Raw genomic sequence first — 72,089 nt, 5'->3', positions numbered from 1 at the left:
CTCTTACCTATCTATCTCATCTTATCTCTCTTTCTCTATTCCTCTCTCTATCATCTCCCTATCTCTATCTCTTCTATGCCTATTTATTCGTTTTTATCTCTTTATATATTTACCTCTCTCTACATGTATTTGTATCCCTCTCCCTCCCCATATCTCTTTCTTTGCCTCTCTACTTCTCTCTTTCTTTCTCTGTCCCCCCTCTCTCTTTGTATATATAAAATATTTTTCTCCCCCCTTTCCCTCTCTATCATCTTCATTTTTTCTTTCTCTCTCCATCCTTATCCTTCTCTCCCTCTCTACCCCTTTCTATTTTTCTCTCTTTATCTTTTCCATTATCTATATCTCTTTTATTTATCTATTTTTTCCTCCATATCTCTTAAATATCTATCTCTTAGAGTTAGTATAAATGGTATTATATATATCATATTCAATTATATTGTTTTCTTTATTTTTGATAGGCAAGTGTTGGTAAGAGGACATCTACCATACATTAAAATTTTAAAAAATCCCTTGGAGAATGCCTTATATTGTTGTTTGTTTGGTGAGATAACATGTGGGATAGTCCCTTATTTGATTTCCCCAAGAACTCTATTTGTTAAGGGTTGATTGGACCTATATTATCCAACAACAACATCTAAAATTTATCAAACTTTCTAAAGATTAGTCCCATGGAGAACATGTGAAGACACCTCCTTAGGTTTTCATTATTTTATAGATCATTTTGATAGCAGATATAGGAGTTGAGAAAATACAACACCACAGGAGCCTGACGATCTTCTGCAAGCCGAATAACCTCTTACAAGGAGAAGCAATGAAGCAAAATCTGAAGAACATACAAAACATAGAGAATATGCTCAAAAAGAGAGAGCTCAATATTCACAAAAATATGTAATGTGATTCTTACAATGAAAAGAAAGAACTCAACCTTTAATAGGTCAAGAAACCCTAAAAAGGGAAAACCTAGGTTTGCACATAATAATTAATTAAAATAATTAATTATATGCACCTAAAGTTAGCTTAAGTGTAAAAGAGATAAAGGGAACTTAAATAATTAAACAAAGAATGTTTAATTAATCAAGTAAATACCCGAATACTCTAACACCCCCCCTTAAGCTAGACTTAGGGAGAAGCTAAAACCTAGAACAGCTACTGAAAGCAATAAAGATGGGTCCCGACAACAAGGCCTGATCAGGTACCCAAATACAATGAAATCTCTATGAAACAGAGACAAAGGAGAAAACCCAGTGGGAAAAAACTCCTCTCCAAAAAGAGATAAAAGAACACCACTGAAGCATGAAGAACATGGAAACTCTGTCAAAGAATAACTGCTGATCTGAAGAACATCCACTGAACTAGAACATGACCAGGTAGAGAAGACTGTAATCGGCATGAGTGCCCTCAAATGACACTACTCGAATCAGGAGGCAAACAAGGCAAAACAACTAAAATCGAAGATACAGATGGCATGAGAAACCAAAGCCTGAAGAGCTGATCAATCGAACCACGGAAGCATTAGAACCAACAGGATAAACCTCCCCATAATGCGGAAGTGGGAGAGGGATAGGAACACTGAAAAGGACAGCCAAAAACAACTGCATGACGAAGAACCAAGAACATCAAAGGTGCTAAGACACATCATCATGAGGCGAATGTCGTGGAAGGAACAATCACTTGACAAAGGAAGATGGCAAACAAAGGCAAACATCAACCCCCTCATGGCACTTGATCAACAGTGCATGTACAATGAGACACAAGATATGCAAGATTCCAAGTAAACAATGCATGATGGCACTTTATCTCAGTGCGTTTGCATTATTACAAGCTACAATGATAAGTAGACTGGAAATAGAAACGAGAATCAAAATAGAGACACCCTACTCAGAAAAGAGATCCCAGGACCTGAAACAACCACGATATCCACCAGAGTGCTGAAAAGCAAAAAACTGAATAAAATATGCATGGAGTAGAATCTGGAAAAAAAACTCATATTTCTGGAAAGTACATAGAACACGCTTTCCGAAAATATAAAGTTTTCAAAAAACGGAGGTCGGATGCTCATTCTACGTCTCTCGGAGTGCAAAAAAGAGACCTCACTTTGACTGTAAAAAAACATAGTCAAATAGAAAAATTGGAAAAAATTACCAACACCATGAGGTCATCCTCGGAACCAGCTTTCTGACACCTATTCGTTCTAAAAAAAATGACTCCGTATGCCCAAGATAGGGCCAAAAAACCAAACCCCCCCTTGAAAAAGCCAAAAAAGGGGGTCTGGTTGCTTGTTGGTGGTCCGGTGGCCAGTGGGCGGAGCTCCGGTGGCGCATCAGTGGCGGCCGGCCGGAAAAAAGGGTTGGGGACTGAGCGGTGCCGGAGGCGCTGCATGGAGGCCTGCAGCGGTGCGCTGCATGGAGGTCGACGGCGGCGGTAGGTAGGGCGGCCGGGAGGATTCCGGTGGCGGGGAGACCAGCGGCGGCGGGAGGATTCTGGCAGCGGGGAGACCAGAGGCGGTGGTAGGCAGGGCGGCCGGGAGGATTCCGACAGCAAGGAGACCAACGGCCGGCGGGAGCAGGCAGCGGGGACCGGAAAAGAATGCTGGAAAGGGCCGCTGGCGGGGGCCGCAGAGGCCGGACTGACAGGTCTGACAGGCCTGTCAATCCAGTACCCTGCGGTACCCCCAAACCCCCAAAAAAATCTTTTCCAAATTTTTTTTTTTTTTAAAAGAAACAAACACCTCTTTTTTTTTTTCAAAATTTTTTTGTTAAATGCAAATTTCGGCCTGCATGCCGTAAAAAGGCAAATTTTTTATTTTTTTGAAATTTTTTTCTCGATCTGCGTGCCAAGGCCGTACGACCTGGATTTGAGAAAAAAAATGCTCCCAGAGGCTCAAGAACCAAAATAGGTCAAATTTTATATGACCATAGGGGTTTTCGGGCCTTCTAAGCAGGATGGTGAGGTCCGTTTAGGCCCAAAGTGCTCAGAAAAAAAGCTCAAACCCTAGGTACACAAAAAAATTCCTGAAACCCCAGATCTGCTTCCAAAGCAAAAATTCTCAAAACAAGAATAGGCAGCTGCAGATCCGGAGCTCTGATACCATATAGGAGTTGAGAAAATACAACACCACAGGATCCTGAAGATCTTCTGCAAGCCGAATAACCTATTACAAGGAGAAGCAATGAAGCAAAATCTGAAGAACATACAAAACATAGAGAATATGCTCAAAAAGAGAGAGCTCAATATTCACAAAAATATGTAATGTGATTCTTACAATGAAAAGAAAGAACTCAACCTTTAATAGGTCAAGAAACCCTAAAAAGGGAAAACCTAGGTTTGCACATAATAATTAATTAAAATAATTAATTATATGCACCTAAAGTTAGCTTAAGTGTAAAAGAGATAAAGGGAACTTAAATAATTAAACAAAGAATGTTTAATTAATCAAGTAAATACCCGAATACTCTAACAACAGACACTCTTCATGTCTCTTATCAAATGCTTGTGGTCATAGTTTGAGATAGCTTCGTAGCCAACTTGACTGGATCATCCCTTAGTTGAGCCTAAGCCGCTACTTTTACATATATCTTATGACCCATGAAATCTAAACATTGAAAATTTTACCAACAATGTTGAAGTCATAGATTTTTTCCCTTGAGAGAAATCACATCCTAATATAGTGATCTTGAACAATCATTTTATTTCGAAAGATATATCTTCCTAGGAGTATTTATATTTCATACCTTGGTGATCACATTGACAACCATAAGTGAGTGTCAAATCCATCCTTCCATCCAAATATAGGAACATAATAGTGGGGCACCCGAGTAGTTCTCTGACGAGATCATTTTAGGGATTTCCAAAAAACTTGAGGTTCGCTATAACATCACTAAAGAATGATCAACATTGATGATCTTGTCCAATCTATCCCAATCACTAGGTCAATTTGATATTTTAATAAGTGAATTTTGGTAACATTCTTGATTAGCTAGAAATTTTTCTGCCAAGTTGGATCCCTAATACACATGCATAACTATAGGTCCACAAGAAATCCAAGAAGGGTACAAATCTTCTTTAGCATTTTCTACGCTTTCTAGTTTGGCACCTTTTTTTAATTTGATGTCATTGATACATGCCATGGAGTTTCCTGTGATATAAAATAAGTATATTTATTTGAGATGCATAGCTTTAAGCTTTCATGTAATGCTTTGGACTTCATTTAATTATTAGAGCTTTGGGAGAGCCATTTCAAAGACACCTAAATAAGGATTCCCATTTCATTTTTTATGATACATCCAATTCTCGAGATTTCAAGATTTCTTTATGAGGCCCTATCAAAATTCAATTTCATTCTTCCTCTTGGGGGGCTATCCATTTTTATTTCTTATGTACATTGCATGTTACTACTCATTCTTGTGAAGTAGAGAAGCCATGGGAAATCTTCAACAAGATCTAAATTTTTAACATCTTGTCATCCCACATTGTGAAGTCCTTGAGTTTCAAGGTTAGGAATCAAATACTGAGGAATTCACATAGGCCTACTTCAATATTGGTGATTTCTTCTACAAAGAGTGTTTTCATTAAATATCCATTGGTTTTATTTCCTCTTAGAGTTGCAAAATAACCATGGATTGATAGTTCTGATACTTAATGTAAGTACAGATGCCAAGCTAACAAGATGAGAGGGGGGGGGTGAATCATACAAACTTAATCTTCCATAAAAACAACAGATTCAACCTCGGTAACATATACTTCAGCAATATAACCAAAACTGCTAAACATGCAAACTCATAAGCATATAAACATCATAACACTCATAACACCAGATTTAACGTGGAAACCCAAATAGGGAAAAACCACTATGGGATTTCGGACCCACTAAGAAATATACTCTTCTAGAGTATGCTCAGTTAAAAGCAAATCCTGTTAAAGATTACAAACACATTGCTAGATGTGACCCGGTTAAGGGATTTCCCTTAGATCTGTTAGGATCTTCACCTTGTTAGAAGTGACCTTGTTAAAGGATTTCAAACACTCAATCAGAATGTCACCTTGCTAGAGGGTTTTACAAATAAGACTGTTAAGTCCACACGGTTAAGAGATTTTCTGTCACTTTACAAAATAACAGTAATAAAAATCTATCTGCAACTTCACATCTAAAATGCTAAAGCAGATTCTTATTTGCTCAATACAATCTCGTCATAGGACTTATCTTGTCCCTTTGCTGGGCTCTATACTCTGTTATTCAAATAGGTCTTCAAGCTTTTGTGCTCGGTAATCACTATGTAGCATCCTTGTGCTTACACTTGCCTGCATGCATTGTTTATCAACAGTTCCTTATTTATAAACAATTTGCTAACTGCTTAATCTCTTTGATCACATTTCCCATGATCAATCATAGCCATCAGATCTTTAAACTTGATTAGGTTCAATGTATCCTTCGATCTGAAAATGTTTTACCTCACCTTACATTTCTTGGAACTTGTGCTAAGGTATTGCAGTTCAATCTGAGCTGTAGATCTTTCTGCCGATTTTCCTTTGCCATAGATTCTTTAACAAACTTCATGCACGACATACCAATCATTTAATCAGTTCCAGCTCATCAGCTTCCTTCATTAAATAACGCTTTTAATCATTTAATGTATTCTGTTATAGCTCGGTTGCAACTCGGTAAATACTAAACTTCACTCGGTAGACATTTCGTCTTCATTAACCGATAGCGATAACCTTAGGGTTTACCGACTAGGTTCTTTGCTCGGTAACATAGTATAGTATTAACCTTACAATCAACAACATATGTAGGATATCAAAACACTCTAAACATCATGATCTCATCATTGTCTAACTCGGTAATAGTTGCCCATTGAATAACTTATTCCTCCCCTTATTCATCACATTCTTTCTGTGTCTTTTACCGACATCTTTATACTCATCAAATCATACTTCTTAAGATATGGCAACATCATACTGAATTAGAAAATCAATTTCTTGATATCAATGACAAAATAATAATATTAAGACAGTAAACATCCTTAATCAGTTATATCCATAATCATCAACAACCTTCTCAATATCCTAATTGAAATGCCAACAATCTCTTATTGTCTGTTATAATGCCAACATGGATATGATAACAACTTGAATACTAACCCAAGTCAAGTTTTTGTATAGATGTGGCCAATTCTAGAAAAGTGCATCATATCATTATGCAATGGAATATGCCACCATAACTTCCCATAAACTACAACTGGCAAATATTGATGAAGAGATAGTTGAGAAAAAGACGATAAGAAGTTTCTTCATGTTATTGTGGCGAGTTGACTAGGTGAAAGTGCCAACTATGGGAAGCACTCTTTAATATTTACTATAAATATTATATAAAATAAATTATATAAGAATTAATATAACAATGATTAATTTTAAATATATACTCTCTTTATTCCTATTTGTGTACCTTTGTCCTCACTCTTCTTGTTTATCCCTCTCTCCCACTCTATATCTCTTTTTCAATTTATCTTTCTCTATATATTCCCCCCTTATCTCTTCCTCTCTCTCTTTATAACTCTTTCCCTTTCTTTGCCTCCCTTTGAACCATTGAAGGTCAATTAAACTAAACCATTACATTTCTTATAACTTAATTTGAATAATAAAATATTAAAAATTATTTATTAATTTAAATTGTAGAAAATATAGAATATTAAATATAATTATATTATATTTGATACAAAGTAAATATGAATGTTATCTAATTAAATAAGTCAAATAGAAAAATGGACAGCTTGCATAATCAACATCAAACACACAAAAGAGAAGATTACAAAAAATGAAGAAAAAATTGTAAATAAAGAATGTCTAGCTGAAAGTCACCTTTTGCTACAAACCATTAATGTTTATGTTGAAATTGAGGAGGATGTTGGAATGCTACGTGATTTGGTCATCATTTGTTGATTCATTGGACCTAGGGTTGAGAGGAAGTCTATAAGGGACTGGATTAAGGAAAATTGGAAGATGAAGGAAAGTATCAAGTTCCTTCCAAATGGATTTTTATTGTTGTATTTATTTCTATAGAGAACAAAGACCAAATTTTACATGGAGTATCATGGAAGATGGGTAATCATTTTTTTTTATATGCACGGGTGGTTTCCCAATTTCAACCCAATCAAATAATGTCCCTATAATCACATTGGTTGGATTCATCTTTGCAATCTAGCATTCGAGTATTGGTCAGAACAATGTATTGAGAAAATTAGTAGATCACTAGGCACTCTAATGGATATAGATGCAAAAATCATAGAAGGAGATTCATATTTATATTCTAAGTTGCATATTGTCGTTGTAAGTCAAATTATGAAAGAAATTAGATTATGCTCCCAAAAGGGTTTTACTAGATTCAATCAATTGAAATAGAAGAAGAAAAATGATTTTGCTAAAAATTTAGGGGTAGAAATCATAGGGAATATAATCGTAAAAGTAAATCAAAGTTAAAAATAATAGGAAAACCTGATGCAGCCATGACCTGGAGGATCCTCAAAGAGAACAATCTGGATCATGCAACAAGAGTAACACAACAGACGAAACTACAAATCATAGATAAAATTTTGTTTCAAACATTCACATCATAAATTCGTCACAAAACCATCTGACATCATCTAGTACATATGCAGGCTTATAGCCCTAGAATAGCTTACATTCCAGATTTCAATCTATTTGGACCCCCAAGAGGTATCCAAAGGACATAATATGAAATAATTCTCCTACAATATTTCACTACTCTCTAAGGATCAATTACAACAATATAAATAGCATCTGGAACACATCCGGGTCAGCCACAAAAGATTGCATTCTCCAAAGACAGGAAAATGAAACGTGTAAAATAGGTAGGACCCAAAACCTGAAGATCTACTCCGCCAAAGACAACAATGAAGTGTAGACCACCAAGGAAGGTTGGCCAAGGGATTAGGAACATCTTGCATGGTGCCAATTATATCCACAAGTCAAGAAATCGCTTCACAAGAGGAGAAATCTCCAACTAGCCGTTAAGCTCAAAAACTACTCTGGAACCAAGAAACAACCAATTCGGAAGCAATAACTTGCCGAAACAAAGTTCGAATGAACTGGAAATATAGAAAAAGGAATAAGAACACATCTAGAAGCCAAGAATCTAATCTGCAACAAAAAATGAACAACTACTAGATAATTGCCAGGAGAAACACAGAAGTTGCAACATAGAATTGAACATAAACAAAAACTAAAACAAATATTTTTTGGTTGATGCAAGATTGCTCATCGACTGGGGATGCTCCTGCATCAAAACCTAAAACACAAACTATAAATAATTTAGTAACTGATAATATTGCAAAGGTTGTGAGATCCAAAGAAGGTAAGAAGAATTTTGGTGCCCTAAGACAGGAGGTGGATGTTGTAAAATCAAACTATCGTGTCATTGAGGTAACAATAAACCAGATTTAGTAAACTCGCTCTCGGTTTAGGAAAATAATAATATATAGGAGTTGGATGCTAATACGAAGGTGAGTGAAACTATTTCAAAAGCTTTGATTAAAAACAAGAAAGCTAATCTAGAAAATAATATTAAGCCAAACAATTCATGCTACAGAGTGAATGACCAAAGGGTCATGGGCATTGCTAGGATTGGGTAGAGCTTGAAACCTTCTTTGGACGAATCCAATTTAGTGATCAAGGGGAACCATAATGGGGAAGGTGATGAAGGGTATCATCAAAAGAAGACAACAATTTAGAGGACTAAGAATAGGATGATGAATCTAAGGCTAATGTGCTTGGAATTATTGAACAAAGGTGTATAAGGCATTTTGTTTCTAATATGCATAGAACAACAAAGAAAAAATAAAAATAAAGGGAGGAAGTCAAGGAAGAAAAAATGGAAAGAAATAGTGGAGAAGGGTCTTATTAACATAAAGGAATTCATGACTAAATCCAAGGGAGGAATCCCCTCCCTTGGAGGGCAATGAAGATCATCTCTTGGAATGTTAGGGGCTTAAACACCCTTAAAAAAAGACACTTGATAAAGTGTCATATAGAAAATTTATATGTACATATTATTTTTCTTTAGGAATCAAAATTAGATCCTGGAGAGATGAAGAAATTCATAAAGTATTGTAGGCTATCATTGGGAGCATTTCATGATTCTTCTGGTATTGTTGGTGGTATTGGACTACTATCAAAATCGAGCTATTTCATAGTCATGTTGGTGGAATCCAATCCTAATTGGTTGGAGTTTTAGGGAAGGAACATCAATTCTAATTGTAAATTTGCTATATTTGATATTTATGGCCCAAACAAGACAAATGAAAGAAGGCAATTCGAGCCATAATCAACAACAAAATAAAAGATTTAGGAAGAAACCATTTTATTTTAGGGGGGAATTTCAATAAAATAATGGATTTGGGAGCTTTTGTCTAACATAGGTGATTATACCATCTCACATGTTTGCCATGAGGCAAATGGCACAACAAACTTACTTGCTAATTGTGGAGTTTTACAAGAAAAGGATATTGTTTTTGGAAAAGATCTTGTACAATGAAACAAGCTTAACAAAATGATAAAAAATATAGTTCTTAAAGCAAATAGGATAGTGAGACAATTATGAGTGAGGTGAAAGGTCTAAAAAATCAAGCTTATCAAGTAAGACTAAAATATTTACATCATCCTTTGTATCGGGGCATTGTGGCGATTAAGTGAAAATATTGATGTGATCAATATGTGGGCAAAATGTTGTATTGTTTTTAATCCTTAATGGGTAGATGATGACCAAGTAGAGGCAATATACCTCGTATTTTTCTTGGTGCATTTTTAGAGTAGGTAGACAAGAAAAGAGGAGAGATGACATGTTGGACATCTCAATAATGATGACTAGCTTTAGATTAATTGAAATGGTATGAAAATATATTTGACATCTCAATGAATCTACTTTTTGACAAATTTAGAACTGGCTTTGGCTTTTCTTTCAGCTTCTACTAATAAATTTGCACTAGATGGTGCACAACCTCACATGGATTGGATGTTTCAAATTGCCAAATGGAAACTTTCTTCTCTAAATGTCTACTTATTAGTTTCAAATAGCTGAGATATTTGGGTCACTTGTGTGTTTGCTAGTCTCATCACTATATGATCTTTGATGTTGTTGCAACTTAGAGAAATTCAAATTTTGTGCAAGCCTTGATTTTGTGTAGGGAAAGATTGAAGAGAAAATATTTGGGGACTTTTGGATTCTTTATTAGTTAGAATGGAGATCTACTATCTCTAGTACAAATAGATAGAGTTTATGAATTTTCCTTCGACATCATGTATTTGATGCAACTTAGATGCCTCTAGATCAACGCTCAATTGATGCTATGTAATTTTCTTTTGATCAATGAAAGGGAGTTTTCCTCTTGAAAACACTTACCTTAAAAAATAAAATAATAAAGTATATATGATTGAATAATAATTAAAAAAATTAATAAAAACAAATTTTCTCATACTAAACTAAAATAAATCAAGGAATGATTGTTTAAAAGAAGACTTGTTTCTTATTAACTAAAAATCAAATAAGGAATGTTTTTCTTTAGAGTTTTTATGTTTATATTGTACAAAATTAAGCTTCTTATTGTACAATCTACAATTGGTGTCAAGATAATATCTTCTAAAAAAGATGATTTCAAATTTAAAAAGCATGATTTCTTCTTTGTTCACTTTCCTCTACTTAACCAATGAAATTGTAGTACATTCTCCAAACATTTTTCCATTGTTTACACAATAATTGACAAAGGGACCAATGAGAATGCAAACACGCAAACAATTAGAATGTTGATTCTTAAGTAGAATAAAATAAAATATTTCTTTAGATATATGTATTTACATTGAGGAATTTAATTGCAGTTTTAATCATCAACAAAAGGTCTATTTAGATGATAGCGGACAACCTGCACAAGAGATCCAGGATTTCAAGAAAATTGCTATGAATATGACCCAACTGGAAGTTGAGGCTATTGAGGCCTTAACAAATCTTAACTAGGTCTCTTTTATTAGCTTTTCGTTTTTGTGTTTTTTGTGGTTGGTTGGTTGCCTTTTTTAATATTGTTATGCTAATGGAAACATTTTGTAAATAGGGTTTCAGGTCCCTTCAAAACTTGTTTGATCTTTAATAAAAAACAAAAGGTCTATTTAGAGGCCAATATCTTTTGGAAGACAAATATTCTCACATCATCTTTCATGTGAAATGGGGAAATGAAAAAAGACAAAAGAAATAGGGAGAGTTTGTATATTTTGCACAATCCCTTGGAAAAAGAAAAATACTTTAATTTGGAAAGTAAAACTTGTCGTGCCTGTGAAGTGTACCTGTTATACCTGCAGTTGCAACACAAAACACTCAATAAATCATTACAAGCAATGGTTAGAAAATTAATCAATGAAAGATAAAACCATAGCTAATCGATCTATTGCCTCCTAGTAAATGCGAGTATGAATTTTGCTCTCAGATCGGGTTATGCAAATTCCAGTGACTTGACTACACTTAAATGGAGGATTTAAATGATGAAGATGCATGATCTAGCAAAGATAGCATGATTAAGCTACATGATTTCATGATTATTCTATAAAATAAGCTAGAATGAAGATGCAATTAAGCTAGAAATTGAACATGATAACAATGCTTGAAATGATTTGCTAAGAGCTATATGCCTATAGTAACAATGCTTGAATGCAAATGATATGCAAAAATGATATGAAATTGGGACCCTTTGTGCTCCAAAATGAGGTCTATTTATAGGATTTCCCAAGGCTACGGGTGAGGTGGCAAGAATCAACGATCAAGATTGATTTGAAGACATCAATGGTTAAATTGGAGGTGGGTTGAGAAGAGGTTGGATGAAAGGGGACAATTGGTGGTAGGTAGGAGAAGAGGTTGGATGAAAGGGAACATTGTCATCTCCATGGTGACAAGTGTCAAGAAGCTTCTAGAAGAGGTTAGATGAAAGAGAACACTTAGTGACAAGTGTCACAAGGTTTTTCTCATGAGAGGGCAAAGTGTTCAAGGAAAGGGGACATGGGTAAATGGAATGGATTAGGTTTAGAGGAGGTTAGGTTAGGTGGTTAGAAGTTAGGAGAATTTGAATTTTAAAAATTCAAATAATAGGAAAAGGCTAAATAATCTCAACAACTCATGAATTGATTTGTTTTAATTAATTAGGGGATTTAGAAGAAATGAATTTGATGGGGGGAATTAATTAATTTGAATTAATTAAAGGAGATTATGAAATGAACCTATTAAATAAATCCTTAGATTTATTAATAAGTAGATGAAAAGGGGAATTTAATCAAATTGTTTAGTGAATTCAATTAAATTGGGAAGGGGGATTAATTAAATAATTGCTTATTTAATTAATTATCTTCAGACCATTTTTAGGTGTATACAAAACTTACAGTGACATATAAGTTAAGTGCACAAACAATTTACCAACAATTTAATTTCAAGATCTATTAAAACAAATAATGATCAAATGAAAAATAAAAAATAACACTTAAAATATTTTTAATTAAAAAATGTTACATCTGTCAATAAAAAACTAGAAGCATTTAATTTAACATACTTAATGCATGGAAAATAAAAAAATCATTTTGTTTTTTTCATTTTATATTATTTTTATTACAAGATTAGTACATTGATATTCTAAATAAATATATATAAAAACAAAACAAAAATCGATATATTGTTTTACATATATAATACAATAAAATAGTAGTGTAATAATATATTAGAAACAATATTATTAATTATGCAGGATTAATGTGTCCCTAGATAAAATCCACATTTTTTTTCTGAAGGATAAGGATTAGAATGAATGAATACACAAAAATGAGTGTAAAGTGGGTTAATTGGGCTACTTAGTGGTTCCAACGGACATAAACTTGATCACATAAAAAGAGCAAGAGCATGCATCAACCCATGAATCACAAGTTGCAAAGCTATGAGCTCATGGGTATAAGAAACGGGAAACATGGATGTCACGAGCTAGCTGTGTTTTTCTAGGTGATCCATGAAAGGAAGAGAAAGAGAGGACATGGATACTATAGGCTATCTATGTTTTTCTAGGTGATCCATGTTGGGGATGAGAGTCAAAATAGTCTAGTTGTGTTTTACTTCTTCCACTCATCCTGCAAATGCAACTGTATGGTTTCCGAAATTAAGTATCTTGTATAAGACTTTGTTTTGTCTAGTTTCAAGCATGTGACAACCTATATAAGACATGAAATGAAAATGCAAATGTGTGTCTGGTTTTGGGTGTGAAGAATCTCAGACTTTTTTTATGCAGTTTTGAGAATGAACACCTTGTGTAAGACAAATATATGCCTAGTTCCAAGAACATCTTGTGTAAGACTTTGTTTTATCTAGTTTCAAGAATGTGTAACCCCGTATAAGACATATATAAATGTTGTGTTTGTTTTTGGGCATGAAGCATCCCATGTAAGACTTTGTTTTGTTTGACTTTGAGAATAAACACCCCATGTAAGACATGCAAAAATATAGTACAATATAGTACAAAGAGGGCAATATGTGATGCCCCCCTTAAGATATCAACATATCAAGTTATGTTGATGTCTTAAGGAAGATAGAAACAAGGATACACACCTTCAACATCGAGGAGATATCCTTTTAGGCAATAATGTTCATAAATACAAGCTAAAGAGGCAATACTCTTACAAGAAAGGACAAGATAGTTGAAAAAGAGATATCTTGTAACAAGTTTAAAGGGAATCCTTGGAGGAGGAGAGATATTTTCTCAAAGGACATCTACCTCTAAGAGGAGTTTTTTCAACAAAAATATCATCATCAGCCAAGAGAGAGGAAGGAGAACAAGAATGCATACCTTCCCCCTATTGCTAAGTGAAATGGATTCTTGATAAAGGATGGCACACTTTTGACCCAAAGTGAAGGGTTTGTTTATAATAGATATATATTTCCAAGTGAAGAAGATGTTATAGTCAAGGATACACACCTCTTGCATAAGAGAGAATCCTTGAGCAATCAAACTACTTCGCACAAGGAATGACATCATATCGTAAGCAAACACCACTCAACAGAGGAAAAGTGGATCTTTAGAAATGATAGCAGAGATCAATGCCCCCAAAGCATAGGGACAATAAGAATAATTACACAACCTTTAAGGAGAGATTTATCCATAGGAAAAAACACTTCTTCAAGCAAAAAAAGGTTCTAAACAAGGAACACACATCTACTCGCATGAAGAAATATTCAATGCAAGAAAAGACATCATGATATGCAAAACGAAACTATAAAGAAGAGATAATCTTCAAAGAGAAAGAGAGAATTGATTATTGTAATGGTGAAAATATTAGGGTTTCCACCACAAGAAGGATGAAAACCGCTATTTTTTTCTTGGGGATCATTACATTAGGGAAAGATAGGAATTAGATAAATCTAAATCCAAGAGGTCTAGATGCTGATCAGATTTTAGGGATCTTGGATGAGCCTCTTCTTTCCCTTGAGTTGAATTGATTTGTTGAAGATGCTAGAATTAGGGTAAATGTGTTGAAATTGATGTAAAAATGTGTAAATAGTGAGCTATAGTCGTCGTATTGAGCCACAAACCTAGATCTGAGGATTGTAAGAGGATTTGAACCTGTTCCCAGAAGGAGCTCCTGATTTGTCAGGATAGGTGTGACGATCGCTCTGGTCCTCCGATTTTTCACACTCCAATGGGAGATTGATTCATCTTTGTAAATAAAGATTATTATAAAGATCACAACTCCATACCCGCTTTCTATACACAAAAAGGGGGGAAATAGGTTGGGAATAGGGGTTTGCCTAAGTCAAACCCTAGTTTAGGAATTAACCTTGAATAAAATATTAAAAATACTGGAACAAATTATTGAAATATATACCTCAGATCTGCAATGATTGATAATGGCACTTTTCTTCTTGAATGTAATCACATATGTTGTATAAAATGACAAAACCCTAATCAAACACACATGGTTGCATATGAATATTGTAACTTGATCCACAATGATTGAATAAAGAATATGCAACTTTGAAGATCTCTGGTAATGCTTGATGATGAACACTTCAATTCACTTGAATGCTTGATTGCTTGACAATGCTTGTTAGGATTGAAATGGATTGATTAATGCCTTTATATATGAGGATCTAGGTTAATTTACCGATTAGGCTGACCTCCAACGATCATATTGAGCCACCAAATTCATTTCTCGTCGGAGAGATAGGTCACACCTCTCCCTTGAAAAATGGGCCCCATTGAGGGGAACCAGGGCGCTGGGCACTCTGGTCCTCCTCAACCAAGGGTCAAAATTAGGGTCTAGAGAGGAGGACATAGCCCCAAGGGATCATTTGGTAGGTGTATGAGGCATAAAAGTTGGAATTAAGGCACTGAACAAACCTGGATAGGAGATGAGGGGTTACACGGTAAAGTAGGGTCACAAACATGAGGTGTAAATTGGCTTCCAAGTGATATTTATGACACTACAATTATATACATTATCCTTTCCCCCCAAGCAAGGAAACAAGGAAGAAATATGTTGTTGCCCCAAGATGTTTGTTATTGAAAAAGCATCACCACTCATGATGAAAATCCCTTAATGAAGTTAACTCCTAGTTTCAAAGGGTGAGGAGCAACATGAAGGGTGAATGGAGTGCTATGGAACTACCTCTTCACCAAGAAAAAGTGCAAGATCGGTTGTAAGAGCTATGCAAGATCGATCATATTGGTCTTGAACAAGTGTTTTATATGATTTGCAATTTACAAGAGAATGATAATAACCATGATAAAAAAGACAATGTTCATCACCTTCCTTATGTTTATAATTGTAATTAAGTCTAATGAAAGGAAAGATAACATTCTTATCATACTTCAATATCCAAAAGATTCTAGTAGCTAGTTTCTCTTGGTCATCAATAGGAGTAGGTCTTGTCTCTTGAGATGTAGGACAAGTGTGTTACAAGTGCGGTTGTCGTTGCACCAAAATATCTACCCGTTAATTCCCGATACAACCACTAGACTTATAGAATCCATAAGAGGCGGTTAAACTATAACTAGAACCATATTTGAACCCTAACCCTAACCAAAAAAAATTATCCTACAATAGTTACATTAATTATAACACAAGGTTAACTCTGACCCTAATTTAACCCCAACTCTTATCCTAAACATTATTCTAGAATAGTAACCCTAATTGTAGCTCAACCTTAACCCTAAACCTAATCTTACCCTAACTAAAACCTAACCATTATAACCTAACTCTAAATTAAACTCTGGCCCTGAAATTAAACCCTAACTACAACTTGAACCCTAATCTAACCACAATTGAACTCCAGCTCTAGACTTAACCCTAACCCTACTTGAAACCTAATCCTAATTGAATTCTAGCCCAAACCCTAATCCTACTTGAACTCTAATATAAATTTAACCCCAACCCTAATTTAATTGAATCATAGCCTTAATTATAATCCTAATTGAACTCTAGCCCATACTATAATTATACCCTACTCATAATCAAACCCTGACTATAATTAAACCCTTACCATAATCAAACTCTAACGGTAATTGAACCCTAGCTATAATTAACTATAACCTTTATCCTAACTCAAATATTTCATTCTAATTGAGCCCTAACCTTAATTGTACTTGAGCCATAATGCTAATATAACTATAACTGAAATCTTGTTTGAACCCTAACCATCATCCCAAGATTGTTACTACAATAGTAAACTTAGTCGTAACCTAACATTAACCCTAACCCCAATTTAAGATAACCTTAACTCTAACCCTGTAATCTAAATATGATCCAATTCAAGCATTATCTTACAATTGTAATCCTAAGTGTAGCATAACCCTAATTTAACTATAACCCTAATTGTGCTTGAACCATAACGCTAATTAAACTATAACTGAAACCATATTTGAACCCTATAACTAGAACCATATTTGATCTAACCATAATTGAACCCTATCCCTAAACTTAATGCTAATCTTACTTTAAACCCAATCATAATTAAATTATAATCCAAACCCTAATCTTAATTGAACTCTAATCGTAATGTAACCCTTACCCTAATATAATTTAATCATAGTCCTAATCGTGCTTGAACCATAATTCTAATTAAATTATAACTAGAACCATATTTGAACCCTAATCATAACCACAAAATTTATCCTACAATAGTTACGTTAATCATAACATAAGATTAACCCTAACTCGAATTTAACCCCAACTCTTATCGCAAGCATTATCCTAGAATAGTAACCCTAATTGTACCACAACCTTAACCCTAAACCTAATCTTACCCTAATTTAAACCTAACCTTAGACTAAACTCTAACCCTCAAATTAAACCCTAACTACAACTTGAACCCTAATCTAACCACAATTGAACCCTAGCCCTAAAATTAACCCCAATCCTTATTGAATTCTAGCCCAGACCCTAATCCTAATTAAACTCTAATATGAATTTTACCCCAACTCTAATGTAATTGAATCATATTAGCCCTAATTCTAACCTTAATTGAACTCTAATCCTAATTGAATTCTAGCCCAAACCCTAATCCTAATTGAACTTTAATATAAATTTAACCCCAATTCTAATGTAATTGAATCATAACCCTAATTCTAACCCCAATTGAACTCTAATCCATACTATAATTATATCCTAACCATAATCAAACCTTGACTTTAATTAAACCCTACCCATAATCAAACCCTGATTTTAATTGAACCCTAGCTGTAATTAACTATAACCTTTATCCTAACTCAAAGATTTTCCTCTACTTGAACCCTAACCCTAATTGTACTTCAGCCATAATGCTAATTAAACTATAACTAAAACCTTGTTTGAACCCTAACCATCACCCCAAGATTGATACTACAATAGTAAACTTACTTGCAACCTAACATTAATCCTTACCCTAATTTAAGTTAACCTTAACCCTAACCTTATAATCTAAATATAATTAAACCCAGGCATTATCTTATAATTGTAATCCTAATTGTAGCATAACCCTAATTTAACGATAACCCTAATTTTGCTTGAGCCATAATGCTAATTAAACTATAACTTGAACCATATTTGAACCCTAACCATAACCCCAAGATTTATCGTACAATGGTAACCTAACATTAATCCTAATCCTAATTTATCCTAACCTTAGCCCTAAATCTAATCTTACCATAATTGAAACCTGACTATATAATTATATAATATTAACTTTTTTAATCTCATCCATGTTGCGCTGCGACTGCTACTAGCTTATATATATTAATATTTTATATATAAATACGCCAAGAGATATCCTTCCAGAGGCATTAATTTTTAATCAATTTTACACCCTAAAGTCAAATAGGTGCTTCCAGAAGGATATCTCACAAAGTATTTATATATAATTTTAATATATATATATAAGCTAGTGTGACCCCATTTGCAAATTATGAAAGTATCTATGTGGATTTGTTCTCGGCTACATAATTGGAGTGCATCAATGTATTGGTAGAATCAATACCATCTTGTACCATATAACTTTTTTTTGAATTTAATATATGATGCTAACCTCTCAGCTAACACTTATCTAAAAAAAAAAGAAGGACAATAACAAATAATATAGATTATAAAATAATAATATAATTTTAGTAAATCTTTTACTTTGCTCAAGAGTTTTATAGAAATATTATAATATAATGATAATAATTTGATATTGAATTTTTTTATTTTTATATAAAATTTAATGAAAATATAATAATATTAATTAAAATATAATTATATAATAATTTTTAAAATAAAATAATAAACAAATATGATATATTTTTGAATAATTTACATATATTCCAAAAGTTTTATATTTCGAAATAAGATGAGACTAATGAAAGATATCATAGACAGATCTAGGCATATATAAAGAATGTACTTAAACCTATTACCTAGAAAAATGATTTCTTTTTCATACCTTATAAAAGTTTAGTTATTGTCATCTTGCATGGTGGAGTCCGTAACGTGGTGGGCCGCTATTGTCGTCTTGCAAGGCTTGTGCTCCGTCACGTGGTGGTCTGCGGTCACAGTTTGGAGCATTGTTGCTTTCTATATAGTTTTCGTTGTCTATTTCCTTATAGCGGACTGATCCAGTCACTCATTTGCTATATATCGTTTGTATGCTTGAGCCCCGATTCCTTCGTTAACGCTGTTTGAAGGTCTCATATTCAACCACATTCAGGTATTCTAGTTCTTATTTCTTTGAATTTGTTTGGTGATAAGTAGTCTGATGTTGCTCGACACGATCTCACTCTGTCTCCTGAAGTTGAACTGAAAGATTTGGACAGTTTTTTTTATGTCATTTATCTGGAAGAGCCCGCCGCATTTCCGTTTTAGATTTGCTAATTACGAAGATCGGTATGAACTTTTGGTAATCTTTATACAAAAATCTCAGTAATGTCAATTTGACTTCGTCGATTGCATTTTTAGGATGGCGGAAGGTGCAGGAGCTAAAGATCTGGCATCGGGAATGGGAGGAAACATTAACAAAACAGAGATGCTTTCTGCTGTTGAACAGTAAGCTGTTCGATGCTGCATTATGCTTTTTCCTTATAAATTGTTTTTTGTTCAAGGTTTTAAGATTAGAGGTCTTTTGGAGCAAGCTCGTGTTAGTCGGAGTTTAAGAGGGACTAGGGTTTTACCAATTTTACAATGCAAGATGTTGATTTTCGTAGAAGATAGATTGTTCACATTTTTGATAATCTGAGGGAGATTGCAAATTTTCCATTAAATAAAAACTGCAAAGAATAGGAGGAAGATTCAATAAAAACAGTTTGATTTAAGGAAACTGTGAGTGAGAACAGGCTGATTTACAGGAAAGTGGGAAAAGAATATAGAAGATTAAGTGAACGCAGTTTAATAAAGAAAGAAATTTCAGGATGATAAAGAAGAATGAGTGGATGTAGTTTAAAAAAAATAAAAGATCACAAAAGCAGAAGATAGATCGTAAACGATTTTAATTAGCAAGAAATTGTAAAATATTGAAAAGGACTCAGTGAACACACTTAGATAATAACAGTAAAGAAGAGTAAAGTAAATGAAGATGAAGAAGATTGAGGAGAAACACTTTTAATAAAAAGAAATTTTCAAAATTAGAAGAAGAAGATTAAGCAGAAACACTTTAATTAAAAGGAAATTGAAAAAAAAATAAAAAAAAGGAAAGAAAAAGAAAAAGCGGCTGTATAGGTTGTATTCTGGGTGTTTATGTATTCGCAAGCTTCAGTTAACTCTTGAGATGTGTTCATAAGGTCAGGTTGAAGCATGGTGCACAATAATTGAACAACTTATGAAGTACATGGAAAGGAATCCCATCGAGGATCTCATATACTGAATTGGCATCTGGCTTGGCTGTGACCCAAAAAAAAATAACTTTAAATTATTTGCCTTTTAAACATTTATTGAACTTCATTGGGTGTGTTTTTCTTAATTCTTAAAGTTATCTTGATGTTAGAGTTGCAAATTGTGCTTTCCTTCTTAATGAGGAAATGAAGTTTTGGCAGTAGTAAGATACGACCTTACATCTTGCAGACAGAATAGCAAACTCTCCATGGGGCAGTTCAAAGCAATTGTTGAGACTTGGACTTGGCAACAGCTCAGGAAGCTGTTTTCTGACTTGAAATTAGACTCAGATACGGTGTAATTGGCAATTACAAAAAATATTATATATGAAAAAATGTTTTAAATGGTTTTATTTTGAAAATTTGTAATTTTTTTTTTCTCACACTTGGCTGAGTGACAGCAGAGATTTGTAAGTCTTGGTTGTCAGTTTTGGCCATTTTTTGTTTAGCTTAGAATCTTGGCAGGTATTATTGTTCTGTCCGTGGCATGATTTGCATGCTTCTGGATTTATGCTCAACCAGTCCAATTATATGTTCCTAAATGACTGATTATGGCTCTTGGCATGAAAGCCTCTGCAGGATTGAGAAATTTTACCTCTTTCTCCTACTCCAGATATTTATAGCAAGACATTGCCAGTGGGCTGTTTCGACTTCCTTTTGGATATAAGAATCAGGTCCCAAGTGTGAAATTTTTGCCTCTTTGAAGCCTCAATCGATAACTTTACAGTAAAAAATTGATGGGTGGTTCTTTTTCAGATGTTAAAAAAGTAGCGCTCTTCAAATTCTAAAATTAGACATATCAGTCTAAAATAGTAAATTCTATTTTCAATAGTAAATCCTAGAACAATATTCCCAAAAGTATTAGTAACACTTTCCAACCCTTTATGCTACTGGTGTTACAAAGAATACAAAAAGTTATCCTTTCCTCTATTTTACTACTTTATAATAATCATGGTTCTAGGATCAGTACAAGTCCGTCACCATTTTGTCTCTGGAGGCTTTCACTAAGCCCATGGCATGCCTTTTCCAATCAAATTTGGAACAAGTGACAAAGGTTTTTGCCACACAAACTAGAAAATTGTGTCCATTCAGTGAAGAGAAGGTCCAATGTTCAAATACCAGAGAAAATACAATGTTATGATTGTATAAATAAGTAGGAAGAATTATAAATTATCACCTACTTCAAATATGTATGGTAAGACATGGCCTATGGGCCCAAATTTTGAATGATATGAGTATTAGATCCGCCTGAATATCATAAATGATATGAGTATTAGATCCTAAGTGCTTGGCATTCTTTTGCTAAGCTTCAATCTAAAAGTTCAGAATCAAACTAATGGATGTTCTTTTCTTTTATTCCTTCCCCAAAAGTAGCATTCTTAAAATTATAGGATCAACTTAAATTCCATCTATAACATATAAGGTGTTAGAAAAATCCCCTGTACGGGTATGTTTCCGAGACTTTGGGGAAACATACCCCCACAGCACCACCATCTCTGCCACCTCCGCTGGGGATGGTACTGGATCGCTTGCTATATGGCACGTGCCATTACATATTGATTGCAACCTTTAACTTCGTGAAAACTAGTTTGCCTTTCATGGGGCACTTGCAGAGATATTATATTGCAGATTTTGCCTTGAAAATTTCAGTTCACCTCAATTTGTATATGAGCACCACCCTGCCACTGCCGCTCCACCACTAATCCCCTGCCATCCCCTTGCTGTCCCCAAATTTAGGCCCTTGGTCCACCCGTCTCCAAAACCCGTCCTCATATCCCCATGTCCCCCGTCAAGAAATTCCGTAGAACTATGGAACTTAATATGAAATGTTGTCCTTGCCTCTGTTCCATTATTACATGATAATGGGTTGTGGCTTAGTAGAAATTTGTCTGCATTCTGTGTTTGGGGTTTTTTAGTGGTCCATAGCATATTACTTTTCAATCAAACTTGAAAGATGTGACAAATATCTTTACCGCATTAGCCAAGAAGTTTGTGTTTTATCTGTCATGGCTTCATAGAAATTTGTCCACATTCCGTGTTTGAAGGATTTTAGTGGTCCATAGCATATTACTTTTCAATCAAACTTGAAAGATGTGACAAATATCTTTACTACATTAACCAAGAAGTTTGTGTTTTATCAGTCATGCAAGGCTCAAGTGTGGTCACACCAGATAAGTACAATGATATAGTTACACAAATGAATGGTGCCACATAACCCCAACTGCATTTGATATGTAAACCTGCCAACCCTGTAAGGAATTTGTTTACTATTAATGAAAGAAAGTAGGTTGACTTATTAAATGCTAGCTGGGCAAGTGTTTTAGCCATAGGTTGTAATTCTGCTATTTGCTAGTTTTGTACAACATCCTGGGGTGCTGTCAGTTTCGGATATAAAATTCAGGGACGATTTGGTGAAACTCTTTTCGTTGTACTTATAATACAAGTGACTTCAGTGAGTGGTTTTGTCTTATTCAATTTTGTTATTTTGTTTTGAACTTTAGTGCACCATGTTTTGTGAAATTTGCTGAAAACATTTTTAAACGATCTGCTACAAATTTGCAGGTATGAAAAGTATCACATGTACTATGGTGGTGATGATGAGACAAGAAAAGCTAATTACACAGACATGGTAACCTTTTATAAATTTTGATTTCCTGTGTTGTCTTTAGTTCATTTTTTAATTCAAAGTTAATTGCAGGATTAATGTTTGATGCTTATATTTAAACTTCTGATATGGATTTTGCATTCTGAACTTATCAAATATAATATGTGGAAAAAAGAAGAGTCATAGGATGTGTCCATGAAATTGGGGTAAAATAGCACGTGCAATTCCATGCCAAATCTGTATATTATAAGGGCTATGAAATCAGTAGCAGCTATAAGAAATAGGTCTTTTTAGTTTTGCTAGTGTTTGTTGACTGTTTTAACTTTTTAATCATCATTACAGTTTTCAGTGTGGGTCATATGAGATTTCAAGATCACATGGTTGTATTCTGGTTGGAAATTTTTTGGCTAGATTGTCGACTTATAGCTGGCTAGAGGAGTAACTATGTCCCAAGAGGGAATTCCCGGAGTGGATTCTGTCCCAAAAATCACTAGAGAAATGGAGAATAGATTAAAATCCACCATGTTAACAATAAAAAGTTGGAGGCATTCAATCTAGGAAAGGTGATCTATTTAGACATTAAACATTGTGAAATAATGGTTCTTCCAACTCTTCATTAGTTCAAAACAGATACTAATCTATCCCATCTTTTTGAAGGAGCCTATATTGTCCTTGGCATGGGTTTTGGCACCCAAGGCACATTTTGAATGTGGGTTTCATTTATCAAGTTTTTGGCTTGCTTTTCCATTCATTCTATCTGATCATTTTCAACAGGCGAAAGCTATTTTCCTTCAGAGGCTGGTAAACCAAAGAAGGTAAAATCTCCAAGGCTGATAAACCAGGGAGATAGAGGCTTGCAGGCAGTGTGTTTACAGATCTCCAATGGCAATCACATTCAGGGGTTGCAGTTGTACTTCAAAGAGATTTTTATGTGTGTGTTTGGCAGGGGTTGTAATCGTTGGTGTGTTGTAGTTTCTTAGTTCATTTTCAGATTTGTAATTCTAGTAATAACAACATATATTGTTGTTCTTGGCCATCGTTAGACATTTATTTCATGCATCTTGCTATTGTGGGGAGGTGTGAGGAGTTTGGAGAGTATTTTGGATTTTATAGTGGATTTGCGAAGTTTTGAGCTCCATTTCTGGAGTCTACTCTATAATGCTTCATGGCAGATTTGTAGATTGTTATAAACATATTTTGCATGCTGTTATAATGCCGAAATTTCTATAGAATCTTCTTCTTGTGTTTTTATGATGGTTTTAAGTGTTTATAAGCTCATTGGAGCAATTTTCGGCATACCCGATTTCATCGTTTGGTTGCAAATTGTAAATCTGAGTTGGGTTATTGGAGTTTTGTAAATCTGATATAAAATTGCAGCAAGGGTTATTACAGTATATGGGCATGGGATAGACATGGTAGCTCTCATTTCAATTTAAAAAAGGGAAAAAAAGGTATCTACAACTCATTTAAAGTAGAAAAAGGGAAAGAAACTGTCTCTTATCTCTGGCACTGATCCAAAAACTTGCAGAAACACCTCTTTCTATCATAAGCTCTTGCTGCTTTCTATTGTAAAAGATTGAGACTGGGAAGGGGATTGTTTTTGTTTTAACAAGGAATTAGGGATTGAGGAGGTGAGGTCCTATCCCTATGATTGTGGACTCTCCATTGATCTTTTTCCTTGGTTGATTTTTAATGTTTTTGTTCCACTATAATGTTGCTTCTCTATTTCCACACAAGAGATGGAAAAATTTCTGTAACGTATGACTAATGAAACACTTTCTTCTATTTCTTTTGATACGTTGTAGAATCACCCGGAACTAATATTGGTGGGAATCACTGCTTTTGATGATTCTATTGTGAATCTTGTGAAGGAGCAGAAGTCTATGAGTTGAATATGGGAATGCTGCATATTTTATGTCTTTTCTTCTGTTTTTTCTAGTGCCTTTTGGCATCTTCTTAGGTTTTTTTTCCATCTATGTGACTAGCAAATGGTATACTTCTACAGTAATGGTTCTCTGTTTCTTCCCAGAGGCAAAGGCATATTCTTTTGAATCTTTGATGATAGCCAGTCATCGATTGTTTCCTTGTTCTCTTTCAGTTTTTTTACTTATGCCTTCATAGGCTACTGATATTGAACATATAAGAGATTATGTTGTTTTCTTCAATTCAATCAATAGGTATTTTATGTGTACTATGAATTCCTTGAACTTATTTAAGGATAAGTGTCATCTATAGTTATACCATCCACTGATTGTGTTTTTTCCTTTTGAGGAAGGTATGATTGAGGCTTGAAGGTGGTGTATACTACAAAGTAATATATCCAATTTTAATTTCAAATGTTACTGTCAATAGTTATTGATTGAAATATGGGTATTGCTTAGCGTCCTACAGTTTTCTTTTTATGTACTCTGCTGCTTGTTATTTCATGAGAGAACAGTTCCAATGGCTTCACGGTTAGCATTTGTATTCCTCTCATGTAAGGTCAGTGTCAGTTCTTGTGTTAACATTTTATTAGGGATGTACCATTGTAACTATATCAGACTATTTCAAATGCTTAGCCTCCTTTTTAAAGAAATCACAATTGAACAACTTTGTAAGTTAAATTCTATAGGGTTTTTGGGCGCTATTTCTAGGTATTCCTTGTGTTTTTGTAGCAGGTCGTCTAAGAGCACAGCTCGAATTTTCCTAGGAAAGATTGGAATAATCCAATGTTACCCCGAGTTTCCAGGACGGGGACGGCAGGGGACGGCGGGACGCGTTTCCGGGATGGCAAATTTTTTTGCCAAATTTGGGGACGGCGGGAGACGGCAAAGGGGACGGCTATATAAAATATAGGAAAAATTTAAAATATATAGGAAAACTTCAAAATTCTAAATGTTCATATGAAAACATGGATAAAGCATGCATACATACATTATATTCATATGAAAACAATAAAACATGGAAATAGCATGTGTATGATACTATGAAAAGTTGAAGACATTTTAGAATGTAAATTCTGAACATACAACATTGTTAATACTCAATAGACAATATACAATTATGCATTCATAAATCAGAATTTCAATTCATTCACATTGTCAATATGCATATCATAATAGATATTAAAGAAATAACATACAAAATGTCAAAACAAAGAGGTTAAATTTTCCCTACTTCTATCAACGCAGTTTCCCCCCATATTTTTCAATGGGGGTTTGGGGGCAGCGCCCCCAAGGCGGGGTCAAGGGGCAGCGCCCCGCGAGGCCATAAAAACTTATTCTTTACTAAAGGTGTTGGGTGTTATTTTTCTATTAACTCGCCGAGTTTGGCAATTTTTGGGCGATTTTCTAATCTCTGTGTCAAAATGCCCAAAGGCTACACTGCTGCCATATAGTTTCATTGTCAAAATTATGAATTAAATTAATGTTATCTTTTAATTTTATATTTTTAATAACAATTTGAATTAATAAGGGGCCTATATTAGAAATTTTTAAAAAAAATTGAAAATACAACTTTTTTTATTTTTTTAATATTTTTTAATGGCCTTAGATATGGGGGACGTCTGGCCGTCCCTGGGACGGATTGGGGACGTCCCATCCGTCCCCAACCGTCCCCGAGACGTACGGACATCCCGCAGAGCTAGGGCAGGCGTCCCCCCGTTTCGGGGACGTCCCCTAAAAATATAGGGCAATTTGGGGATGGGGGGAAACGTCCCTTGGCCGTCCCCAAGTCCCCGAAACGTCCCCGGGACGGGGACGGGGGTTTTCAGGTCGGGGACGCGTCTCCGGGTAACTCTGGAATAATCTGTTCCTTATATTTATAAAATGTTCCAAAGTGTTTATAACTTTATATACCCAAATTCTATATATCATGGAGTTTCAGGGATGGGATAGCAAGGGGTGGCTAGACATGTTTTGGGGATGTCATTCTGGGGGGACATTTAATCAGGACGGCAAGCCATGACAGTATGTATAAAAAAATATTAGATATACAGTAACTCAAATATTTGCAAGCTTAACTATATATGACCTCAAGTTTTAAGTTTACACATTCAAATAATGTATCAATTTCATATTAAAATTAAATCAAAGTACCTATAGGCAGTTAAGCTGCTTTAACCTATTAGTACCTACATACCCAGGTAATGCAACTGAGTGCCATTTATATATGTGTATATATTGGTTGTTAAAAATATGGTATATTCTTAACAAGTAATCACTTTGAATCTCAAGGTAATAGTGTTAACAAAGCTATTTGGCCTTTGCATGGCTATATCAGTTGTTAATTATATAGTCTCTTAAAAAAATACTTTGAATCTTTGACGTGGTAACAAAGGGATTTGGCCTGAGGCTTTGGAATTGCTTTTACAATCATAATCCTATCTTTTTCTTGTGTAAAAGCTGATAAACAAATAAATTAATAATTTACGTATGAATTTGTGTGTATTGATCTTAATCAATGTATTGACATAAGGGTAAATTGAGATGGCATGATCACCACAAAAGTCTTGGGTCAAAATAGAAAATCTCAACATTGATGTCAAATAAAACTACAATAAGTTGTATCTACTTAGATTTCTCCATTTTTAAGTTTTAAACAGAAGGAATTTTTGCCAAGGACCGTCGAGGTTCACCTAAGAAGCTGAATACATCAAGATAAAGCTTATGAATTCTTCTTCCGGTGATTAGCATATTGGACTGCGTTTTATAACTGTCGAAAGCTTTAATAAGGGGTGTTTTGTTGAATGAGAGAAAACTAAGTCTACCTATTGAGGACAAAGAATAAGACATTAGTAGAATTCAATAACTTTTTTAACTCCATGCCCGTCTAGGTTGGGACGCTTTTTCAATGCAATTCCATTTCTTTTAATCTTGTTGATGCTAGGCACTTTGATTGAGAGACACTTTCCTTTGGCATAACATTCTCATCCTATGCAACATGTTCATTTCATTGATTGTGAACATGATTGTGGTCATGTTGGCATGATTTTGCAGATTAATTATTCTTTCTTGTGGGTTAACAGTAGAATTCTTGACATAGTTTTGTGACTTGAGTTCCTATGTTTGCAGGTGAATAAATACTATGACCTTTCAACTAGTTTCTATGAGTTTGGATGGGGGGAATCTTTTCATTTTGCAAACAGGTTGTCCATTTCTCGCAACTAAAGTTGGATTTCCTTTTGTTCTACATGAGGATTCTTGTTTTGCAATAAAATTCTTGTCTGAATTCCACTAGTTCAAATCAATTATAGAATTAATATCAATCAGTATTTGTCTTACCCTTATTTTATCTATTTGAAAGTGCATGTCTAGCATTAGTACCAAAAGCAATTGGAGAGGGCTTTTTGGATGTATGGTAATACATAAAATTTCTTTGGATTAATGGTTTGATGAGTTTTTAACAATGCAGATGGAAGGGGGAATCTCTTAGAGAAAGTATCAAGCGCCATGAGCATTTTCTTGCTCTCCAGCTTTGTTTAAAGCCTGGAATGAAGGTTCTATTTACTATCCATTTTATGCTGTTTTATATCATTTTAATGGTTCTGAAATTTCTTAAATTTGTATTTTTTGTGCTGAATTACAGGTATTAGATGTTGGATGTGGAATTGGAGGGCCATTGAGAGAAATTTCTAGGTTTAGGTTGGCATTCTGAACACAATTATGAAACCTATTTAATGTTTACTATTCATTTTCTTCTTTTGAAGAACAGCACATGCGTTCATCAATCTAGTTGATATGGACATGAAGTTTTGAGCCATCTTAGGCATTTCTTATTGTTAAGAGAGGTTTTAAAATGCTTAAACTTGGAAGTTATAATAGAGTTCTCAATCTTCAATAACTTTAATAATATTGTTATTTTGATCTCTTTTGGGGCATATATTATATATATGGAAAATATTTGTGTGCAGATCCTATAGATCTCATGTGCCTATATTAAGTTTTATAACTCTGAAATATTCAAAAGAAAATCTTTGTCAGCTTTACACGATACAAATGGTACACCTGCATAGCACTTAATTATGCTGATAGGTGTTCTATAGTGGTATCATGGAGCCTCATGTTGTGAGTATGTAAATTTTTTCATATAATTTTAAAAAATTACATGGCCAATGTATTATTAAAAAAGTACAACTTAAAGTTTAATCTATAAACGAAATGTAAAAGATAAAATATAGCTCTTAAGTAAATAAAAGTGGCTCTTAAATAAAAATAAAGTTAACAATGTAATAAAATAAAATAGTTTTTATATAATCTTAAAGTATAATAAAATAACTCTTAATTAAATGCATCTATACACTATTTATATAATGTGTATATATGTATGTAATAAGACTCCCTTATATAATGTATATGTAGATAGAAGTAATATTGCTATTTGTGTTACTTATTATATTTATATATATTTAAGTAATATTCCTCTTAATATATTTGTGACTAATAATGGTTTTAAATATAATCTCTATATAGAAAAAAAAAATATTAGTTGTTTTGATGGATAAGCTGCAGCTATAGCTGCTCTATATATTGATAACATAAAATTTACGTTTTGTCCAGGCATAGCCTTTTACCTCAAAACAGAGTGAGAACCAAAGGCTTCCCTTGTCTATTATACGTTTACATTGCCCAAAAGATATCTATTTATTTAGGTGTATACAACACCCTAATTTGTCAAGCTATCTATACTACTGCTATATTCTTACTACTACTTGGCATTATCAATCGTTGTTTGTCTCCCACTTCTAGTTGATGAAGTCATATATCTAGTCCAGCCCATTAATATGCTCCAAATTTGCCATATGTTTAAGAAAGCAGTCTCCCTTTTCTACTTTAGCATGATGCTGCATTAGTATAATTGAACGGAAATTGGCCAGGAAGGGCAGCCATTGAACCAACACACCTTTCTTTAGATAGCGTGTGATGTCATGTGGGGAAGGGATACCTACACCACTTCAAGTTGCCAACAGAATCTCCTCCAATCCTCCTAGAAAATCGTTCTTGACAAGTTCAGTTGCCATTGTTAGCACTATCTCTTGTGTATTCCCCAAATCTAATAGTGAGGCTATGAAACAAGATGAAATGTTTATGTTAACATGGTAGTTGTTGTCCATGAGTAGAAAATCTTCACTGAGCACCAGCTTGATGTCTTCTAGCATCAGCCTATTTAATGACTTGAAAACCACTTTCAATCTCTACACTATGACAAGCCTAAGAAACGCCATCTGTCTACATTAGCTAACAAAATCCCAAAGATATTGAAAACTAGTGCACCCATGGTCATGGTCCATTCCTTGTAGTTTTAAGGTGCCATTCTCACTCCTAAGATATGGTTCACTATTTTTAGCCATGTTGGTACAAGAAATAAAACAACAAAAAGATTTGAATACTACCAGGGCTTTGCTTTTATAATCAAGTACGTCCTTGATACAATCCTTGTTAGACTAAAAGAATAAGATCAAAATGAAGACCTAATGGCTACTCCTTAGTTTTGGTATTGAGACCTATAGGCAAACTAATGCCCATAGTTGAAAAACTCGGACTCGCCACGGACTCGGCAAACCAAAAATTTGGACTCGGACTCGGACTCGTGAAAGACTCGTGAAAGACTCGGCAAGGACTCGGCAAAAAAAAAAACCATAGTTTTACAAAAAAACATAAAGAAATTAATGCATTTAGAGAACATAAGAGCCATAATTGAAACATTACACATGTCACATACTCATAGTTTCAAACTTTCAACTCTAAAATGTATAATACCAAGATTTCTTCAATGCTAATTATGCTTTTATATGGAGCCTAATCAGACTCGGAGGTTAAATTTTCCCTACTTCCATCGGCGCAATTTCCCCCTATATTTTTCGACGGGGGTTTGGGGGCAACGCCCCCAAGTTGGGGTCAAGGGGCATCGCCGAAGGATCCTGAAATTTGACTGAGTCTGGAAAATTGAAGAATCCTCCAAAAACTAGATTTTGCATTATAACTCCTGGAGGTCCGAAACCACTCTCAAACATCCTGACAGTATATATGGAATATAACTTAAAGTCTGGAATGTCATCCTGATCTTCAAATGCCCTGAAATCTGGCTAAGTCTGGAATGTCTTCCTGATCTTGAAATCTGACTAAGTCTGGAAAATTGAAAAATCCTCCAAAAACTAGATTTTGCATTATAACTCCTGGAGGTCCGAAACCACTCTCAAACATCCTGACAGTATATATGGAATATAACTTAAAGTATTATCTTTCTTCTTTCTTATACTTAAATGTTATATTCCATATATGAATCCTAACGGAGAGACCAAATTTATTCACATGTTAAACTCAATTTTAAAGCTTGCATGACATTTTTTCTGGGTCGCGCGAGTCCATCTGAAAGACTCGCGAGTCCATGCAAAAGACTCGCGCGAGTCCTTGCAAAAGACTCGCGAGTCTTTCAGATGGACTCGCCAGGACTCGCCTCGCGAGTCCTTGGCGAGTCGACTCGTGGCTCCCATGGACTCGCGAGTCCGTGGCGAGTCCACGAGTTTTAAAACTATGCTAATGCCTTTACGCACTTAGTTAAACACTTCATTTCCTTGTGCATTTATAAAAGATATTCTATGATATAGCACAGTAGTCATATTTGCCTGTTGACTTGAACTTTGCTTTACAAGCAAATGTCTTGGACTTGAGACCTTTTCACTTGGTTGGTGCCACAAACCAACTACACTATCTTCTTATTTGGAATAGGATACAAACAAATTCCTTTAAACTTCAAGTTTGCAATAACAAAAACTGGAAAAAATAAATTTTGAGTGAAAAGAACTTATCTGGCAGCACAGAATAAAGGAAGTGGCTATCCACTCCTTAGGATGCACCAATGCATAGGTTATGGTGTATGAAGGTAACTTATGCATTGGTGCATCTAGGGGCTGGATAGCCATTTCCCAGAATAAACTCACAGCATTGAGAAATAAATCCAAATTTAAATCTGGGGATCCACTTCAATGCTGCAGTAGCAATTTCATATACTTTCACGCCTTATCACTCCAACGTTTTGATTTGATTTCTTTTTGCATTGAATAATTTTTTTTATTAAACATATTTCAATGCGTTTTGAAAGTATTCAACACCTTTTCAGAACAGCAATAACGTTCCAATGACTTTTGATCATGTGTAGCAAATTTAATTGATCTTTTCTCAATTGATGTTTCAGGCAGCCACATACTAATTCCTCAGGCTAGACAGAGATAACCAAATAAAAATTATTTCTTCATTTATGAAAGGAAGCTGACTGTGGAATAACACTTCCAATGCTAATCAAATATGTGAGTGAATGCAAAAATTCTTACAAACCCTTAACTAGTTACAAATCAGATTCAAATATAAATTTTAGATGCAAACAAATAAAACCATAACACCAGGTTTGCGTGGGAAAACCCTATTGGGAAAAAAACCACACTCCAAAACAAAGTTCAATTGTATTACATCAGCAAAGAGTTATAATACAATGCACAGAGCCAATGCTTGAAAAGAGTAGTTACAACAACACAGAATTCTAGAGCAATTCCGGCAGCATAACAGCGTCGGCACCACATATATATAGAGATCAACATGAAGAGGTAGGTGCCCAAGGTTTCCAACACCAACTGTCATGCGTAGGTAGTCAAGTGATGTCCAAAACAGCAAGTTGTCATATCCATGTCACTTGCATGTAGAAACTTCCAAAGCACTAACACCTATCTCATCATAACGGTCATCTTGCTATATGCACTACAGTCCATAGAAACTGCCTAAGTCATAATAGGCATATCCCTTGCACATAGATACCTAATAAATGTGAACTCAACAATAAATATCAGCTGCTCAACGTTAACTCCTCATGACTCTTCCACCAAACTAGTAGCTGTCATAGTTGTGATGGGAAACTGACATAGTCCCAACGTGGCATCTTATGACACCAGCCCCCTAAAAATTAGGACCTCTAAAGTGGGCACCAAATTCCCTAGAAAATAAGAATCCATGTCATAGTCTCACCTTCCATGTAGGATGCCATGCTACCAAGAGATCCCACAAAGGTGATATGACAATAAGAAGTTAGAAACATAGGATACAACAATATATGCAACAATGAATTAAATAATTGAACATTTTAGGACTCTAAGATTGAAACACCTTAATCCCAACAATTCTTATGCTGGCCTCGCAAATTTTTCATGGGCCCACATAACTTAGCCATGGATCCATTTCCATAAGCTTTGATATGACTATTCAAAATTAAAATAGATAGAAACTATGTAGCAAATGATATGAATAAATACTATAAAAATATATATATTATGTTGGAATGATTGATCACATTTTTTTCAATGAATTTTATCAAGCCTAAGTTACTAGTTCCAGTATAGGTTGCGTGGGTATGAGTATGGCAACCTGGTATGACAGTGCACCAACTTTTTTTTTCCTTGGGTACAAGTACAAGAATATGTGTGTGTGTGTGTGTGTGTTTAAAATTGTAAATTATAAGAACAATGATACTCATAATTGCCAATAAATAGAATATTTAAATACCTCATATTCAATATGCAAAAATGAAATTACTCAAGTCTTAAAATGTCATTACACAATGAAACTTCAAAATTACAATCACTATTTAGTAATCTTCGTATTTTTCATCAAAAGCATCAAGGTTGACATTTGGATCAATTTCATTTGAACCACAACCAATTGGAGTGCCACTCCCACTAGCTATGTCACATGCAGAAGTTGCCTCATATATATAAACTTCACCATAACTATAGAAGCAAAGTGACGATAAAATCATCAAAGTTAACATTTGGTCTAATTTCACTCGAACCACAATGAGTTACAATGCCACTTCCACTAGCCATGTATTTTACAAGTTGTCTCTTCTAAAGATATATTGTGGCAAGTAGTGCGATTTTAAGGTCTACGTCAACACTCAAGAGTTAGATTCCAATTCCTTGTCACCACCTCATTGTAATTAAGTTTCTTATGTGACAAGAGATCCTAATAACTAGGGGGGGTTTGGTAGTGGAGACCCCAATAGGGTTGAGAGGCAACACTTCTCATGGGGATTTGGGGGCAATGCCTCCTGTAGGGTTGAGCATGGGGGTCTAGGCGCAACACCCCCACCAAGGTCAAGAGGCAATACACCATTTTCACAATTTTATCACTTAAAGACAAAATTATGAGTGCAGACACTTTTTTGTTTATAAAAATGTTCTTCAAAAATAACTTTTTCTGATTTTTTTGGGCAGCCCTGGGTCCCCTTGGGTTTGCTTCGGTTTGGCCAAGGTCCCTTTCAAGCACATTGAGTTCCCTATGGGTCCTTCACAAGGAACCAAGGTGCTAGGGAGGGGTCCTAGGCAAACCTAGTGAAGAACTAGCCAGAGACCTAGACTTGAACCGTACCCATATGGGTATTGGTGAGGTTTAGAGGAACTCGGTAGCATAGTTAATAAAGCCATACATGTGTATTGTGAACTAACCTTTGAACCACCTATACAATAATAACTATTTCCCAAACAATTAACAAAACATTAATAAACAAAGTGGAAAAAGGGAAAGTGAGAAAGGGAGAAACCCATGATAGAATAAACTTAGAGGACTACCTAGACTAGTCAATAGTAAATGGACTAAATTGAGTAAATAGGGGAAATGCATGTAGAACTAAATAAAACCAGAGTTCAATTCACACACACCATTTCATTAGATAAAAAATTGATAATTCAACACTATTCCAACTGCTAGAGAACCACGGAGATGTGTCCCCCATAGTTCAATTCACACACACCATTTCATTAGATAAAAAATTGATAATTAAATAAAACCATGTAGAATTAAATAAAACCATAGTTCAATTCACACTCACCATTTCATTAGATAAAAAATTGATAATTCAACACTATTCCAACTGCTAGAGAACCACGGAGATGTGTCCCCCATGTAGAATTAAATAAAACCATAGTTCAATTCACACACACCATTTCATTAGATAAAAAATTGATAATTCAACACTATTCCAACTGCTAGAGAACCACGGAGATGTGTCCCCCCCAAAATTCTCGCATTTTCAAGACGGGGAAATTTTGGGGATGCCATCTTGAGGACGCCTAGGAGTCTCCCACGACCCCCAATAAGAAAGTCCAACCCTAAACAAAAATTTGTGAAAATGACATTCGTAATGAAGGTTTGTGAGGTTTTGGAGGCCTTATTGGTGTGAGAAGGTTGGGGCTCTGTCTCTCGACCCTGCCCTGTATCACCATAGGGAGTGCTCTAGGGGCGTTGCCCCTCAAGTTCCGCAAGGGGTGCTGCCCCTTGACCCCAAACTACTACCATCATTCTTATTGTTCATGCAATCACTGCCATTTTTTTATGTTTATTAGTTTAAACTTCACTTAGTATGCCAAAGTTTCATTTGCGATTCTTATACTTATTCTTGGTTTGCTCCCAAAGTTCCAAAAGTCTGTCCACCATTGTTAATGTTCAAATTTTAATGCAATCATTTTCATGTTTTTAATGTTTATTAGTATAAACTTTACATAGTGTGGGAGAGTTCCATTTACAGTTCTTATACTTATTCCTTACACATCTTTTTTTAACTTATTTTTTAAGTACCATATGTATTTGTGCCACCCCACCACTAACCCTCTGCTGTCCCCAAACTTAGGCCCTTGGTCCCCCTATCCCCGAAGCCCGTCTCCTCATCAGGAAACTCTGTGGAACTATGACAAATGCTTAAAGGAAAATGCTTAAAGGAATTAAGAATAATGTAAAACCCACAAAGAATGAGCGAGACACAAAACTCTGCAATTTCTCCTTTGTATTTCTTCAAAAGTGAACAAAAAATCTCAGCTTTCTCTTCCTTATACAAAAATTCCAGTTTTGCTAAAAAAATTTCTGCATATTACAAGGAAGCTTATATTTATAGGAAATAACTAACATTCAAGTATGTTAGGGCTTTTTTTGTTTTAAAACATATAAAAATGGAAACTGCACTTTTGAAATAAAATGACTTTATATGTTATAATGTATTAAGCTTTACTGGAGCGACTTTATAAAATAATATAAAATCAAAATAAAGTATTATAAAAATACAGTTTAACCTTGAGGATGGTTTTCTTGACTCTGCATCATTTGCCCAACTATATGACTTTGACATCTGTAATGACTTCAAACGACAAGATAACAATTTTCTTTGATGGTATCATTGTTTGCATTTTCTATCCACCTTTGTCATGCAATGTTCGTGGGCTATTGAGGTGCAATAATAGTCTATATATTCTCCTTATATTGGTGGGACTTTCAAGTTCAACAACAGTCAACTTTCCTTATCCTTTGTGTGCAATTGAGCTTTGTGACTGCAAAGGATACTGGGCTTTTAGTGGTGCAAAACAAGTTATTTTCAGTCTCACCAAGTTGTCATGATTTTTAATTGCATGTAAAATTCAATCGTCCACTTTTATGCAATTGGGCTTTGTATGTGTGTGAGCAGTTCAAGGTGCAAAAGTAGTTGATTTCCATGCCCTTGGGGTTGTTGGGGATTTCACATTCAAATACAGCTTAAGCATCTCAACATGAGTATGGCATGGGGAGGATACTGGAAAGAGTTGTTGAGTTTGGATTTACATCTTTCAGTTAAATTTCTGTAAATATCTCTAATGTATTTGCAACAAGCCTGTTCAGTGAATATTGAGTAAGAATTGCATTCCACAAGACTGCATCTTGCTGTAACCCATTCTGTCAAACAAATCATGGGTTTTGTAAATGCTTCCACATTTGGCAAACATGTCTGTCAACTTGTCAAGCCATTCTGAACTATGACATCGGAAAAAGATCCTATTCCAGTATTCTTTCAACAATCACTATAACCAGTTCCAAAGCTGTCATTCTGGCACTCGTGGAGAAAATACTGGCAAATGGGATCCAATTAGATTATACAGCTGTTCATTGCGTTTGATTGAACAGAATCAATGCATTGTGAGGAAACCTTTGTCTCCAGTAAGAATCAACAGTTACTTTCTTTTCTTTCCCATCCTCAACAACAATTGTTCCAATAGCTTGAAATGCATAATCAGGCACTGTAATAAGATCAACCAAAACTCCATGGTCAGAAATTGGATTTCCTTGCTGTGTTTGGAATAATGGGGTTTTGAGGTTCACTTTTAGTTTTAGAAAAACTGTGAATGTGGAAAGGACCTTTGATTCTCTTCTTACATGTAGCTCTTGGGATTTGGGAGTCTTCTTGCAGTTTTGCAATTGCAAATGTGCATACTACTGTCTTGTGAACTTGCTATTGGGCTTTTGGACTCCGCTTGTAACTTTGCACAAAGTGCAAAAGTGCAACTGAGTCTTGATTCTCTTCTTACTTCTGCTTTTTCAGGATTACAGACCTGGGAAGCAACATTGCAGAAACTACAAATGTTCATGAGAACCAGAGTTTCCCACTTCTCCTGCACCATCAGACTTTTAGACATCTTATGCAGACCACACAAATTTTTGCTTCAGAGGACTCAAAATGTTTTGTAGGGTCTGAGATTTAATAGCCATTTTTATTATATGGCTGGTGGTGACTCATTGATGGTGTCAAACAAAATTTTGTTTGATACTTTTTTTGTTCATCATGAATTACTTTACAACTCAGATTTAAGCTAAGCTTCATCATCCTAGAGAAAATGTTTTATACCCTGATTGGTGAAACAATTTAAAGATTATTGCTGCTGTTTGGGAAATGAAAGGAAGTTTTCTAGCTCCTAATTTTACGCTAGACATTTTTTCATAAAACATGATTCGAACTTTGTTACAAGAGGAAAGGAAAAATTATATTTTCCTGTTTCTAATCCCCATTCTTTAGATTGTGTAGGTCTAAAATGAAGGAAAAACTTGAAAAAAGTAAACCGGTACATTAATATAAAAATTTATAAAAACTAGTGTCACTAGATTTGCAATAATACAGAATTAGAACCATAGCATTATTCTTTTTTCCTTTTTAAACAAAATATATATTTCCTTTGCTCTAGTACCTATTCACTGCATAAAACTTATATTCAATATGGTTAATTTTCTTAAAGCATGCAAAACATCTATATTTCAATTGGAGAATTAACTAACCTCATTACTTTGTGACTTTGAATGCAGCTGCAGTTCGGTAACAGGCCTGAACAATAATGCTTACCAAATAGCAAGAGGAACAGTAAGTTCCCCTTAAAAATAGTCTCATTTGGACATTCAATATTGTAAAATGAATGCTTCAGATTTACGTTTTTTATTGAAAATCTCTTCTGTTCTCTGTTAATTGGCAAATCTATCTTTATGGTTTTCAACGTATCTTTATTGTGGAATGTTAGCTATGTGATTTCCATGCACTTACAACCTCGTATTAACAAGAATGTGCTGGAAATTTAAGTGACACTGTTCTTGATTCATTTATTACTTGGTGCACCATACCAATTTATTAGAAGTGTGCATTCACTTACCACTCTTTTTCATTTCCAGGAATTGAACAGGCTTTGTGGATTGGAAAAAACCTGTGGTTTGGTAAAGGTAAATAGTTTTTCCTATTGTTAAATAAAGAGATTATTAATTTATTGTTTCATTACAGCTTAGAAGTTCAACTAAACTTATTTTATTTTAGTGATAAAAAGCTGTGGCAACATAAAAGTGCTTGAAGGTTTTCTCATTACTTGTTAACTCAGTTGTTTTCTATCGACATTTTGGTCGTGGGCATATTTGTTCAAGAATTGATTTGTAATATATAATTTATAGGGAGATTTCATGAAGATGCCTTTTGCAAATGATTCTTTTGATGCAATATATGCGATTGAGGCTACTTGTCATGCCCCAGATGCGGTATGTATCTAAAATTTATCAACTGATTAAGATTTGCGATTTTGCATTTTTGCTCTTTATGCATTTCCATGAAGTTTGTTTCATAACTGCCTGAAAAGATGATATCAGTGCCTCGTATGATTTTATAGTATTCTACATTGTGACTTGTATGCCTTATTCTCAATACTCACAAACATTATGTAACTGGTGAGTAAGGTTGGCTGCTATAAAGAGATAAAAAGAGTACTTAAGCCTGGCCAGCTATTTGCAGCATATGAGTGGTGTATGACTGGCTCTTTCGATCCAAAGAATGAAGAGCACCAGAAGATTAAGGTTTGGACCCTCCCAAATCAAGTTTGTCTGTGTATTTAATAATGGAAGATCATATACTGTTCTAGCATTGTACTTCCAAATGAAACTAATTTATCTGATTTTTGTTTCTGTCACGATTAATAAATCACAGGCAGAGATTGAACTTGGGGATGGGCTTCCTGACATCCGCACCACAAGTCAATGTCTAGAAGCTCTAAAATATGCTGGATTTGAGGTACTGTTTATGATATTTGTTTATTCCATAACCATTAGAATAATTAGGTATATATATACCAGGTGGTTATTGCCGACTGTAAAAACTGGCTTATGAGGACATTTTAGTAATCCCTGATTTTGGTGGTCCATTTCAACTTGTTTCCAATACTTTGTCCAATGTAGAAAGATGCCTTTTAGATTCAATAGTGAAACCCAAAGTTTCATATTTGGTAGACACATTTTTATATCTTCAGTTCGTTGACTGTAATTATTCCTTATGGAACAGAAAATCAACCTCAATATTGTGGCCCACTGCCAAACTTTCTAAAATATTTATAATTTTCTTCCTTCAAGCTTGTTTAAATGGTGGATCAGTTTTCTGTTTTTTTTTTCTCGGCCTCATGTATCAAAAGGGGAAAGTGTTTAGATTTAGCAGGAGTGTTACGTTCAGATTTGTGATGAGGAAAGCTTTTTCAAAGTCAAAAGTTTCATAAGAATTCTTAGGTATGATAGACATACATCTTTCAGGGCTTATGGCATGTCTTCTTTGGAGCTTATACAAGTGACAGAGTAAGAAAATGGTAGAGTTTAGCAACTTCTATAGCTTTTGTTATTATTGCATTGGTCATTCTTTTTCTTCATCTTATTATTATTTGTATTCTCATTGTCATTAAGATTCTTAATATTTTTATTGTTGTTATTTTACTCTCTCTCTATCTATCTATCTATATCTATCTATATATATATATATTTGTTGGTCAGTAAATTGTGGCCTAGGGGCCATTCTGTTATTGATTTCAGAAAAAAAGATTACGCTAGTGCTTCCCATGACTGGGAAAGCCATGTCAGTTCAAAGACACAAAAGGACACGTCTACAGATAACTACTTAACTTCTAGACTCTAGAGCCATATGAACAAAAAGTCTTACATTCATTTTCAAACATATTACATTGTATGTCAGCATATAGACTTCAAACTAATAACTATACAGATCCAATATTCTGCTGCATGTTGCTAACACTTACATGTTCATTCATACTCTTTTTTCTTCTAATCTGCCAGTGTAAAATTCCAATCAATTTCCCCGGCAGCTGATATTTCTGCAACACAACAGTTTGCTTCCCTTTCTTTGTTTGATCTGCTATTATCATATCCTTTAGTTTTAGATTAATGGTGATATCTATTAAGAAAGCTCCTTCAGATGCAGCTAGATTTGATGGCTTTTCCCTGTGATACTTATGGTATGTAAAGAGTGAAGAAATAGGTCTTTAAGCATTAGTTGGGATCCTATACTCGCTTGGAGAAGTTCAAAAGCTGGGACTTATGGATTGCATGTTTCCATGCAAGTATTGCCATCAACAAACAATGGTTGTTAACATTGCTATGAACATGGACCTTATAGATTTTAAACTTGCAACTAGTTTCTGAGTATCCTTTCTCAGGTTTTGTCACTTGTTGGTCTATCAAACTATTTGTTTACCCAACAAAAATTGTAGCTAGATGCTCAATCTTTAACAATCCTAATCTTTACAATTCCAACCACACAAGATGAATGCCAAAATAATAGAAGGGAACAGCTTATACAGGTAACCATCATTGCAATGAAGAGTAGGGCTAATCCATGCTATAACATTCTTTTAAAAATTATATCCTAATCTATTGTGTATTGCTAATGAGGTTTACTTTCATTTTCTTGCAGGTTCTATTTGAAGAAGACCTGGCACTCTCATCGCCAGTGCCATGGTATTTACCATTAGATACAAGTCATTTTTCTCTCAGTAGTTTTCGTCTAACATCCCTTGGTCGCTTTCTGACAAGAAATATGGTAGGTTAAACGTCTGATTCTTTCGACAGTTTTGTTGACTCTTGTTTGTAATACACACAGGAACATACATATGGATGCCCTCAATGAATTTTATTTTTGGTTTGTAATTTTTTACAGGTCAAAATATTTGAACTTTTGAGAATAGCACCAGAAGGAAGCCAAAGAGTATCTGCATTTCTGGAGAAAGCTGCAGAAGGCCTTGTCAATGGGGGCAGGTTAGCTTTCATGATAAAATATTTATCATAAAGTAACATAGCATTGCATGTGTGAGGCACAACTATCACTATGAACTATCCAATAATATGTTCTTCAGAGCTCACAAAATTGTTGAGAAAAAGTATCAATAAATATGTGGAGATTAGAATACAAGAGCATTTGACAAGGAACATTTCATTTAGTTGGAAATTATAACTTCTAAGGGTAAATAAATTGAAGTATGATAGTTTCCATGGCAAACTAGATTCTTGATATTAGAGAAATATGATTTGGAATCCAATTCAATAATCACAATGAATTGTCCAAATATTTTAGAGTAGTTACACACAAGTCTTCAAGGATCCAAGCCTTGCATGATAAAAAGTTAATAACTTTAATAGGAACAATTTTACAGCCACTGGATATGTTTGTAAGAATACAAAATAAGAGCTGCAGAGTGAGAAGAAACAATTTGACAATTGGTGTGTGATTCCAACTGATGTATATGTTTTTGATATTGATACAAGTGAAAAACTTAGGGAAAAATGAGAAATAAACAATGATCTTCATTGAATCACAACTTTGCTATCAGTAATAAACCCAATGGCATACAGGGAATAATCTTTGATACAACTTTTGGAAAGGAAATTTCCCTATTTGCCAAAAAATAGTGTGAACACAATTCATTGTTTAACCATAGAATTAGCACACTTTTTTTTTTATATCAAGAACTAGAAGGCAGGCCTAACATTGTGTTTTGGCTCTAAAATATTAAATCCTTGGGAGGCTTACCAAGATTGCATTGCGAATTCCAAACAGACGAGAAACTAAATAAAATGTGTTTCAGAAACTGTTCAACTGGGCAAGGACTGGATGATAGCAGTCTTGAGGAAAAGGTGGAACCATAAATGTACCCCAGTTCAAAAAACAATGAATTTCTGCTGTCTGAAAACTGATCAGCGTAACATTTCCAGCTTGGTCAAATAGAAGTCAAATTTTTTGGGTTGATTGAAAAAGCACAAAACCCATATCTTTAATAATTATTTTCTCAATATTTAGTTCAGTATCATGTAAACAAATTTGATATCTTCTTTCTTCCTTATGTGAATTTTGGGAGTATATTTTTCTTATGGATATGTATTTCAATAGTTCTTACTTTTCCCCATTGTGGGGAAACTTTCACATATGATCTAACACTTTGACATTCATTTACACACTCACATATAGCTGCATATAGCTGCAGGAAGGAAAAATATAGCATATGTGATTTTTCAATGGAGTTGTGAATAAGTTAATCACTTGAAGATGATTTGGAATATGTCAGAACTACGCAGTCTACACAGAAACTATATAGGAAAACGATAAACTTTTACTGAAGGATATGTTGATTGTAATTAGGGATGGTAGATTCCAATTGCCTTGGGCAACATTGGAATCCGCCCAAGGGGGCCAGTCCCTTCTCCAACGTGTAGGGCTGGGCCCTATTCCTCACGGCATCTCCTAAAGACTCCACGCTACATTCAAGCCAACACGTCAACATGATAGGGCCAACCCTATCCCAATACATTTTGGATTAAATAAATTAAAAGGTCTTTAATTTATAAGGCAAGCCGACATGTTTAGGAGTATTGCTCCACATATAAATAAACATAAACTTCACATCACCATTCACTTATTCAGTTTTTCATTCATGCGAAATACATGTGCCTGCCTAATGCAAACGTAAAGGAGCAATACTACATCTGCAATTACAGCGAATTACCCCTGATATATCAGCGAATTACATCTGCTAGTTGAGGTGCGAAATTCATCAATGAGGAGAGCGAACTGAGGGCTAAGGTTGCTGTCCATCAAAGTGCAGATTTCAGATGCAAATATTGCAGACCTAGGGTTTGGATCTGATTACTCTCAAAGGGGGCAGGTGTGACAATTTGATGCTTGTGAAAGTGCAGTCCTGTGGAAGACATTATCAGTACTAAGTGCAATCACCTTCAAGTACTTGAGATAAGTGTTGTAACCTTCATATGAATTCAATCCATAATCAGATCTGAGGATATTTTCTGGCTGGGTTTTTCCTCCTAGGAGGTTTTCCCAGGGTAATCGTGTCTTGTACTTATTTTGTTCTTTTCTTGGTTATGCTTAAATCTGGAAAACTATAAACTATTCATTTAATCAATTTAGTTAGCAATTAAATTCTGATTTTCTGAGTTTACATTAATCTGAAAGTGTTAAAATCAACAGGATATAGCCAAAAAAGAAAGAAAAATATGTGTCAGCCAAATTGCGTTGAGTGAATGCTAAAAGTATCTGAGATCAAAACAAGACACGGAGCAAAAATTCACAAGTGAGAAAATGCCTTTTTCAGCTGAAAGATGTTGAAGGTGGATGAATAAAAGCCTGAATGACAGTATATCTGGAAATAGTTGAGGTATAAATTTGCATAAGGAATTTGAAATAGCTGATTTTCATCTACGCAAGATTAATTTGGCCTTCTTGATGGATTGATTAATTCCATTCTAGTTCTTCCACCATTAAATGGCCCTGAACTGCTTCCTTTATCACCTTCCTTTTTTTCAAAAAATGCAATTTGTTCAAGGGTGTGGAGATCAGTTATGAGAACACTGTTTAGTCATTATTAGAGAGATCACGTTTTGGGAAGAGAGAAATAATCCATTTACAATATCAGAGCTTCCAACTGCATGCAATGTTTCAGACTTGCAATATGTGACAAGTTTACTGGGACAGTTACCATAGGAAAAATCTTTGATATCTGCCTGTCTTCCCATTTTCGCCCATTTGCTCTTTTCGCCACAAGACCATGATGCTATTTGCTTCTTTCCTTTTAGTCAGAATGCAATCTCAAATTTGATACGTACTACTTAGAATACTAAGGTAAGGCTTGTTGGTAGTTGGTACCCATATTTGTAGGCCTCAAAATTGCAAAAATAAGGCTAAAAATGTGTTCCCTCTGTTGCCTTGACGCTGTTTGTCGATCATAAATATCTGATTTGAGAAACAATGACTGGACATTCCTTTGTCAAGAGTTGCCTAAGCGTGCCCTCTTGCATTTTCCATGTCTCCCTTGTGTGGTGAAGTTGCCAAAATTACTAGAGGTTTCTAAATCCAAGTGCTTGGAAACTTTTTAGTGTTCATTGGTTTTTGGGAGTGGTTTCAAAACCACTGTTAGCACTCGATGCTTAGTTCTGACCTAGAGTGAAATCCCCAACATTGCCTTTGCAATGTTTGTTGGCGCTTACCTTTCATGTCCCCTTATTAATTAATTTATTTTGGAGGAGACATTACCCCACTCCAGATATTTTCCTTCTTATAAAGTATGGAGATTGGAAAATAATCATATTTAAAATTTGATTATTTGGACCCGAATCATTTATTATACCTTTTTTTGATAAAAGGGGTCAAATAATTATTTTTATATAAATATTTTGAAATATTTTCCCAAGGAAGGGCATGAGATTTCTTATGAGGTTTATAACCTTCTGTTTGAGGTGGCAATTTATTATTAGTAAATCCTTTGGTAGTTTTTACAACAGCTTGCATTTGGGGAGTAATTGTTTAAATTTGGTAAAGATTCTTGCAACTGATGAAATGGTGAGCTTATTTGAAGGGAAAAAAATGAATATAATATTATTTTTAGTTTTGCACAAGAGGAGCATTTGGATTTAGTCCTCTATTTGTTTGCAAGCAAAGTCACATTTGAAGATCATTTTGCCAATTTATCTCTCAAAATTGTATTGTATGAACTTCTGTTCTGCAATCTTCTTTTGTGCATGAAATCCATAGGAAAATACTGCTTGTGGATGAAAATCCATGAGTTGTAAGGATTGGATGACGAAACCCCTTTGATTTTGGAGAGCATTCTTACTCAGGGAGTGAATTGGAGCTTCATCAGATTGATCAGTTCAGCCAGTTTTGTGTGCAAGTGTGAGTTGCTATTTTTGTTTCCAAGAGTGTTGTAGGAGTGTTTGCTGCTGTAGATGAAGTTTTTTCTATTGTTTCCAGCACCTGAGATCATTTGTTTTGTTGTAGCTTTATTTTCTTGTTGTTTGGGTGAAATTTGACAGTGTACTTTTGAAATTTGGCAGTGTACTTTTGGGTGAAATCTGCTGAAATTTCTTTTTGTTGTTGTGGGTGTTTTTGCTATCATAACAACCCATTCTCATGTAATGATTAGTTTTCTATGTTCATAAAAATTGTGGAAGTTTGGGTTGCTTTCAGTGCATTGGCAGTGTTTCAAGAATGGCTTGCTAATGAGATTGTTTGATCAACTGTTGTATCAGTTTGTTTGGAACTGTTATAGATAAACAATCCATTCGAAGGCATTTTCAGTAATGGAACATAATATTTTGGTTTGCAAGAAATCTGAATTTATTTTGTGCATTTTGGGTGTCGAGTAGTTTGCCAGTTTGATGTTGTTTTGAATAGTTTGGTGAAATCTAGTTTGAAACTACTTAGATTTGAAAATAAATATATATTTTTTAGTTGGCACATTGCATTAACCCTTGGTTTTGAACCAGGGGAAGATTGTTGATGAAGTCTTATGTAGTGCTTATCAGTGAAATTGTTTGGGTTTTGAAACCTTTAATTAGAGGAACTGATGTAGTTATCAAAGCTCTTGGAAGTGCTCACAGACTAAGGTAGGTCAAGCTCAGTGGAAGTCGACAAATTCTAGATGGTTTTGAACCTCTATTAAATTGTTGATGGATTTAGGAAAAGGTTTGAGATATGGCATAAAGGCCCAACATAAATGGCAAATGTGAAAAGTGACTGATTTTAAAGGAAGAAAGTGTGTGGAGGGGTATTAAAGTCTCTGCTTCACTGTTCCACTTGCCTCAACTGCCATGGGATATTTCTCATTAACTAGGTTAATGATAGAAGGTATTTTCTAGGCCTATTCAACAGTTTTTTGTGAATGTTTTTATCATATAATGTACTTCAATTTCAATTGTCATTAAGGTAGAGGGCACTAGAAAATCCTGAAGGAACTTTACTCCATGCTTTTGTTGGTACTCTCAGCCCTCAGGCATGTCTGGGTATGATTTTAGGTGGAATTCAAGGAGAAGAAACATCCAATGGGCATGGGTTTTTTTGCAGAGACTTATGGAATTATTGAAGATCTGATATTCTTTGGGGTTGATCAAAGTTGTGCAAAGGGCTATTTAAAGAAGAAGCTTTCACTTTGCAAAGGGATTGAAAAAAAGAGATAGAGCAAAAATATAACCAACATAAGAGAGTAAATATTCACAGGAAGCCCCAATGGTTTCAAGTTTTAGTTTTGGGTATTGTATTTTGATAGTATATTGATGTAACAAATTCCTTGTAACCTTTGAAGAATGAACATAAAGTGCAGATTCAACTGTGATTTAGTGTCTCCAGGCACAGCATGCTCATTTCTAGATGTATTTGTGATTAGTTAATCAGCTAGAAGATTGTCAAATCTTCACAATTCTTTTGTGAAGTATCTTTTTTAAAATAATAGAGGAAATGTTCATGTTATTCAGTGATTACTAAGTATTACTCATTTATCAGTTTGCAATTCTAGATGTCTTTCTAAATATATGTGTAGAACCTAGTTTACTTGTATGTTCTTAATGGTAAAGTCTTCTATGGGACTTTTGTTAAGATCTCAACTCTAGTTCCCACGGTTGCATCATTTAATTAAGTTCAATAACTTTGTGCTGAATTGGACACAAGCACCAGTTTGTTGTTTGTTCCATATTCCATCACCTCAACATTCCAAAACAAATAAAGCATTTCATTTATTTTCAGTTTGTGTTCTTTGAAGTATTTCCCAACTGGTATTCTAGTGCATTACAGAAATAGGGGTTGTAATATCCATATCTACAGACACTTCCCATGGCACGTTTTCCTTTGTTTAGGAAAAGGTGCTTGACCTAGCAAAATCAAACCAAGACCTAAGTACATTGTAACAACCAGTTAAGGGTACACTGTGCAGTTGGTATGGTTAGTGGTAGGGAAGTTTTTTGTATTCTGTATTTTACATTCAACTACAGCATCTTAGGGTAAACCCTCCTTGGCCGAACAGAACCAGAAGTGAATGATGTCATGCCTCTGTCAAGTTAAGGAGATTGTAGCTTTAAATCCAGATTACAGCCTTTAAAATTCATAAGATGGGCGGATGGAATAAGAAGGCAGTGATTCTATTAAAAGAGGTCGATTAAGATCATCATTGGGCAGCGATTCATAAGAATAAACAATTAAAAAATTAAAATTAAATCATGAAAGTTTGTGACTCCCTCAAGAACAAGATATAAAGGGGAGATCATTTCTTTGGTGAAGACATCAATTCATTCAAGCATAAAATCATTCAATGCATCATTCAAGCATTTGCTCATCAATCCATCAAGCAATATTAATCAGCAAAGAGAAATCAAGAAATCAGCAATATTCTATCAAATACATCAAGCAATCCGTTTTGAATTTGAGGAAGTGTCTTGCAAATTGGGAGGACAAAAACCCTTCCAAGTTCATCAGAGGATAAGGACAAAAATCCTTATTGGTCTTATCAAGTTTGGATGAAAACCCAAATCTTGATCAAGGAGGATGGAAACCCAACAAGGTAGACTAAGAGTGTTTAAGGATAAAAACCCCTTGAATACTCTTAGCAGATATTGCCACTGTTGAGTTAGTGACAAAAACCTCTAGTTCAGCAGATTTGTAATTATTTCCAAAGAATTTGTGATATAATTGATTTTGAGAATGATGCTATGATTTATTGATCTAAGTATTATTATAAATTCAGAATTCTTAATCTTTGACAAAGCTATTATCATTTTGAGTAAATATTATTGTTTTAAGGCAAAAATCGGCAATATCCCAAAACAGACATTACAAAAGAGGTCTTACCGCCTCAACAATTGGTCCAAAACTGTCCTTGCTCTGAATTTTGACATCCTTAGCAAGACTCAAGAAAGAGTCTTACCTTAAGAGATTTGGGACTCACAGTTTTGGTCACCAACAAGGCTCATATTCTAGTCAAACACACAGATATACAGGTTAAAGGGATGTGATTGCAGCCATGAATAATAATTTCTTACCTGATTTCAAAGTAGACCTAAATTTACAAGAGACTGTCTTTCAAAGATGATAGTTGTAATTCCTTTATGAGAAAACCTCTTACTCCAATGATGCACAACAAATCTTGGATGATATGGATGCAGTGGCAGCTAAATATCTTAGGCAAGAATGGCAGAAAGAAACTTCTTCAGGTCATTAATTACATTAGAATGCTGTTAATATATCATATCATATATCATCACACAGATTATAAACAAAGAATTAAATCATTTAAATATAATATATATTAATGTCCATGGATGACCAGAAGAGGTCAATGAGAGTCAAACATACTATCAGTATTAGAAGCACTGGAGCAAACAATAGCTCCCAAGAGAGGCTAGAAGCCAAAACTAAATTCACAGAAACTATAACAACATTTTCATATCATTCTGCCTCTCATAAGAGATGAGCAACTAATGGAAACATTAATATCATCCTAGAAGCAGATATATATCTAGAAGATACTCACTGCAACTTGCAAGGAGCAGGTCTTAAATAATATTAATAACTATGTTTGCAAGGAGCATTCCCCCAACTTTCTCATTATGAAATTGACTAAAGCAGATTAATTGTTTAAGCGCAACTGCCAGTAATCAAATATGATTTAATAAGTGTGTAATGGCAGTACATAGAACATATATCACTAGGTCATTAGTAATAAATCTTTGTACTAATCTTGACAAGGATATGCATGATAATAGAATCCTTTTGAGGAGAAGCTATTGAGGTTGTCTTGGATGCAAAGCAAATTGCTCACGGTCCATTCATAGGTTGATGGACGAGCTATTCATGGGATCCATTCCTTGCTTTTCCAGTCCATTTGCAACTCCACCATTCTGATATACTACCGTCGCCAACCTTGCTGACCCGACCGTTCCTCATCAATAATAAGAATACGAAATGTATCTTTAAGTGTTGGTTTGTTGAGCTTCTTGTATTTGGGCACATTCTGCATGACTCATCCTTGTTGTAAATTGTATGCATTGGAGATGAATAGGCACTTTTATTGGGACAAACAATTCCCAAGTCCATTTCTTTGAAAGCTCTAGCTTTCTCATTTTGTGCTTATAAAAAATGTAGTTGTGCAATTATGTCATAAGAAGCTTTCGTAAGTAACTTCTCCATCCCATGTTAGTTGATAATTTGACTTGGTGATTGTGTCCCATTTGAGTTGATAATTTGACTTGGTGGTGATTGAGATCCATGAATAGGTCTTGAAAATTGAGACACTGTTCCCAATTGCTTTAAGTGATTGCACACTTTGAGTTGCATCTGCCTCGCCCTCTCGCCCCCAATTGGGACATTGAACATTTATGAATCTAGCTGATTATCACCCATTGAGAGTTTTATATGATGGCATTTATCATTACAAAGAGTTGTTTACCAACGACTATCATGACTTTGAACATTAGAGATTGGAATATCAAAACAACTGAGCTCATTAGGCTATCTTCTACCAATAAAGTTGTGCAAGTGTGCAAATATCAGCCAACATTATCACCTTTTACTTTTTTATATAATCAATCACTTTGAGTGTTTGTGGTGTGCTCATGCCATTTCATGCATGTAGGGAGGTAGTAGTAATTTCTTCCTTCTCTGAATTCAAGTTCCACATTTTCTAGTAGCTACTCCCTCTTCTTCAATTTTATTCTTAAAAATCACTAATCTTCCTCACTATTAGCACATTTTATGCCCTCTAGACCATTTGTTATCACAATGCCAACATTAGACCTTTTTTTTGTTTGCCTCTTGTTAAAGAAAGAACTTAGTAATTTTTTTGGGTTAAAGAAGTTGTCCCCATTTTTTATTGTCTTTAGTAATCACATTTTTGCTTTTCCATCCTATGGTTTGACCTTGTGTGGAAATTTTGTTGGTGGAGCTGTATTGCTAAATATGTGATGTTTGCGGCATAGCTTTCCAAACTATATAGGATTCTTAAAAATGAACATCATGTTTAATTTGGTCATTAAATCTGTTGATGTAAAGTTGTAGCCTTTGTTAGGGTGTCGCATTCTAAAGTCCAGATTGCCAATTTCACATGCTCAAAATTATATTCGGTTGCAAACCCTATTTGTTTTAAATTTTTCAAGTGGGTGAAATAGCTTCCCATTCTCCGTTGTTCATGGTGGACTGTTAAGTCATCGAAATTCTCTCCAACTAATCATTTGTCTTTCATCATCCATTGGTACCATTGATAAAGTTTAGATTCTAAATGTAGAAAGGCTGTCAGCATTGTTTGTTATAAAATATTATGCCATGAGTCTTATCATTAAAGTCACATCTATATCGTTAAACATACAAAAATGTCTATTATGGGTAGGGTCAACTTTGGACCTTGAAATGACTGGCCTATACCATGATTTTTCCAATTATAGTTGTACTTGCCCAAGTGGATTAGCTAGGGCTTCAATTCAGACAATATTTCTTTTCTAAACCTAACAAACCTTCATTTAAAGATATTGCAAATGGGGCAAACAAATTATCGTTGCTAAAAAGTAAAATGTACCATTGTTTCACATCTTGGTGGAATATTACTGTTTACTTTAGGTGGCGGAAAGTATATAGAGTTGCTATACTTAGTATTTGTAGGAAAGTTCACTAATCCAAAAAATGACATGGCTTTGATGTGTTTTTTTTCTTTTTCAATTTTGCATTTCTTTATTAAGTAGAGGAGGACAGTATCTATTGTGAGTTTTAACCATAAAAATTTAAAACAAGAGCTATAACTCAATCCTGATGTTCCTCTTTTGACCAAACAGTGACAACTAATTTATAGAATTTATTTTGCGTTCAATTAGAAACTATAAAGGACTGACCCTAACTAATTGTTCAATAGCTTTCCAAAAATGTAAAAATGATTTAAACAATTTCAAAAATTGTAGGTTGAGGAGTAAATCAATGATTAAAATAAAATTGTAATAACCTGCACGAAAATGATCACAAAAAGCTAATTTTTCACTTGAAGCTTCCTTGATTATATACCTCAAAAGAAAAAATCAGGCCCAAAATTGTAATGTTTTCTAAGTTATGGCCAAAACAAATTCTTGTCCTAAATTGTAGCTTTGATACCACCTGTTAAGGTGTTTCTTGCAAATGAATGCAAAAATCAATAAACTATTAGACCACATTGAGGGGGGAGGCCTCCAATAATCAGAAAATAATAATATGAATTTAATATTCAAAGTTCTAATGGTTTGGGAGATCCTTACTCTTCTTTATTTATAAGTAAAACTATGTAGGAACAGAAGCCTTCATCTTAATTAAGAAGCTAGCCTAAGGAAATAATTAGAAATTTAGAACTAATAAATGGAAATATGAAGACTAAGCATACCATAAGTGCCTATCCTTATTATACCTAAAAATATAGAATATTAAGGTCACGACATAGTGGGCTGATCCATTTGAGTAGTCTTTGAATCTTTCAACAGCTTGAGTCTTATGGTCACACCTAAAATATTAAACAGGTTTGATGGTTGTTTTCTTTATGCATAATTAGTATTCATCTGAAATCTTGGATATTGAGCTAAGGTATTAATAATTGGAGGCAAAATATTTCTTAGAATAACTTTTTTGCAGCCTTTTTCATTTGCTCAAAAATATTAAACAGGTTTGATGGTTGTATTCTTTGTGTATAGTTAGCATTCATCTGAAATCTTGGCTATTCAGCTAAGGTTAATAATTGGAGGCGAAATCTTTCTTGGACTAACTTTTGGCTTTTTTGAAAAAGTAGGAATATTCTGATTTGCAACCACAGGAACATTTTGCTGAGTAGTAGCTGGAACATTTTGAACATATGGGATGTTCTGATTTATTTGATTTTGTCCTTCCATGGCATTATTCTTTGACCTTGCTAGATAATCTTACTATACAATGTTGTTGAAAGCACACGCTCGATCTACATCCAAGGATATTAAGGTCTGATCTAGTGTAACTTGCTGCTCTAGTTCTAGTGATACTGAAGATGATATTGACTGTCTTGACATGATTTGTCCTCATTCAATCTGGATCAGGCATCTGGGAAACATTTGGAGATCCTGATGATTATCCAATCCTGGATAATGTCCTTTTGGATAATCTACCACCACAGATGTTCCTGAGTCTACTCTTCTAGACTCTTGAATACCTTTATTCGTTTTCCTGGGTTTGTGATTAACTCATAGGCATTAGGTTTTGGGTGCATCTATTTTGTATGACAAATTTAAACACAAACAGTTACAAAATAAAAAAAATAAAAATTGTGGTATAAAAAATTCTTGTAATCTTCATCAAGCCTCTTGTGCATACTTTAAACTGTGGGAGAAAAATATTTTCATTGGAAAAATAAAGGATATTCTTTTTTAAACATATAAAACATAGTTGAACTTGGTCACCACAGTGTGTCTCGTCTAAGATTACAGATTAGAAACATGTGCTCTTGGCAGTTTGCTGTCAAGTTATAGTAGAAAATGCTATCTTAAATTTCATGAAAGAGGCAGAATTAGAATGGCTGCTTAATCCTAGCTCTATTTGTTTGTTGTCTTCATTTTTATTTCCTTTTTAGATGATTGCTAAGAGTAGCAACCGATGCTAGGTATTCTGTTTTAGAATGAATTTTTTTAGGCATTGTATTGCAGATAGAACTATTGTACAACATTTTATTCATTTTATTTTTTTCATGTACAAGAAGCTTGTTGCAGTTTTATAGCCTGATTATGAGTTCTTTCTTGATGCAGGAAAGAGATTTTCACACCTATGTATTTCTTCTTAGCCCGGAAACCCTTAAGTGAGAACTAGTGTTGAAAACCACCACCATGGTTTCTTTCTACAGAAGATCTTCACATTTACTTGAGCATATTTCTCTTTCTAAATACTTTGTAAAGTTATTTGTTTGGAGAGCAATGAGCATACAATCATAAACATCACACTATAAGCATTTTTATTAAGAAATTTGAAGGCAATTAGAGAAAGAAGATTGAAACTATGTTGTGAATCACATTTCTCAAGGTCGCGATGGACCTTGCCATCATTGTCTCTACCTCAAAATAGTAGCAAGAGAAACAATCTTCACTGATATATGAATGCATGCGTTTTTTTGGCTGAATGATAATTTAACTTTCTAAAATCAGTTTCCTTGAGTAGCATTGGAATAAAGTATTTATTTGCACAAAAAGTATTCTTTGTCAAAGGCTAGAGGACTTTTCTCCGCAAGTCTGTCCGTGTAAAATTTGAAAGTTCCTCTTCATTGCTAGATTAACAGATTTGCTACATAAGCTGCATTTTCTAAAAACTTCTTATCATTTTCTGTTCTCGTTCATCATGAGATTTTAATAAGGTTTTAATAAGTCATTTTTGTTTTAGATAAATATCAAAAACATCTTCCCCACTAAACAAAGACTGTGATTTTCATTACTTGAACTGCTTGAACTTTTATCACATTTGCTAAAATCAACTTATGAAATCTTAATTTTGCAATTCGAAATAGAAAAATGTTCAAAAAGCATGTCTTATTCATAAAAAATGCATGGAGACTGAAAACTTAAATGTAATTACTAATGGTGTGACTAATGATCATGCTAGCTGGTGTTATAATTAGCGATATATTAGCATGTAAATGTCATAATTAGCATAGATTTTTTGTTTTTTAGTATGATGATAGTAGCATATAAAACTAGCCATATGGCATAAACTTGTGCTTCAGAAAAATCTTGCATAGAACAAGCCATATACTGTATCCACACAGCTTCAAACTTGTAGAGTGTTCGATCAAGAAATAAATGTGCTTTTCAAAACCATTATTGAAGGGTATTCCTGTTTTGTTGATCTTTGACTATAATTGTTTGAATATTTATAGTAACATTTATTTTAGAGGTGTTAGTTCTCATAGAAAGCTTTGAATCTTATCTGTTTAAACGTATACCACTTTTTCATACCAATAAAAGCATTTATGATAGCCATATGAATGCCTGGGTACTTTATGGTTTCTGTTTGTGTCATGTCTTTTGATTCAATCCAGTAACTTAAAATTCTTTCAGTTTAGGGCTATGTACCCAGATATTAACTTTAGAGTATTTATGTTTCTCACGAATGAGTATTTTGTGTATGCACATACTAACAATACAACTTAAATATTTTTCATTTTTGGATTTGTTTTGCGTACTATTGCTGATCTGTAATATTTGTGGCATTTCTACTTCGAGAAAATGGTAGATCTTAATTCACCTACGCTTATAGGAGTTTAATTAACTTAAAATGGCAGTGCTTAGAGTACAAATTAATGCTAAAATGAATTCTCTCATGTCGTCAAAATGGGATGTAGATTAGTTGCACATAATAGAAAATGGAAAGAAAATAAAACAGCTATATAAAAACACACACAAGACTTTCAACCTGGAAACCTTGGTATAGGAAAAACTAGTTGGAAGTGCCCAACTTCAACTTTTTATCTCCCTCAAGCAAAGCATATTACAAAATTCTCATGCTATAAACTCTATACTATTCCTACAACCAACCAGAAATGTTCAATCTTCACTCAAACTTGTGTCATAATTGGGTTTACAACCTTAAAATATATGAACATGAGTGTGCTTTCAACGCATTGAAGTGCTCCTAAGTATTGTTAAATATGAAAAGTTATTCTTTATGCCATGACTTGTACATTTGAAAAAAAAAAGATTGTGACAAATATTAGATCAAATAATGGCACATGTGAAACTACCATGATAGATGCACAACTACAAACTTCTTTAGTTTGGTAGTAGACTTTGTTTTATGTTTTATATCCTAATTGAGACCCTTGATTAATGATCTTATTTTGATCATACCTTGGATTGAAATGGAATAGACTTAGTTTTATGTTTTATATTCTAATTGAAACCCTTGATTAATGATCTTATTGAAGACACGGGTTCGTTATTCATACCTTGGATTGAAATAGACAAAGTCATCACAATTGCGAGGCAATACAATTGTGACAATCAAGACACACTAGACCTTGTGTCATGAAAGAAATCAATGCGACGTGTGAGAATGATACTTGAGATATGATGACAATAAAATTGCCATGACAAATATGACATTTATTCTCCTATGTTTTGTAGTATTTCCATATACAAAAGTATTTTATGGGTTGATTGAAGTCCTTGGTATTGTTACCTAGATCTTTATGGATTGCTCCCTCTACCTCTTGGAAGTTAGTATATGTCTAATGTTTGCAAGTTCACCAAGGTTCAAGACATTCGTGAAATCATGTATTAAGCTTTCACTTTACCTTCTTACTCTATTGAAGTGTAGGTAATGAAAGAGTGAACTTATGTGCCTAATATATAGTATGTTGTTCCAATCTCTTGCCTTCCCAATGTGATCAATTACTATAGTCTTTTCTTCTAATGCTGTTGATTTACAATTGTCTCCTGATGTGTTTTCTTGTTTGCTTTATGCTTGCATCTCCCTCCATTGAATAGAGCAAGTTGTCTCAACTATAGATGTTAGAGATTAGAGATATGTTTTGCAACTAACTATAGTGGTTACCATGTCCAATTTACATTAATTTTCCCACTACAACTTATTGCAATAGTGTAACATATGTGTGCAATACTTGTCATATCTTTAAGTTACACAACTTTACATTGAATCTCTTTGGTGAAAAATATTACAAACACAATACAATGAAATGTATAGAAATGCCTTCAATAAAGGTGGTGTGTGTAGAATACAACTATAACATCAATCATTTTAAAAGTGCTTACTCAAGTTTTGGGGACATCTCTATTGTTGGTTTCTCTTGTAAATCAATCAAGTCCTTTAACTCTAGAAGTAGGCATACCTTAGACAATCTTGTGCACCTACATATATGAGAGGATTTATTTCAAATAGTTTTTGTCCAACACAATTTGTTTCATAATAGTGACAACCCAAAATACATGTACTTAAAATTATTTTACTAACCCTCACCTTGTCTTGAGTACATGTCCAACAAATGTAACACAATTTGTTTCAAACAATGTAATATTTAAACACACATTGTGAGCATTTTGTTTAGGTAAATTACAATTTCATAATTGTGACACCTAAAAGATGCAAACAATTTTGCTAACTTTGAGCTTGCCCCAATGTAATTTATATGTGGGGGTTATAATAGAAAGACACAACATGATCAAGATCTCTTACAAGAGACTATAAAAAGCTCAAATTGACAAGAAAAAGCTATAACATGATCAATCTATATTCATATTAAATTCAATATTTTATGTGTTACAGATTTTGGAGGATTGTTTTGTTCATTGATATATTGACTTTGAATGTGCAATCCATCATTTACATGTGTTGTAGCCCCATTTTTTATACGTGTTCTTTTTAGGGTTGCATGCATGTTTAAGGTCATGGCACTTGTCATAGTTTCATATTGTTGTATGTCCCACCCTTGTCTTTATATACAAGGGTCCTTTATGCACATTTCATTATATTTCACTAGATAGTATTTAACTAGTATTAGCAATATATAATTTTTATTGCTTTGGTGTTATAGATGATTCTTTCTCATAAGTATTTTTGACAACCTAAAATGGTAACAAAGCTTTGAATATGGAAGTGTCCTCCATTTTTTTGGACATCTCAACAAAAAACTTTATGTGGTGTAGCCTAATTCAAATTTGTTCTCATTGTTGAGTCCAAAAGGTCCAAATATATATGGATCAATTGTACAATTGATGAATTCCAAGATCAATAATTCTTTTTTCACGATGCTTCCTGCTCATGATGCTTCCGCTGCCGATAGGGTTTCTTTGGATGGTGCAACTGCTGTTGGGCCGACTGCCACTGGAATCTCGCGCGATGGAGCGACCCCTTTTGTGCCTGCAGTGGGTGGTGAAAATTGTACTGTGTTTGTTGTGGCTACTAAGGGGAGTAAAGCCGAGTATGGTTCACATAATTTCTTGGAGGCTTGCAAGGGAGGGGAAAATACAACTGTTTGTTTTTTCGACCCTTCTATTGTCGCCCCTGGTCATAAGGTGCAAAGACGGTCTAGGGAGAGGTTTGTCGTGGTCTCGTGCTCCATGTCGATTAAGTTTCTGAGGAGTCTGAGAGAGAGAGATTTGAATGATTCTATCCCGTCTTTTCGTGGAGTGATCTGTAGGTTCAAGGGTTTTTGGCCCAGTCTGCCTAATCTGCATGCTTGGATTTCTTAGCAATGGGGGCCGCTCATTTTTGATAAGGTACATATTTACCCTATGGGTAAAGGATTTTTTATAGCTAAGTTTGAGAATGTAGAGGATAGAAGAACAATTTTATGTGATAATTTTTTTAGCTGGGAAGATAAATTTGTATTGATGATTAAACCGTGGCATGCTAATTTCAATCCATCTTTGGAAACGTTTAATAAGATTCCAATCTGGGTGTGGCTCCCTAATCTCCCCCTTCAGTTTTGGGTGGATCCTCTGTTTGAGGAGGTGGATGATGCGCTTGGGGATTTTTTGATGGTTGATAAGGATTCTAATGAGATCTATCATTGCACTTTTGCCCATATCTTTGTTGAGATAGATACTTCTAAAGGGTTGCCTGTTGAGATTTCGTTCAATACTTCTAAGGGTTGCTGGGTTCAACCCTTAGACTATGAGGGGATCCCCTGATGCTTCAAAACTAGTCATGCGACTTCTCATTATGGTTCTAAGAAGAAATCTTTGGCGGCGTCGTGGTGGAAAGGGGCGTCAGTTCAACACTACACTATTCATAAAATATTTGAGCTTCATTTGGTTTCTCACGATGCTGCATTGGATTCCCAACGTGATTCTCCGGTTGTGCAGGAGCTTTATGCTAGGCCTGCTAGTGCTAATGGGCTTTGTGAGCTTCAGATAGAGACTTTGTTTGAGTCCCCTATTGATTAGGGGAATGGGCCCCATGCGTCAATGTCTTGGGTGATATTGGCTCGTCTGTTGGGAGAGTCTGTCAATGTGTTGGTGGGTGTTTCTCCTGCAGGTTTTTCCTCTCAAGTGGGGGGTGGTTTTGTTGATTGGCATAGTAAGGCCGCACAAGTGGAAGAGGGTTGGGTCATTGTTCAAGGAAAGAAAGCTAAGCGTTCTTCGCCCTTTTTTGATATGACTCTTCGTTCCCACAAGAGCAAAGTTAAAGGTAATTCTTGATGGGTTGGCTTTTGGCTGGCTGTTGGTTCTTGTTTCTGGCTTTGGGAGCCTCTTGTGTTTTGGTTGTCTATTTTTCTAATGCTTCATCTTTAAGACAACTTCTCTTTTGAGTTTTGTTGATTCTAATTCTGTTAGAATCTCCTTTGTAAAGGGTTTCGAGGTTCCCTTCAAAACCTGTTTTTCCCTTAATCAAAAACTGTACAATTGATAAGGTTTTCCTACAACCTTTGAAGACATATTTTTCCCCCTACCTCAATTGTATGATTGCACTATCTACACAACATCAAATTCTTCTCCATTAGATCCATGGCATAATTTGTATTGCACCATCCATAATGTACTATTATATAAAAGTATATTTTTATACAAAAATAAAGTTTTAATTTACATATTAGCCATGTTAGAAAGTTATGACATTTATTATGAAGCGCTTGATGTTTATCTTAAGCACTTAGTGCTTATGTTGATTGCTTAACGCTTAGTGATTACATAAACATTACACCCTCTACTTTTATGATGCCGCTGAATTCTACCACATCTATCTACAATACTCCACTCTACCACCACAAGAGTAGCTCAACTAACATACCACCTAGATTTGCCACCAATGCGCCACTTTTTGGGAGGCACCACCTCTATAGGCTATAAAGGGCATTTAAACCAAGGAGGTTACTTTTTTAAACAAGTGCACCATTTACTTGTAGAGGTCTTCTTTTGAATTCTTGTAGGCAACACAAATCTCTTTTTGAGCAGTATGCAATGGTCAAAGTCATTTTCCTAGATTTTGCTCCAAGTTACAATAACTTCTACTGCAAATATTTCTTACCTCCTTTTTGCAATAGGCCTAGCTTTTGTTCACATGATCAAATTCTAATAAATTTTATTGAAATTTATTAGAAAATCATAAGAAATCTATTTGTAACCTTTAATTATTTTCAGAAAACATTCTTTTTAATTATAAAGTCACCATGTTATAAATGAACAATTTAGGCTTGTTCATTATGAAAATTGCACTTAAGTTTCCAATATTATTTGTGAAGAGGGTTGCACTTCCAAAATTAATACTTTTGGTGATGTAAGACATAAATTACATGTCTTTTATCATTTTTTATCTCTTTTGCTATTTGATTACTATAATGACAAAACATGGGGTAATTGAGTTCTTCGCTTCACACAAATATAACACATGAAAACTAAAATTATATAACTAGTACAATCTAAATGATTATAGAAAATCTTGTTTGAAAAGCCTCTAGGATTCACTAAGGAGTTTCAAATATTTGAGTAAGAAATAAGCTAGATGAAGCCACAAAGTTAATTAGATTGCATGTATCAGATAATTTGTTACTTCATATTGTAGAGCATGTTATACCAAAGAAATAATGAGAATCATTTGATGATTTATTTGGCATAATAAATGAGTTTGATGCATTGCAATTAAAAGTAGATTCAACTTCACTCCCTTCAAATGATTTTCTCTCCATTAAGAACTTCCTTGTTATGTTCAAGTTGTTATTTTCATTAGTTAAAAGGTCATGGAAAATATAAAGTAGATTAAAGATGTATATTCTTGTTTTTTAAGTTGAAGGCCACATTTTAGGTGTTTTGATTTGCCTTATCCACCATGGATGTTTTAGGAATTAATTTTAATATGTCCACTTTTGGGTTTTTGTGTGAGCATTTTGTTAGGGATCATGCCAAGCTTATTTAATTGGATGCACTTTCGAGTTCTAAGAGCTAAGTTGTTGGTTGAACAATCATTCAAGGAAACAACTAGGAATAGGCATAAGTCTAAGAAAAAAATCTACTTTACATGGTGAGGCTCTCTCCAAATTGAAGAAAAAACACCGAGAAGTCCACAAATTCATCCCATTCTTCTAAGTTAGGCAAGTCTTCCTCCAAGACAAAGAAGATAATGATCCTTGTACTTTTTGGGGCAAGCTTGGTCACATGAATCCAAATGTTGTAAAGGTTAGAGGTATTGGAGGAAGGCATTAGCATTATGAGGTTTCTATCTCCAAGCATCTTGCACAAGTAAAGGATAGGATTGGAGATAGAAACCTCATAATGTTTGTACTTGATTTATGTGCTTCTTGATGTTGCAAATATGAGTTCTTATTGTCGTTGATGTCAAAATTGTTGATCCAGATGAGCTACTTAGTTATAGTCTTTGGTTGAGATGTGATTTTATATAATGCAATTACAGTGAAGTAGCAACGTGATCATGCATATGTATGGAATACATTTGTGATTGTTCCAGAAGACTTATAAAGTTGTATCTTGATGTTTCTGGAGCTTTAGTGTTGGTTTCTTGGATCCACAGTTGGTGTTTAGTCAAGTGAGATTGTTTTGGTGTCAGTGTACAAGAATACATTGCATTCCCATACCTGCTAGTACTTTGGTGATGTGGTTCTGTTATTCAATGTTTTTGGTGTTTGTTGATGCTATCTAAGGCATTGCAAGCAGTCTTTGTGGTCCGCATTGAAGATTGTGTAAAGTTGTGACAATGTGCTTTGAGAATTTTATCTTTTGAACCTAACTTATAATATTTTGGTCTGTGTGATTGCATGTGGATCAATGGTGATTATTTATGATGGAACAAAAGGTGTGTTGACTTGGTGTGAAGCCTCACATGTTTCATTTTGCAATCCGAATTTGGATTGGAGTTTTTTTTTGGCCGACTATCTTGTATTTACACATTACAATTAATTAGGTCAACCTAATTGGTGTCCTTGAGGTTGTGGTTGGTATATAAAGGGTGAAATCTTTGTGGAGAGAGATATATAAGGTGTGTGTGTGTTGTGTGAAGTATATGCGAAACAATATAGTGGTCTAGAAGTGTTACATAGCAATAATGAAGATAGTTTATGATATGTTTTGAATTGTGAACTATGATCAATATTTCAGTGGATGTAGTTCCTTACAATTCAACTCTACTGATGTATCTTAATCAAATGTATTGTATCTTGCCTTGAAGAAGTGATCTTCAATGTTTGCAAGTCCCTTTTTGTATCTTGCCCTAAGATTGTGTGCCTTAGCTTTGCAAGTCATCACAAGAGTAATGAGCTCCTTAGCCTCTCGCCTAAACATTGTAATCAGTTTATCATATAGTGAGATGGATCTCATCGTGGTTTTTCCTAGTTTGGGTTTCTACATAAATTTTTTGGTGTCCTTGTGTGGTTGTTTTTGTGGTTTTAGTTATTTACTTTCATGCATATGTTGGATGGAATGAATGTTCAATAAAGGATTTTAGCTAAATAAGTTTTAGTTTATGTTGATTCAACCCCCCTCCCAGCATTCGGTGGTGTTCAACAATTGGTATCAGAGCAAAGTTTTTGAAGTAACAACCTAATAGCTGAGCTAGATCCGAATTTCCGAACACTATGTTTGATTCTAATTTGGACTGTATGGAACAAAATGAATGGATTAACATTGATGCTATGGTAGACATGGATGGAGAATTAAGGCATGCTCTAGAAAATTTGGAGGAAAGCAAAAACAAGTGCAAGAAAGCATAAGAGAAGATCACCTATTTGAGAAAGCTACTTGATGAAAGAAGAAAGGCTATTGATGATCTTGAAACAAAGCTACATGACAAATTTTGAGAATGTATCAAACTTTAGGAAGAAGTGAATATGTTGATGAAAGAGCCAAAAGAGGCAAAAAAACAAATTGACAAAGGTTTGAAGCTTAAAGGTGACAAGGAAGTGTTTGATGTGATGCTCAGTGCTCAAAAGCATAACAAAGATAAAGGTGGACATAGATTTGAAACTGGTGAAAGTTCCAAGAGTTTTAGTAAAGGAGATAAAGGAAAGGAAGATGTCAAAGATGAATTGAAGGATTCTAACAAAGATCTACAAGGGTTCGCTCCGATCCGAAACAAGAAGATTAATTGAATCACTCCTCTTCAAACCAAGTATTCTTCATCCTTTAATGGTAATTGTTTTTTATGCAGTAAATCTGAACATAGAGCTAGTGAATGTAGAAGTCAGATCAGATCCCAGTCTATGGTAGAAATGGACATAAAGCAAATGAGTGCAAAAGTAGGATGGTATGGAATGAATATGTGAATACAAACTATGGTAGAAATGGTCAAGGGATATTGTTATATGCATGCAACAAATTTGGAGACAATGTTTTTGAGTGCAAATCTAATATAAGAAGAAATGAAAATGGTTTGCAACAAGGTTCGATTTGTGAAAAATGCTTATTTGTTACTATTACAATATTATTACTTTATTTAAGAATTATTTTCTATATATGCTTCCTACAATAACAAGACACACATTAACTCAAGTTGTTGCCATTTATTATAATGATATGAATTAGTTTGAGGATTTAATAGAAGAAAAAAATTAATTAGTTTTAAAAAAGATATTCTCATAGACTAAAAAACTTTAATAGTATATAAATTCTGGAAAAGTTCAAAATTTACACAAATACATGTCTAAATAACTGAATGCAGTAACAGAAGATCATGCTTATGCAATTAAAAATAATGCAATACATATTCAAGGTCAATTACAAACTGCTAAATCATTGAGTTTAATGAAACAAAGAATCCCAGTGGGAAAGATAATGAGGACTTTCTTTTATTAGTATTGATTGTTATTCATTTTGGATCAGGCAATGTCAAAAACCAATGGTCATATTTCAAAGCATCAATTAAGGCATTGCCATCATTGGATGTGACATCACGACTATCCATATATTAGAAGTTAGAACAAGGGATACATATTGCTTCAAGTTTGGCAGCTACCTAGAACCATTCATTCAAATTAGCAGAGAACCAGAAAATCCCTCAAAACAAGTTAAAGCACTAGAATACAAGCTGCTAATGCATCCTCACAAATCGACAACACATAACATAATCATAAGATATGGGTTTCCAGTACCATACAAGTTGAGTTGTATAATAAAAAACCCCTCTAGACTCATGAAAGCACTGTAATATTGGCCCAAAATGCATCTTCAGTACTCAACAACACACAAAAGAGCCATATGATGAAGAATTTCTAGCACGAAACAAGTTCAGTTGCTATATAAAAGTAAACCGTAGAGCTAAGCACAATCATATGACAATAGCAAACCACAAATGTTTCCCTTCAATGTCATAAGCCTCTTTTTGGAACTTGATATGACTTGCTATTATTATTATTATTATTATAATATTAATTTTATGAGTAATGTTAGAAAGAAAAGATAAATTGAAATGAGGTTGAAGTTTTTAAATAAAAAGAAGAATTAAATAGTGGTGACAAACTTGTGAGGTCATAATTTACTTGGAAATTATTTATTTCCTCAATATTCTAATTGAGCACATGGTGTAGGAGAAATAAGAAGATTCTAGAAAAACAATTTTCAGATTCAAAATATCAAGGAATAAATATTATATTTAGCAAATATATGATATGGGAGTTATAAATTATTCTATGACATGGGAGTCAAAGGTAACCCCCACTATGACAACAATCACTTTTGCAATAAATTAATTTAAAAATTATTTATTTTCTCAATATGTTATTTAGCACATGTTGTAGGAGAAATTAGAAGCTTCTAGAGGAATCTTCATTCCTTAATTTCCTTGCATGTAACTCCCCCCACTAAGATATTAATCAATTTTGCATGGATCCAATATTGGAAAAGAATCATTTCTTTCAATTAATTCTCTTGATAGTGGAATTGAAGGATCTTTTCTATATAATGTATGCAAGTTTTTGAAAAGAGGGGGTTGATTATTTTAAAGAAAGAATTTTTCTCAAGTTATTGAAAGTAGTAGGCTTCTCTTTGAGTCACATTTCATTGTAGGATTGTTAAGTAGTTGTTTTCAAGAAATTTCACAAAGTTGCTAGGAAGGATCAAGGGAGGCTAGCTTGAAGAATTTGGAGGGGATTCTACATCGAGCTTCGAATATCCAGGTTCTCCTCTCTTCGCATTCTTTTAATTGACATACGTGAACTTTGTATTTTGCAAGAAATACTTTATTTTCTCTCTTAGAATTTATTTCATATAAAATATCTACCATCTTAGTTAATTAGAAAAATTAATAAAGGAAATTCTATTAATTCAAAAGAAGAATATATATATGTATTTGTTGTTTCAAAAAAAGAAAAAGAAAAAGAAAAAAGTAAACCTTTTCTCCTAAAAAACGCATGTAAGGATATCTATTTATTTAATTAATTTTCTTTAGGGAAAAAGAAGGAAAGAGATCTTGCTTTTGCTTTCTTTTCTATTTAAGTCTAGATTTGTGCAAAAATCCTATTTTTTCTATTTAGTTATTTTTTTCCAAGAATTAATTCTTCTCTCTGTGAATAGAGATTAATTACCCATGCATGAATCTTGTTTTCTTGTTTTATTCTTTTCTTTCCTGTGAATAAAAAAATTAATTTCTATTCTTTTTTTTCTTGTGATTTAATCTTTCACTCACCTGTAGGTTTGATCAATCAAATGAAAATCTTATTCCTTAATAGTGAATTTTTCTTTCTACCTCTATGTGATTATGAAGTTGTGCCCCAGAAGCTTATTTCTCTTTGAATGAGGGTTTGATCAGTTGTGTGTATTTCTTTTGTTCCCTTATTTTCCCTCTGTGAGTAGTCCACTTCTTTGTGATTGTAGGAAAGGAAATTTTCAAATGTATTTGATATTCTTTGTTAGAATAAAATAAAACTACTCTCTCTAAAAAATCTATTCAACAAATTATTGGTGCCTTGTGTAAAGTATTTTCTTTGAAATTTTCCTTTCTAAGAAATTTGTTTCTTAAATTATTGTTTTATATCAATGTTTCCAAAAAATCGTTCTCTTAAATAAACCCTTTCTTAAATTATTGTTTTATATCAATTTCTTTGGAAAATCATTCTCTGTAAATAAACCTTTTCAAAAAAGAAAATACATCTCAAGAATGTGTGAATGCCTCCCGAAAATCATTCTGTAAATAAAATTTTTCAAAAAAAACGCATCTCAGGAATATGTGAAATCTGTTGATGCCTCCCGAAAATCATTCTCTATAAATAAAACTTTTCAAAAAAAAAATGCATCTCAGGAATATGTGAAATCTGTTGATGCCTCTAGAAAATCATTCTCTGCAACTTTGTAATTTCATCATACAACTATTATCTATATTTTTATTTTATTTAACCAATAATAAATAAATTAGTAGTTATTATTTCCATGAATAAATTTAATCAAAGTAAGATTAGGTATTAATAGCTTTTAAATAAAATAAAAATATAATAATTTATTAAAAATATTAATATAGTAAGATTATGTTAACACTAATTTTAATAATTTGTTGTAATTATTAGTTTTAATAATATGAAAATACATACATAGAAAAGGATTGTTAATTTATCAAATTTTATTGTGTCACTATTTGTAAATTCTAAAGGGGATTAAAATTGGAAATAGGTCCCAACAATTGAATCTTGATTAGATAAATGGGAAATCATTTGTGAAGTGATTGGAAAACTTAGATATGAATGAACAATTTAAATTCTTCATAAGTATCAATATTATTTTAAAAGGGGGTAAAATTAGGAAAAGACAAATTTAATGTCATGCAAGTTACATATTTATTGTCATCATACCAAATACATATTTATGATTATCGTGCAAGTTGCATAATTGAAGTTACCATAGTCCTCATTTTGAATATAAATCTCTTAGTAGTAGTAGGTTGAATATTGGATTGCTCTTTATTAGATTCCAAGATGCAAAATAAACAAGGTATTTAGTATAGTCAACCTAATAATGGTCAAATTTATTTTCTAACCTTAAGAAAACATAAGATTAGTAAAAGGGGGAAATTCCATTTAATGTAGGGGTGAACCTCATAATAAAGCTTCATACAATCTGCTTAGTATAATCTATATTGTTATATCATTTATATTATCAAATTTGAAATCATTCTACCATGGGACTTGTCTTAGTTTGCGAACCTCAATCAGGTTTTTGTCTTTCATTGTAAATGTCTAATGAAACTTAGCTTCGAAGATGAATGAGTTATGATTTCTTATTGTTGGATTCTTGCCTTAATATGGGTTTTGAGAATCCCTTTCCATGATCACTTAGAAGATTAAGCAACAATTTTAATTGAGGAAGATCTAGGAGCGAACCTTAGCTCCCATCTAAGAATTTGAGATTGATAAAGTTATTAAATAACCAAGGGTTAAATTTCTTCAAGTGGGAGGGTTAGTTAGTTACCTCCTTATAATGTTGCGAAGGTTTTGACATTGGCTCAAAAACAACTAGACAAAGATTATAACTATTTAGGAACTTTTTGTATTTTGGTTAATTGGAATTATTTAGGAACTTTTTGTATATTGGTTAATTGGAATTATTTAGGAACTTTTTGTATATTGGTTAATTGGAATTACTTAGGAACTTTTTGTATATTGGTTAATTAAAATGGATTGATTGGAATTATTATCATTGGTTAATTAAAAGTGAATTGATTGGGATTATTTGACAATCGTGTTCATATTGGTTAACTAAAAAATAAATTGATATTCATAACGGTTGATTAAAGGTAGATCAATTGGTATTAATTAGGAGCCTTATTCTTACTAGTTAATTAGCAAGAAATCTGTCTCTCTCCTAACCACATATTTCAAGCATGGGTAATGTGGTTATCAAGATCTTTTCCCTTCAAGCAAGTAGGCACTAAATTGGTTGGTAACCTTCTTGCAAGCAATTCAATATCTTTCATGTATTAAGTGCTTATTAAAAGTGTAACAGTTAGTGATTCAAATCATTTTGTAAGCTATTTCCTACAAGTATCCTAGCTTTCAAGAAATTGGAATTTTCATGTATTTAGTTCAATAATTAGAATTTTATCATAGTTATTTTCACGAGAATGTTTTTTTTTTTGAATAAAAGGGGTAAAAACTTTATTGAAAATTAGAAAGCACTACTACAAAGAAATCAAAGACCAAAGGTCCCGAGTAAATACAAAAGAATAATCCCAAACACCGGTAAGACACCCAAAGCCATCATCCATCACCATACTCCACCCTATCTTCATCGAGAATGCTCCTTAAGTCTAAGCAGAGCTCTTGAGGAATCAACTCCCATTCCTCAACTCTCCATCCATCAGCATGCTCAGAAGCCCATTTCGCCAAGCAATCAGCCGCCCTATTCCACTCCCTTGGAATATGAGCAAAAATCACCCTGTCCATCAAAGAACTAATATGCACAATCTGTTGCACAATCCTGGCCAATTGCCAACTAACATCGGTCATTCTCTGTCCATTAATCAAGTTGATCAACACCTGAGAGTCGGACTCACAAACTAAATTTCTCCATCCTAAAGCCAGAGCTTCTCAAGAGCAGCAAGAATAGCCAAACCCTCCACCAGGTTAATGGTCTGAATCCCCTCATAAAGTGAAAAAATAAAGATCACTGATCCCATAACATCTCTACCAATCCCGCCAATACCAGCTGGACCCGGATTACCCCTTGAAGAACCATCAGTGTTGATCTTCAAGATCCCCTGGGGGGGTAGCTGCCATCTACCAACCCTGTCAACTTTTTGCTTCTCACAACGCCGTCTCTTGGCCTTAGTTAAGACCAAAGAAGATCCTGTAGTTCCCAATCTCTCTACCAGCTCTGTATCTCGTTTCCCCAAAGGGAAGTCCACTACACACTTAGCCGCCACTGTCTCATTAATCATACCTAATACCCTCTGCCAAATTTGTTGTACCAGCCTCCGCTCTCCATGAAAAATCCTTCGATTGCGCTCTAGCCAAATCTGCCATAATAAGAAGATAGGCCCCACGAACCATACCTCCTGCAAAAAAGTAGCCATAGAAGGGGGACGTCCCATCCTCTGCCAAAACTCAGTCAAGGAGGAAGCATGGACACAAGGAGCTACCCAGACTTCCCACCAGAAATGCCAAAGTTGCAGGGCAAAGGAACACCGAAAAAACAAATGAGAAGAGTCCTCCTCGTTTGTCCCACACATGACACAAATAGACGGGCCGTGGAACCCTCTCTTCCTAATATTATCCCAAGTCAAACACTTGTTCCAAGCTAGCATCTAGATAGAACAGTTGCATTTTGGCCACGAAAGCTTGTTCCAGACCTTCTTCCACCACTGCACTTCAGGCATATCCATCTTATGAGCCACCAATCTGCTATATCCAACGGCCACTGTGTAAATCCCCTTAGGATTGGGAGACCAAGCAAGGCCATCAGACTCCCGGATAGAACAACATCTTCTACTAGAAAGGATATTTTGCAGCATCGCACACTCCTCCTGTAAATCAACAACGGGCCATTCATCTGGGGGCTTCCATTTAGCCATTTCCATCTGTCCACAAGGGAAAAAAGACTTAAAATCTCTCACCCGAGACCACCCAGCATCCTGAAATCGTTGACATAGACCCAATAGGTTGGGAAACTGAAAAATAATTGGGGGATAGCCATCCCAGGAGTCAGACCAGAATTGGGCCTCCTCCCCATTGTTGCAAATCCAGAATAAACCATCCTTAATAAGTTTAGCCCCTTTCTTTAAAGTATCCCAGATCACAGAACCCTTTCCTCCAAGTGGATACCTGGAAATATCAAGAGGAGGAATCCCCGGAAGATACTTCTGAGAGAGGATAATCGCCCAACTCTTATCCTGCTCATTACACCATCGCCAGTAAAGTTTAGCAGCCAATGCCTCTCCTGTTAAAGCCAACTGTCTCAAACCAAGTCCTCCGTAATGTTTCGGACTGCAAACCACTTCCCATCTAACCAAACTCCATTTGGGAGGCTCCAGGCAGCCCGCCCATAAAAATTGGTGCATCATCGAATCAAGGTCCTTAAGAAAGCCCATAGGCGCAACCTGGAGCATGCATCTGTATATGGGCAAGGCCTGCACAACTGACTTAATCAACTGGACCCGACCAACAAAGGATAACCATCGGTGGGTCCAATGATTAACTTTCACCCGAAATTTGTCCAAAATAACCTGCCAAGACTCCCTGGGAAGCCTACTCACCGAGATGGGGATGCCAAGATACTTCAATGGAAGATTCCCAACCTGAAACCTCAAAGTGTGGGCGATCCTCTGTTGAATAGAACCCGGAGTATTGAAGAAGTAGATGGAAGATTTTCCTTCATTGATCTGTTGACCTGAAGCAACCAGGTACACATCCAATACCCTACGAAGATTAGATGCCTCCCTCATTGTAGCCAACCCCATCAATGCAGTGTCATCCACAAATTGCAAGTGAGTTTGTGGGGGTAAAGCTCCTCCCCACCTCCATCCTTGAATAAAACCAGACTCCACATTCTGCTTAATCCATCTCCCCAGGCCTTATGCCAAAAGAATAAACAAATAAGGGGAGAGAGGGTCTCCCTGACGAAGCCCCCTTGAAGCCCCAAAAAGCTCAGAATGGCTCCCATTAATAAGCACCGAGAAAGAGACTGAAGTAACACAACTCCAAACCCATTGAATCCACTCTTCCGCAAAGCCAAAAGCACTAAGAGCCCGCCTCAGGAAGGACCACCTTACTCTGTCATAAGCCTTCGCCATATCCAATTTGATGAACATAGCTTTTTCTTTTGATTTGGCCATAGAATGGATGACCTCAGTTGCAATAACAATCCCATCCAGAATCTGTCTGCCAGCCACAAAACCACTTTGCTCCTCTGAGATTATATCAGCTAACCCCTTCTTTAACCTATCAGCAATAAGCTTGGAAATAATTTTGTAGATCACATTACATAACGAGGTTGGTCGGAATTGACTCATCCTATCGGCACCCTCCTCCTTAGGAATAAGAGCAAGGAAAGTAGCATTTAGAGCCCTTAACATCTGCTTATTATGCTGAGACTCATGAACCACGACCAAGAGATCAAATTTGATGATATCCCAGAACTCTTGAAAAAACTCTATAGGGAAGCCATCTGGACCTAGTGCCTTCCCTCTCTTCATGCTAAAAACAACCCCTTCAAGCTCTTCAAGCGAGAAATCCCTCATGAGCTGTTGATTCATATCTTCAGTCACAAGAGAGGGGATGCATGAAAGAACTTGCGCTTCCTCGGGAGATCCCCCTTGCGAGTCCTCTCTAAACAGGGATTCAAAGTACTGGACTACCTCCCTAAACATTTTAGGAGAGGAAGAAAGAAGCTCTCCCCTATCATTCACCAATCCTGAGATAGAATTACCATGTCTCCTAGCTTTCACAGAGTTGAAGAAGAAAGCTGTATTTTTGTCCCCTTCCTGGAGCCACTCAATACGCGCCTTCTGTTTCCAGTACATTTCCTCTCGCAGTTCCCATTCTTCGAGCAATTTCATAGCCCGAGCCTCGTCCTGAAGCAATTCATCAATAACCCCTTCCTCTCTAATCCTTCTAGTGATACCATCCAAATCTGCCTGAGCCCCTGCCTTTTCATGAAATATATTCCCAAAGTGCAGACAATTCCATCGCTTAAGCTCAAATTTAACATGTTGAAGCAGCTTAGCAAAAATATACATTGAAGTACCGTGAGCTGGTCTACCTTTCCTCCACCAATCAGAGACCAAATCATGCAAAGATGAGTCCCGAAGCCACATAAGTTGGAACCTAAAGGAAGGCTTCCGGAAAATCTGAGTTGATTCTAAAACAAGTTTGATAGGCCAATGGTCGGATTCCCTCCAATCTAAAATCTCAGAGGCAGCTGACCACATCCCACCAATCCAGTAACAAGAGACTAAGAACCGATCTAACCTTTCTGCAATACAAAACTCGCCACTCCGACAGTTGTTCCAGGTGAACTGCTCGTTGTTCGGTTTAATATCCACAAGGTTCAAGAATTTGATATTATCTTGAAGCAGCAGTGCGGAAGGCTCCAGTCTACCAATGCCACCCCGCTTCTCAGCCAACTCACAGATAGCATTGAAATCCCCAGCTATAATCCAAGGATGAAAAGGTAGCATGCTACGAATCAGCCTGATATGGGACCACAACACCTGTTTACCCCGAAGATCGGTAGGCGCATAAATATTGGAGAATAGAATGACCTCACCTGTCTCCAGGCTAGAAGCAATCATGGATAGAGAGGATTTGGAGGAAATCCACCAAAGGGGCTGGATATTCCTAGGATTCCATAAGCAAGCCAAACCTCCGGAAGCACCATGGGCACCAATGCATTGGCACTCCCCACTTCTCCACACTCTAGATTTCAGACCTTGCATACTCTCCACAGATAACTTGGTTTCCTGCAGGAACAAAACATCAGGACCTTGTCTTCTAACTAACTCAAGAACAACTTTTTGTCTGGGGCCGCTATTCAAGCCCCTCACGTTCCATGACAAAACAATCATTTCGAGGGGCCTGAAAAAATAGCATCCAGGGGCTTAACTGCCCCCGACTCCACCAAATTTTCACCAGCCAATTTAATCTTTTCCACATCCTTTTTTCTGCCAGGTTTACCAAATTTTTCTGCCCCACCCTTCTTAATATCTTTCTGCAAAATACCAAGCTTGGGAGGAGGCTTATTCTTCGCCGCAGAACTTGAACCACTATGTTGTCCAAGAGCCGGAGAATCCATACTTGC

The 72,089-nt window shown here is 34.7% G+C and overlaps 2 protein-coding genes across 2 annotated transcripts; one reads left to right on the top strand and one right to left on the bottom strand.

Annotated features, from left to right (window-relative positions):
• Positions 1–19,049: 19,049 nt before the first annotated feature.
• Positions 19,050–53,539, top strand: LOC131046850 (cycloartenol-C-24-methyltransferase). The gene is made up of 14 exons (XM_057980638.2): positions 19,050–19,240; positions 19,489–19,575; positions 22,959–23,025; positions 28,053–28,126; positions 28,393–28,477; positions 28,567–28,622; positions 38,118–38,172; positions 38,475–38,522; positions 38,745–38,828; positions 39,024–39,140; positions 39,271–39,354; positions 41,035–41,160; positions 41,278–41,375; positions 53,166–53,539. Exons 2-14 carry the CDS (start codon positions 19,490–19,492, stop codon positions 53,224–53,226), a joined length of 1,041 nt encoding a protein of 346 aa, XP_057836621.1. The 5' UTR covers positions 19,050–19,240; position 19,489; the 3' UTR covers positions 53,227–53,539.
• A 14,327-nt stretch (positions 53,540–67,866) lies between these two features.
• On the bottom strand, positions 67,867–68,523 carry LOC131875314 (uncharacterized). Its single transcript, XM_059219395.1, has one exon. The coding sequence runs from the start codon at positions 68,521–68,523 to the stop codon at positions 67,867–67,869; it is 657 nt and encodes a 218-aa protein (XP_059075378.1).
• Between the last annotated feature and the right edge of the window lie 3,566 nt (positions 68,524–72,089).

Source organism: Cryptomeria japonica, chromosome 4 (genome assembly GCF_030272615.1).
Source record: "Cryptomeria japonica chromosome 4, Sugi_1.0, whole genome shotgun sequence".
Taxonomy (NCBI): domain Eukaryota; kingdom Viridiplantae; phylum Streptophyta; class Pinopsida; order Cupressales; family Cupressaceae; genus Cryptomeria; species Cryptomeria japonica.
The sequence above is the reverse complement of the archived record's forward strand: the minus strand, read 5'-3'. Positions and strand labels throughout refer to the sequence as shown.

Coding starts and splice junctions, on each gene's coding strand:
- LOC131046850 (XM_057980638.2), top strand. CDS start 19,490: ATGGCGGAAGGTGCAGGAGCTAAAGATCTGGCATCGGGAATGGGAGGA. Junction 38,173..38,474: donor ACCAAATAGCAAGAGGAACA/GTAAGTTCCCCT, acceptor TTTCATTTCCAG/GAATTGAACAGGCTTTGTGG. Junction 38,523..38,744: donor AAACCTGTGGTTTGGTAAAG/GTAAATAGTTTT, acceptor TATAATTTATAG/GGAGATTTCATGAAGATGCC.
- LOC131875314 (XM_059219395.1), bottom strand. CDS start 68,523: ATGTGTGGGACAAACGAGGAGGACTCTTCTCATTTGTTTTTTCGGTGT.